Raw genomic sequence first — 72089 nt, 5'->3', positions numbered from 1 at the left:
ATTTAGCCACAGCTTCTATCTAACACTCTTACTTTTACTTATCTCACACTAATCCATATGCAGACAACAATTTAATTTCATAACGATTGGTGTATTGTAAGTAAAATTTGGTGTGCTAGTAGAATCTCTCCATTTTAAATGATCTTAAATTGTTCCACAATTTTTTTTTCTAGGATGCACTAGTTAATGTAATTATATATAAAACACCAAACAAGGTTATTCACAATGCTCATTAAAAAAAAGATTCAGAAATAAAAGAAAAAAAAAAATTAGGGAAGGATGAGAGCAAAGCATGTTGCATCCGCAATCCAATAATAGTCAGTCTAGATTTCTTCCTCTATCAATCTCATAACCAGTCCCTTTAGAGCTTTTCGTGTTTTTTCTCATTTAAGTAGAATCACAAGAAAAAATGAAAAATATAGTTATAAAAAATAAAAATGCCATTTTAATATTAGGAAGATTTAAAATCCCTCTATGTCTGAGTGTTTTCAAACTAATGACATGCACCCCTTGCCTATGGTCTTTTATCATAGTTGAATGAAACGATATAAATGCCCTCATCTTGAACATCCAATTAAAAACCCTTGATTTTTCTTCTAAAACCAAATCTGTAATCTTTGGGTAAGAATTTCCACCCTAATCTATAATCTTAGAATTCTACTACTTCAACTTACAAACCTTTAGAGTGAGATCAGATTTTTGGGAAAGTAGAAGACAATGGAATTTTTTTTATAGAAAAACCAATGGTTTACTACAACTAGAAGTTAAAGTGAGGTTGAAAACGATAGGTTGAATTGGTTAAAAAAAATTTCCATGGAGATTGAAGAGCTTGAAGATAGTATATATTTTAGAGAAAAATCCAATGTAAAAGGCTTAAGGTTGAAGATGAGGATTTATGTAATTTTGACCTATCAATGGACGATTGGGCTAAGGCTTGGTTGAGCCCTGAGGTGGTTGAACCTCATAGACAATCCCTATAGTCCTCATGGGCCTACGTTGTCTAAGCCCAACAGAGCCATAATATGATTGGGTTGGGCTTGGGTTGATTTTTGGATTTTAGGGTGAAAAAAGCTAAATTTGTGCAATTTTTGAAATCATTTGTCACCATTTTTTTTATGGGTAAGCTGGACTTGAACCCACGACCTCAAGGCTGCTTGGCAAAGTCTCAAACCAATCAAGCTATGGGTCTAAGCCCAAATCATTTGACACCATTTGAGAGGCGAATTTATAGTGGGGGCTGTTGGGGCACTTGCCCCCCTCAAGAATTTTTTTTTCAACCTTTAGGTGCCCTCGCAACTATTTTTTTCATTCTTAACTGTCCCCACAAAAAATTTTCTACTTGATTGTCCCTACATGAGCAAAATCCTGGCTCCGCCCCTGACCATTTGATAGTGCTTTTCATCCAAATTAGGTTCAATTGTTATTATAATTTAAAAAATTGTCTGAAATAAGAGAAAACTTATTATTTATTATATGTTTTAGTTACTTTTTGTTATAAAACCTCGTGTACATCTTACAGGCTTTACATATATAATATACATAAATAAAATATATTAGCTGACTCATTTGGGCCATTTTTAGGCTTTATTCTGGTCCGCTTTTGTGACTGATCCTAACTTTAAAGACACAAAATCGAAGCCCTAACCTCTGGTTTTTGGGCCGGATCGGGCCAGGCCAAGTCCACAGGCCCATCCCTAGGGGTAAGGAGCATTACATCAGTTTGAAAACACAAGTGGTATCTCAAATGTTCTTATATTCACCAGGAGGTGGTAAAGTATGTAGAAAGAGTCATGCTGGCGTGACATAATCATAGCTGCTTTCCCCAAGATACGAGTAAAAAGCATCTACGGTTATGGGTGTGCCACCACACTGAAATCAGAATTCGAACAAAATTTGTGCACGTTTTTTAAAATATCCCTTCAAATTATTAGTATTCTACAAGTAAAAGTCGGTGTGGCAATAAAATTCCTCTAAAACAAAGTTGAAACGTATGAATATGCTAGATTTCCTCGAGATACATAATAGAGAATGTATTGTTTTGTGTACATTTTAAGTTATTTAAGTGTATTTGAATGTCTTTTTTTTAGTCAGTTTAGTATTATTCATTCGAGTCATGCTGGGATGACACAAAGGTGACAAAATGATGTGGTGTCGTGCATATTACCATAGATGCTTTTCCGCGAAATACGAGTACAAAGCATCTACGATTATATGCGTGCCACCACATTATTTTTGTCACTTTTATGTCTCCATTTGCATCATTCCAACATTTTCCTATTCATTATATAATTTTCATAAGGAAAATGCTAAACTAACTTCCTCCTTAAATTAGTTTAGAAAGATTCTTTTCATAAAGAGACATGTTAAACTGACACAAAAAAACACAAACAGTTGGCATAAGATGTGATTCCGTGTACATCCCACATTAAATTTATTTTTCTTTTAGTCAATTTAGTACTATTCTACCATAAGTTGGGAAACTAGAAAAAAATATTTAATCTAACTAGTCTTAATAAGGGTACTTGGACCCAACTTGTGACCAAAAAAACATGATTCAATACTTTAGGGTTGTAAAGGAAAAAGTTCTATGAACTTTGAAAAAAAAAGTTATTTTTTACCATTGAATTTTTATCTTAAATTTTTTAGATAAGTGGAAGTTTGGTAATTGATCGGTTGTAAAGCTTGCAATAAAGATGCAAAGATAAAGATTTGAACTAAGACTTTGGGCAAGTCGAATTCGTTCCACAGGGACAATGAGGATTCAAGGATTCATTCGGATAAAAATGCCAAAACAGAATTTAGAAAACAGATTTTTCTTAAAACAAATTGATTTGTAAAAATAAAACAAAGAAGAAAGTAGCAACTAATTGGTAAATGAAATTAAACTAACAATAGAGATTGAAGGTATAAGGAAAAGAGTTTAGAGAGTTCAATGTAGCCTTTGCAAACCATCCACAATGCAGATTAATTCTGAATCTAACTCAATCCATGTAGCAAGTCATTGCTCATGGATCGGAAAGTGGAGCCGTTTAATCAACGAAAGTAACTAGAAGTTATTCATGTAAATCCTAATCTGATTGAGATTGCTTAATCTATATTCTGATTCTTCACAAGCATAGCCATTCTTGAACTTATCTAAGTAATGGCTATCAAAGTTGAATCAGAAATATAAGCTAAGGGATCTAATCAAAGAAGAATTTACAGAATATTTAACAAGATAAGCAAGAATAATGAATTTGAAACTACATTAAATGGATGGACTTGCTCTGGCATTATTGAACTCTCTAAGGAGATTCTAGCCACTCATTGCAAGATTCATAATTGCAACAATTAATAAAAAGCAAAGAATATGGGTGAAGAAGATGAAGACGATGATCGATCCGAAATTCTCCTTTTATAGCTCTTCCAACAATTACATAAACAATGAGTGGTTCCTCTTGATGTTCTCACTACACTCAAGATCTCACTCAAAGGAAAATTGCAGAGAATTACAAAGAGGAGAAATCAAAACTTAGAGAAGAAGAGAGCAAGGAGAGGGGCTAAGAGGGACCCAAGAGGGGACCCCTTCTTTGAAATCAACCCTCAAATTTATAATGTTCTTATTCGGGTAATCGGGGTGATTTAGCGGATAATTCGATTCAAATGACCCAATCAGTTACAACCACCGAAGCTTCTAGAAGTTTCTGTAAAAATCTCGAGGATAAATTCCTCGAAATGACCGCGGCGCGATCTTGGCTAGCCGCGGCGCGGTGACGTGGCGCCCAAATCGATCGATATTTTTCTAGAAATTTCCTTTCGGCCCGCGTATTGTAACCATAATAGTTATTTCTTTTGTTGGTTTCCGAATGTGCCCTTTTCACCTGAAATTAGTAACAAACTATTGTTAGTCACATTAATTTGGGATTTAATAAAATTTATTATTATTTTAAGGGAACTAGTATTTATACGATGGTAATCTCGGTGAAATTACGGTCCCAAAATGATATTATTGGGACCTTATCAGTAATCATCATTTTTCAAAGTCTTGGATCAAATCTAAAAAAAATTTATTTTCTAATTTTTTATTTTTTTTTATCTAAGTTTTGTTTTATGAAAATTAGAGGGTTGTGGCGTTGTATTGCTAATGTCGTAATTCATTTGAGAAAAATGACCCTTATTAAGGCTGAAAATCTTGCTTGGATGGGAAGGAAAATGTTTTTTTTGACATAAATATGCACATTCATACTTTGATGTGCAATTATCATGAGAACTGGTGTCGTAGACTTTGGAATTTAGTGGTCGGCTTCATGATGTAATGGTACGTAACATCATTGTTCTCTCTGACTCTTGGATTTTCATTTTAGAGAGATCCAAGTAAAGTTCATCACAAAGTTGCCATTGCTTTGCACCAAAATTACCAAACTTACCATAACATTTGTCTAAAATGCTGGAAGTAAAGCTGGCTTAGTCAGGGCACTTAATTATAGATTATTTAACTATAGATTCTCTATGGCTATCTCGATCATGAGGGGTGAGTTTATTAGGCGCTACGACATCCAACTACGAAGTCGGTGCATACATCTGAAACTCTTTCAGTAGAAAATCAAAATGATTCATTTTCAAATTCGAAATACAGCTTCTAATAGATGGAGTCCCTGAGTTAGTTGAGTTAATTAAGCAATAAAAATGAGGTTCCACACACCTTGATATTTATGAGATATATCGTTCGAGTCTTCGTCTTCTTGTCCGTCTCTAACTCTTCATTTGCGATTGGAGTTCCTTATTAAAAAAAATTTGTACCTTTTATTAGGCAATGGTTTACGATCTTTGTTTAGCAAAAATTGAATGCAAGTTAGTAACTAAATTTCAATTATTTATTGGATTTACTATAATATATCTTTTAATAAATTAGGAATAATCCTGATGATTTTTGTTATATGTTGATTTTTTTAAATTAATAATAAATTGATGCTCTTTGTACGCTTTCTGACATGCAATGCATAGAACCATAGATCTTTTTCCTTGTGTAACTTGAAAAATAAAAAGATCTATGATTCTATACACTACCACATCAAAGAGCATACAAAGAGTGTCAGGTTTAGAGTGCCAATTTATCACGACCCTTTTTTTTATATATTAATAAGTTTGGGTTTGAAGAGAACCCCACCCTTTGCATCAAACCTTAAAGACGCTTGTAGTTAGTGGGATTACATTCTCACCCTTCGTTACATGTTTTTCTATGTGTTTTTTTTTTTTTTTTCAAAAACCTGAATGATATAAATTATGGTTTCAAAACTCGTCCGAGACCAAGATGTATCACCCAAGTCGTCTCGGTATCAGGTATGGACGAGACGAATAGACAAATCAATTTTTCGGATGAGATTTAAAATCTCACGTTCATTTTTTTTTTTTTTTTTTGAACAAGACTTGTCAAACGTATCAAAAAACTCGTCCAAGATGAATCAGTATCTGGCATGGATGAGACGAGACGCGAAACTGAATTTTAAAACCATGGATATAGATCAGATTTAAAAAATTCAAATGAACTTTTTTCGTTAGGGAAGAATTTGAAAATGAAGGTCACTGACCTCCCAATTTAAAAATGTGCCAACCAAGAGAGAGAGAGAGAAAAAAAAAACTATTATATATATAAAATATTGGGTATCAATTAGTATAACTTGAGAAAATTGAGGCTGTTATCGCCTATGAGAGATTTTGCATCTCCACCATTGTATGGGCCTTATCTTACATCCCTAACTAAAAAAAATTTACCTTATTAGATGACTTAGGGTCTGTTCTTTACAGAAGCCAGCTTCAGCTCCAGAAGCCAGCTTCTGGAAGAAGCAGAAGCTCAGATCCTGAAAAGTCATATTCGGCAGAAGCTTGTTCGTTACAGAAGCACAGAAGCCAAAAAAGCCTTTTCGTTTTATAGCTTTTTATTGCTGGATTCTGGTAAAATGACTAGAATACCCTTAATATTGATAATGCACAAAAAATAACCAGAATACAATAAATATATAATTATACTAATGTATATAATCAATTTATATTAAAAAATGATTAAAATAATTATTTTCAATTTAAATAAATGTATAAATTTTATGATTTTATCAAAATTTCGGCAGCACCTCCTCTTAAAAATGGACATATGAAATTTTCCTGATAAAGAAAATACCTGCATAATACACAATTTATATCCACATAACAACCCATATATAATCTGACATTCATATAACATTCTATATACAATCCGACATCCACATAATATCCCATACACATTAACATTCAAACAAATACATATTATATGAAAATCAAAAGTGTTGCAATGTCATATAAAAAGAGAATTATAATTTTCATTAATAACAAATCTAAAATAAATCAAAGTTCTTAAGTTCTATCATAAGCAGCATATAATGCATTAGTTATTCCACTCCTTGTCCTCTCCATGGTAACACGAGATCGACGATCTACAGGCTCATTAATATTATCATGTTCAGATGCACCCCCTTCATCTTTCACAATTTGTTCTTCCTCGAAATGTAAAAATTCTTCATCTGCAATTGCATGCTTCCTTATGAAGTTATGAAGTGCCATACAAGTCAATGTAATATCTCGTTGTGTTTCAAATTTGTAACGTGACATTTGCTTCAAAATTGTCCATTTGACTTTTAAAACTCCAAAACATCACTCAATGACATTCCTCAGTGAATAATGCATATAGTTAAATAATTATTTATCTGTTCTTGGCCTTGACTCTCTTTTAAAATCTTGTAAATGATATGTTGTACCCCGGTAAGGTGCGAGGTAGCCTTCCATCAACGGATATCCAGAGTCGACTAAATAATATTTACCTTGAAAAAAAAAAGACAACCTATTAATAATGACATTTTCAATATTGTATTTTATCTTTATTTTAAAAAAAACTAACCTGGAGGAGGATGTGGAAATTGTAATGATGGCTTCGTAATAGTATCGAAGAACACGCGAGAATCATTAGCTGATCCTTCCCATCCAGCTACGACATGTGTAAATGTCATATCAAAAGCACAAGTGGCCATAACATTTTGTGTTATGCCTTTATGTCCTCGAAATCTATTTTGATGCATGAACGGGATATGTGCACTGATGTGAGTCCCATCGATCGTCCCAACATAGTCCTTATATTTACATAATTTAACTATAAATAATTATATTTAACGTTATTATAAATAATGATAAATGAAAGAAATCATTGAGAAAATACCTTAAAATATGGCCAATATCCTTCATTGGTTCGTATATGCATAGGGACTTCGTTGAGATTAGGAGGAACGATCAAAAATTTTGAAATTTCAATCAAGGCTCTAAGAACTACATGAAAATATTTGTTAATAGTATCCAATGAATGCTTAAAAGTAGCCCTCAGTACCCTATGCCTTTCATTGTGACCCACGGTATAGACAAACATTGCAACTTGTTCTTAGATCGAGATCATCTTTTCGTCTTTTATCAGACCCGTCCCTTCTAATATGTCACACAAATTTAGGAAAACGTGCCGTTCCATCCTAAATAAATCATTGCATGTATTACCAAGTCCATTAATGATGTCACGCACATAATCTGCTCCAGTATAACAAGAATTCCTATGTAGTTCTCTATAAATAAAGGTGTCAACATATTGATGTATCGCAACAATGGCACATGTTACCAAAATATCTAAAGACAAATCATCATCTACGGCATTCACGTCATTAACTTCATCACTATTGGACATATCATCGTCGGTTGACATACCATCATGGGTGGAAATATCATCATTGGAATCCATAAGTATGTATAAGTACATAAGCACAAATTATTCATTTAAAATTATAATATTCAAATAATATAGATAATATTACACAATAGCATTCACCAACTAATGAACATATTACACAATCCAAGGAAAACATTAACAAAATAGACAAGCATTGTCATACCACCATAGGGATGGCATATAGTCATAACCATCAATGAAAGATGGCAATACAAAAAACATATTAAAATCACACAAAAACACATTAAAATCACACACTATCTAGAATGATGAACTCGAGCATCCTCCATTTCGCCATCCAACCACCCAACACGGAGTTCATTTATTTTCAGCGTGCACCAAATTTGTCTGTACTCCTTCTTCATACTGAATAATTTTAGTGCAAACCGATAACGATCACTATTAGGAATGATTTCTGTTGTTGCATCCAACAAATCAATACACTCCTTAATGCTACCGGGTTGTGTAGGTGGTGGGGATGTTGCACTACTCGCAGTCATCCTCGATGAAACTGCTTCAACCAAACGCTCAATTTGTCGTCCCAACATAACTGCATTTGTCATTTTCTGTCGTTTGAAATGTTGAAAATCTATGTTACTTTTAGATTTCATACGCGATGGTGCAATAAATGGAGGGATACCATCACTATCAACATCAGGACTAATATCGACAGGTGGTTGGGACTCTGGTGGTTGCGTTTCTTAGACAAACGCATCATCATCATTATCATCATCATCATCCTGAAGCTCGTGCTCAGCTGCTCTAGATGACTCAGTAGATGGATGCACACCAGGATTACAAAAGTTTGCAACATACTCTCCAGTAGCATAAGTCCCTCCAAATAGTATATCTAACTCTTCAACATGTTCTAGTCCGTCATAACGCCATTGTGCATCAGTTTTATTTTTCTACAAAATAAATAAACTTATTTTATAAATTTGAATTGGTAAACGTGATATTCCTATTTGGTAATCTAATTGAAAATTACCTCCAACTAAGAGTTCCACCATTCATCGCTCGCCAATACCTTATTATTAAGAGCATCGTAACCCACTCCAGTACATGCTTTTAATTTAATCCATCTAGCCCAAATACCTTTTGTTTTATCTCAATGATTCTTATGTTGCTTCTTAGTGTAACTAAGCCCCGTTGTTATTTGAAATTGCTTCATTAGAGATGAATACCCTGATACATTCAATGAAGTACCAGGTCTTTTCCCCTTCTTAACTAATTCCACAGAGATATCAACTCAAATCTTATGAAGATAGGGTGTCCATCTTGCGGAATCAATTTTTGACTCTGTTTCTTTTGGTTCTGTTACTTTTTTTCTCGGCATCTGACAATTTGATTATTCATTAAAAAAAAAAGTAATGGATAAGAATAAAGAATGAAAAACGTAATAAAATATGAGTAATAACAATAAGAATCATAAGCAAACAAATAATTATCGTAAACAAATATCACAGTAAGTAAATGTTAAAAATATCAAATAACATGCTAAGCACATCATTCCCCAAAGTATCCAATATAAACATTTTCAACAGAATCTAATATAAAATTCACTAACACCCAAATCTTTAAAGCACCATTAACAATCTTCAAAAGAATCTAATATAAAATTCTACTAAATTCTACAATTTTTAAAATACTTTAAACACCATCAACAATAATTCACTTAAGTTTGGTAATTTTACAAACACCTAACATACAATTCATCGAACCATTCACCCAATCCTAAATCAAAATCAACTTATAATTTAACAATCAAAAAAAACGCCTTGAGATGGTAAAGTTATAAATTGCTTTTGCCACAATAGATTTATGAATTGTGAGTATCCCACATGGCATACCCAATCGACTCTCTTGACATGACAAATTCGGGAGTCGCAGATTTATATGCCTCGGAATACACAACTGCACCTCCCCATAAAAAAGTCTATCTTGAGGGAACCGTGTATCCAGAGGCATACAGATCTGCAGCTCCTAAACTTGTCATGTCAATAAAGTTGATTGAGTGTGCCACGTGGGGTAGTCAGATTATCACTACTATTAGGATTTCTGTTTGGAGAAATTGAGCACTGTTGGAATGCGAAGCGAGTTTTTGATTTTTTGGTTCAGAACTTCTCCTTGTTAGAGCTTAGGGGGAAAAGATAACCAACCAAAAGAAACGAGGGAGTGTGCAAAGCATATACTATTGGGAGTTGGGTTACAATGTAACTCCGGATCTACGATTTTACGTCACGTGGCCAAATCACAAATAGTGCACTTTATAAAGTAAATCTATTGGAAAAGGATTTATCCGTTATGATTCCATTCTTTAATTGGATCCGAAAATAATTGAAAAAATCAGAGTGAACCGTAAAAAGAGTGCCCATATGGCATATAAAAAAAAGGCTTGGAGTTTTTACAAAATTTTCTCAGAATTTATCTGTATCAACCAAATAATTATCAATCCAAACCATGACAAAATCAGTACTGAAAGGCCCTATAACATCACCCATGTTTCAATTTTAATTTTGTGTTTTGTGTGGGCATAATCAGAAAATGTCCACAAAAATATATAGAATATATGTTGACATCTAATGCAGACAAACATGTGGGAAAAATAATAATATAAGCTATTTTCATGTTAAGTGAGGTAGCAAGCACATTTATCCAAAATTTAAAGCAAAATCAGAACTCATCCGAAATAAACAAATAAAACTAATTATCAAAAAAACAAATAAACAAATTTAAAAAAAAAAAAAAAAGCAAATTAAGCATTGAATTAGGAGGAATTGGTAACAATCCGAAATAAAAAAAACTCATCAATTCGATTTACAGCAAAATCAGAACTCATCCAAAATAAACAAATTAAACAATTTCGTTTAAAAAAAATAAAAATAAATAAACAACTTAAAAATTGATACCTTACTTGGTCGTTAATGGCGGAAAGCAAATGACTCGATTTGCCGTTACAGAAGAGGTCGCTAATCGAAGTCTGTAATGAGACGATATTGCTGTCTACTGTTAGGGCTTTTCGTTTGTGAGAAAAAGACGAGAGAGAGAGAGAGAGAGAGCGAGAGGAGATCTCTGCGACAACGAAAAACGTGATCGTCGATCGTTTGATCGAACTTGCTGGAGAAGACGAGAAACGTAAATGTTTCTCGATTCTTGTAACGTGAGAGAGATAGATGAGATAACGAAGAGGGATTCACAGTCGATCGGGTGAAGGAGACGAAGATGAGAGAAGAGAGAAGGGTGACAATCGATCGAAGAAGACGAAGCTGAGAGAGAATGGTTCGATTCTCTGTCGAATTTAGGTTATAACTAGTTTGTAAATTTAATTAAAGGTGCAGGGTATTTCGGTAATTTCACTTCAACCGTTTTTCGGTGACGAGCTTCGCGCAAGAGCCGAATGAAGAAGCCGGCATAGAGAGACTCTTAAAAAGAGTCATTTTTACGCTTTTTTTTTAATTTACTGAAGCTAAAAAAGCTTAAACGAACGTGCATCTAATGGCTTTTTAGGCTTAAAAGCTCAAAAAGCCGGCTTCGAAAGCCCAAACGAACAAGGCCTTAACATCTTCTCAGTGACTATTTTTCTTTTTGGACCACTAATCGTATATCTTCTGATCAGCAAAAACATTGTGATCGATCCAATTAACCCATTGAGCCAAAATTGGTGAATACCCACTCATCTGCACCATCCCATATAAGAAGAAACTTTGGCATGATTCTCTTACGACAATCCACAAAAAAGAACATACTGCGGTTAGGATCCAATGATACAGAGTTGTGATATATCATGTATGGTAACCAACAGGGAATAGATCCTTTGTAGTGCTTTTTTTTTTCTTCGAGCGCGTTCAGATGATTTGAAGAACACATACATCCATTAGACAATCTAATCGTTCCAAATTGGGAGTTCAGTGACCATCCATTTTAAAAGTCTTCCATCAAGCCAAACAATAGTTTCTTTTTTTAGGAAAGATTATTTAAAGGACTGTGGCAGAGGGATTTATTTCTAGATAGTCCCTAAGTTTTTGGTGATAGCTTGATAGTCTATTTAATAAAATTTTTATTTTTTAATGATCCTTCATTATTGGCAAGCTCACCACTTTTTATTTAGTGTCGAGTTCACCACTTTTTTATTTATTGTCAAACTTGACAATAAAAAGTGATGAACTGGACACTAGTAAAATCCACTTATTTTCGATTTTCAAGATTTTCCCACTAAAAAACATGAAAAAATAGACTAAAAACTTTAGATAATGACTTGGTTAGATGATTTCAAATCAAAAGACTCATTCTTGATCGATTTTCATTCAAAATTAAAATAAAAAATAAAAAATATTTGAAAAAACCCTTGAAAAGGACTTCTTCTTCTTTCTTATATCCTTTTCAATGGAATAGAGTCTCCAAAACTTGATTGAGATGCCAAAAAATCAATTTTTTTGGATGAAAACAATGAATTCGAATGGTTAGGAGATTCAATCGTGAGAAATGTGGGAAATGAGGCTTAGGAACTGATTAGAAATAATAAAAAAAATTACTAAATGGACCAAAATTCTAAAATTTAGGAATTAATTAGAAAGAACTCCCTCCACCAGGGTCCACTACGTAGCTTTCCCTTGTTTCTAACATGAGTTTGTCTCATACGTGGAAAGATTACTACAGAGAGCTATAGAAAAGACATACAACGGAGGATTCACTCCAAACATCGGATTAATATGTTTTTAATAATGATTAATATATTTTAATATGAAATTTCTGAAAATGATATTCCCAACAACCGATCTATGGATCATAAAAGCTACCTTGAGTTTCTATAAATTTTTACTTGTATGACCTTATCACTGTTTTTGGTAAATCTAAGGCAAATAAAATTATTTTCAAGGTGAGGGAAGGTTGGAATGTTAGATCAGGAAATCATCTAGTCTAACATTTATAACTTTGATATTGTTGGTTTCAAATAATGTTTTTTTATGTGGGTCCATCTCTCCACAACTCTGAAGTCTGAAGTCAAATGACAAACATTGGAAGTTTCAATTAAAAACAAATATTGAAACTCTTGATGACTACTTCTTCCTCCACTAATGAGATTCCAATTTGTTGGTGTTATTATATTTTGACTTCAAACCCTTTTGACATTTTCTCAAACACATGATAATTCAAAACCGATCCCACCAAAAACCACAACAGTGGAGAAAAAACATAAAGAAAGAGATACCCAAAGACCAAAACAAAACAAAGCTTTCTCATATCATCAAATTCAAGTTTTCAACCTCTTCTCTACCCAAAACCCATCTCTCTTTCAAAGTTCAAACCCAAACAGAGCTACAGAAAAATACCCATCAATGGAAATCTCACTAACACCTCAAGAGAGAGACAACCCATCTCTTCTAACATCTCCAAAAGGCAATATCAGCAATAGTAGCAGTATCAGCAGCAATGGAGTTCATCCTCAACCACCTTTGACACCAAAACCCATCTCTAGATCTGAAACTAACTCATACCCAACAACCTTCATTGAAGCAGATTCCAACTCTTTCAAACAAGTAGTCCAGATGCTCACTGGATCATCAGAGACAACCAACAAAAAAGCCTCAAAATTTGATCCATCTTCAAAGAGCGTTATCCCTCCAATCAAGACTGGACCCAAAAAACAGGGGTTTAAGCTCTATGAGCGGAGAAGCAGTCTCAAGAACATCAAGATCAGTCTTTTAATGCCTGAATTGGTTCAGAATTCTGGGTTTTCGCCAAGAAAGCCAGAGATTTTGATACCCAGTATTCCTTCTCTTGTTCTCAGCCCTGTTACGCCTTGTACTAATGATTCGATTCTCTACAATTCATCTGAAGAGGAGAGAGCGATTGCAAAGAAGGGTTATTTTTTGCATCCATCGCAGATTTCGACTCCAAGAGAAACAGAGCCTCGTCTTTTGCCTCTGTTTCCAGTGACATCGCCAAGAGTTTCTTCAAGTTGTTCTTCTTAATTAAATTATAAGTTGTTTTGTAAAAGCCTAAATTTGTACTTTAGGAGAAATGGGTAATGGATTATTTGTAGACAAAGATGAGATCTTTGCTTCAATTGTACAATTTGATATCTCTTTTTGAATGTTAATGGAGATCCGTCAAGATGAGATGCAAGATCTCAATGTGGAATGGTTATGGTCCATTACTCCATTTGTAGTTATTTTTCAAATGATATAAAATTGGAATTCCTCAGCAGCTAAAAAGAGAGAGCTTCTATTGCCACACCAACTTTTACCACGAGCACCTGAAGATGTGTGTCAACTCTTTGTTAATAGAAATATAGAATATCATATGAATTGGGGTGCTCCTAGTAGAAGTTGTGTGGCAAAATAATCCCTCTAAAAAAAATAGAGAAATTTTCGTATACGTGCGCAACTTATGATAAAATTCCAATTCTGGTATACTGTTCACTTTAATTCCCAAAACATGTTTTCCAATGAGTTCATCTCTTTCATAATCAGCAAACTCGCTGATAAATTATGAGCGAGATCACAAGTAAATTTAAAGTGAATTTTATACTTAGGAATCTCACTGATAAATTACCAATGAGATTACATGTAATGTTAAAGTCAGAAACCCTTGATATTTTTATCAATGAGAGATCGTTGATTATAAAAGTGATGAATTTGTTGGAAAACATGTTTTAAGAATTAAAATAGGAATTGGAATTTTGCCATATTCAATGAACAAAATGATAATTTACCCTAAAACATAAATTAGAGAACATCAATTGCCCAAACTTTTTCTAGTTACACATAGGGGAGTCAATGGGTATCACTTTATTTGGAATCGAATAGGAACCGAAAATCCCAGTTCCATATCCTTATTTTCAAAACCCAATTATAGCCGGGTGAGTCTAAAAGGAACCAAACCAAATAGGAATCAGAGCCGATACTCGATGAGTATAAATGATTTAAGGTTTTCATACCTTTTAAAGTTAATTGATATCACATAATTTTTTCATGCTTTCATATAAATTATGTATTGTAAATTTAAAATATCTATATTTCCTATAACGTTTTTAATAGTAAAAAAGATGGATTTTAGTTTTCGAGGAAAAAAAATCGGCTTATATATTGTTAGAACATTTATAATTTTGCTATTAATGTTTTTATAGATGATGTATTGTGTTATTGAAAGAATATTTTTCTAATTATAACTTGTAAATGATATATATATATATATATATATATTATATATATATATATATATATATATATATATATATGGGTCAGGTTCAAGGGCCATCTGAGAAACCGTCTAAGAAAACTTCGTCGGTAAATAAAATTTTAAAATATGGGTTAGAAATTTTGGATTGAGCTGATTTTTTGTGAGGATGATCTCTATGATGGGAAGATCATCCAAAAAAAAAAATCAGCTCAATCTGAAACTTCTAACCCCGTTAAAAGTGATTTAGAATGTGGACCGTCGATTTTTTACCACTTTTTATCACTAATTTGTAAATCACTTTTGATGGATTTACAAGTTTCTGATTGAGCTGATTTTTTGTGAGGATGATCTTCTCATCATAGTGACCATCCTTGCAAAAAATCAGCTCAATCCAAAACCTCTAACCCTTATTTTGAAAAACGAAAGTTTTCTTAGACGGTTTCTCAGATGGCCCTTGAACCGCCCCCTTATATATATATAATATATATATATATATATATGGGTCAGGTTCAAGGGCCATCTGAGAAACCGTCTAAGAAAACTTTCGTCGGTAAATAAAATTTTAAAATATGGGTTAGAAATTTTGGATTGAGCTGATTTTTTGTGAGGATGATCTCTATGATGGGAAGATCATCCAAAAAAAAAAATCAGCTCAATCTGAAACTTCTAACCCCGTTAAAAGTGATTTAGAATGTGGACCGTCGATTTTTTACCACTTTTTATCACTAATTTGTAAATCACTTTTGATGGATTTACAAGTTTCTGATTGAGCTGATTTTTTGTGAGGATGATCTTCTCATCATAGTGACCATCCTTGCAAAAAATCAGCTCAATCCAAAACCTCTAACCCTTATTTTGAAAAACGAAAGTTTTCTTAGACGGTTTCTCAGATGGCCCTTGAACCGCCCCCTTATATATATATAATATATATATATATATATATGGGTCAGGTTCAAGGGCCATCTGAGAAACCGTCTAAGAAAACTTTCGTCGGTAAATAAAATTTTAAAATATGGGTTAGAAATTTTGGATTGAGCTGATTTTTTGTGAGGATGATCTCTATGATGGGAAGATCATCCAAAAAAAAAAATCAGCTCAATCTGAAACTTCTAACCCCGTTAAAAGTGATTTAGAATGTGGACCGTCGATTTTTTACCACTTTTTATCACTAATTTGTAAATCACTTTTGATGGATTTACAAGTTTCTGATTGAGCTGATTTTTTGTGAGGATGATCTTCTCATCATAGTGACCATCCTTGCAAAAAATCAGCTCAATCCAAAACCTCTAACCCTTATTTTGAAAAACGAAAGTTTTCTTAGACGGTTTCTCAGATGGCCCTTGAACCGCCCCCTATATATATATATATATATATTTATAATAAAAAAGAGTTGCATATAAACAAAATAGAATACTATTATTACTTGAGCTATTTTTTTTGGTCTTGTCCATTTATTAAAAACCAACACTAATGGGTACTCACAATTTTTTGGTGGTTCCGATTCTGGTTCTACTAATTTTAAAATCAGAATCGAAACAAAAAAAAGTGATGGTTCCGATTCTAAAACCTTAGGAACCAAGTTGGAACTGGCCTATTGACACCCCTAATTACGAATGATGTATATTACCACACCAATCTTTCACAATTTGGTGAGAGAAATTGTGACTTCATATATATCCCTATTTCTCAATCAGAAAATACTAGGTTCAACCCACAGTTGAGGTTTCCCATCAATTAGATGGTTGAGATTCTAAAAATTCCCAAGAAAATAAAATCTCTAGAAGATTAACATTGATCTCTAGGAAATCTGTGTTTATCCACTTATCTCAATCGTTGGTTTGATGAACAACCTCAACCTAGAAAAGTCATTTTTGGTCTTTTCTGAAGTATTAAAGTTAAAAGATTGATGTGCTATAAGAAGAAGTTGGTGTGGCAATAGAAGTTATTGTAAATAACTCTAAAATAATCTCACTGTTTGGTGAGAGAGAAGCTGTGACTTCTTATGGCTATTTCTCCATCTATTCTTGATTATTTGGTTGTCCATCACAGTTGGAGAGAGAGAACACCATCAAGTAATTGATGGAAAGGCATTTAGCATAAAATTTTCATAGGATTATGGCAGAAGTAAAAAAGGGCCACTTATTTTTTTTACACTCAAAATAAGACTATTTGCTAAGCAACTCATATTTTTGGACAGAAATGCCTTTATCTATAATTTTTTTAATAAATTCTTAAAAAATAATATTTTAAATTGTAACTTTCTCCCTTTTAATATATTTTATCATTAAAATAATTAGATAGATTGATTGATAGATAGATAAATATATAAAAGAAATAGAAAATTGATGAAACATGAGATTAGCGAATTGTCCTAAGATGACTTTCTTTAGCGAAGCATAGGGAGTTGATGGAATCAAGAAACTTGGTACTTTGTCTGATTTTAAAGTGGGCAAACCAAGGAGATCTGATTGTTCTACTATTGGGAAAGATGTTAATCGATGGAAATGATAGTAGTAAATTGATTAGACCGCACATAATTGAACCTGCAACACAGTACATGGGATCCCCAAATCGGTTGTCACATCTGACACCTAAGGTACGAATGGGTTATTGACGATGTAAGAAACGGGTCGAGACGCTTTGACTTATTTCTTGACGAGATGAGTGAGTGAGTCACTACAGACAGTCTCGAGTTGATGCATCCATCTGTCTAAGTCAAGTCATTTAGGTTCATCATAGTCCCAACCATCTGCGAAGAACTCAAATTTGAGGTGGAGGTGTTGATTTTGTTTGTGGCATTTTGCATCATTTGGCCGATCGATTCCGATCTCCCAAGACTTTATATATAGATTCGAATTTTTCCAAATTTCCGATCCTCATGCAAACTTTGGCTTTTTTTTTTTATAGAGAAAAGGATTTTATGGTAGGGTGAAGATTAAGTAGAGAGAGGATGAGAGAGAGCACAGACACACAAAAACAAGTGTTTTTTTTTTTTTTTGGATTTACTCCTCACACCCCATATTTTTATTATTGGAAATTTTAAATTAGTGTGGCAATAGTAAAAATTGGTGTGGCAATTGTAATCATCTAAAAAAACTAGTGGCTTATTACCATTTTCGTGAACCTATGGAATTTTTATGTTAAATGTCCTCGATGGAATGGACTTACTATTCGATGGGTCCAACAGTACTTTAGTGCCAGATGGAATGGACTTACTATTCGATGGGTCCAACAGTACTTTGGTGCCAAAATTCACTCAAATGAGATGACGAAGGATTACATGCACAAACACCCCCAAATGCCAGTATTCAAGTACAAACCCATTTGAGAGATAGACCAGACCATCTGAGGGGTGGCAGACACGAATGGGTTTCCACCATGTAATAGCAGGGCATGGGAGGCTCAAAACTCAGAAGAATACAACCATTAAATGCCTCTCCACCCAACAAGTTGATTATTAATAGAATAATGATTTAAAAGATGTGCATTTGTATATCCCTAGGAAACAGATCTATGATTCTGTACTTCTGTGTCCGTTTCATGTCAGCCGAGTATTGAGCAAGTGAAGACTTACTTTCTAGTTAGAATATCAGCACTCTTATGATAGGTCAAAATTGGATGGATGTCATGCATTTCTCCAATGTAGTTGGTCTTTAATATAATAGGTGAAGTGGTTAAAATCCACTTCAATTCTTAGAAGAAAGGCATGCAAGCCATGACCCACCCCATCTCTGGTCTTAACTCCTTTTCGAGAAAGACAAGAAACCAAGTGATCACATCTTGTCATATTCTATTGAACACTCGATGAAAGAAGAATACAAGTTGTTTTTCTCTTCTTTCCCTTGTGTGATAGCTAATTAATAGCAAAAATCATTATTTTGACTCCAAAAGAGATCACGTTTAATAAATGTAAAACGTAAAAGTTTGAAAAATTGGGAAAGATAGGAAGAAAGAGAATAGAATAATGAAAGGAAGATATTAAAAGAAGAAAAGGTGGGTAAGGTCTCTTCTGATTTTGCAACATTTGGTGGTTGTTAATGGAAACTTTAATCCATTGTGGTTGGAAGTTACCTCTCCCTTACAAAAGAGTAAATAAACATCCATAACATATTTTTTTAAAGAGTCATAATAATATGACTTGCCAGGTGGCATACTCCATTGATTCTTGACATGACTAGTTCGAGAATCATAGATCTATACGTCTTGTGATACACTTTTTATGGAAAAGTGCAGTTGTGCATCCCAAAGCATACAGATCTATGGTTTCCAAATTTGTCACATCAAGGAGTTGATTGAGTATGTTACCTGGTGAGTCATATTATCATGACTTTTTTTTAATGGGTAAACTAAACTTGAACCTATGACCTCAAAGTTGTTTTGTAATATGCGTGTCAAACCAACTAAGCTAAAAGCCTAAGTCTCTTTTGAATATGACATTAGTATTTAAAGTTGCAAAAGATTGCACAAAGGCTCGAAGGGACCTCCTAAATTAAAGCAAGGCCTACACGGTCATGGATACATCAATAAGAGGTAGACAAAGCCCATTAAGAAAAATAGTCAAACCCATGAAATAAATAGTTTTGATTGTGGGCGCTACAAAAAGAGAAATGTGGAGACTCCACAAATATACCTAAAGTCACAAAAATTAGAATGAAATCCAATTAGAAGTTCATCCAAAAAAGGGCATGATTGAAAATTTGTCCCCACTCTAAGGATATAAATACCAAAACGTATTTACGTGATCCAAATTTTGATCATTTGGTAGAAGAACAAGTGGATGAATCTATTAAATCCAAAATTTTCTTTAAATATTTAGACTGTCTCCAAAAAAGAATCAAAACAAGCCATTCTCCAAAGAAAAAGCAAAGCCTCTACCACAATACTTGGACTCCAAACCGTTAAAGGAAATTAAGTTAAAAAGTCATTCTTTAGAGAAATAGCATCATTCACATCTTCCAAAGAAGTAAGATTTTTTGCATAGGCCAACTTGTGATTTGTGACTTCCAATGGTTTGTTGAAATAAGAAGTAAGATTTTTTGCATAGGCCAACTTGTGATTTGTGACTTCCAATGGTTTGTTGAAATATTTTTTTGCTCTTTTGATTGATCTCATCCACACTCACATCTCAAGGTCTTTCATGTCTTCCACTTTATTTATTTTTTATTATTATTATTTATCTATGAGCCTTTTTAGAGAGATCAGTAACTCAATGATGGGACGAATTGAACCTAAGTATACAGTATCATCAACGGAAGATTGACAGTGGGAGCACTTGTCTCCACAAGAATTTTTTAACATTATGAGGATTTATATGCTACTATGACTGCTGACAACGACATAAATATATATATATATATATATATACACATATGCTACTATAGCACCTAAAAGAATTTTTAAATTTTAATGATATTAGTTGTTTACAAGTAGACAAAATCTTAATTCCACTTCATCATCCATAGACTTTACCAACTAAACTAACTAGCACACACCTTGAGATCTTCCTCTTGCCCCGTCTTCTCATAGGTAGTCTGAACTCTTCCCAATATTCCATTAGAAATACCTAAAAAAAATACTCTAATGCTCAAGTAAGCAACATGAGGAGATGTAATTACTCACTAGAAGAAAAAGATAAGTATCAACTGATGAGAATCCAAAATCCTTTGCCTCACCCACGAATGGGTAGTATGGGTATAAATATTATATTTCTTTTTCTGTTTTTTCCATTTCTAATTACGAGTTCTAACTAGGCCCAGTTGACCCGACATTTATCGCCAAAGGCGACACGTGCATATGCATAAGCGTTAATTAGACAAGCCTTGAATGAATTTCTAAGTCAAGGTTTGACCCGTGGGCTTTGTGCCAAGCCCATCTTTTAATTAAAATTAAAAATAACAAAAACTAAATGAAAATTCGGAAAAGTCTAATAAAATCTAAAGAGATGAACCACATAGATCGGAGACCATGCAAAACAAAATAATGGATCATCCAACTTTTGAACAAAATATATTGGTGCATTCAGACAAGAGTATAAGTTCTTTTCTTCATAATGTAGTGCAGTAATATTGCAGACAGATTTCCCTGTCTGGTCAAAAATTCTAGCTTAGTAATCTCTCAAAACCTCATTTGAAATTTGTTGGTGCTGTTAATCAAGCCAGGCTAATTCAGGTTTCTAGCAGAGTTGGCCTTGGACTCATTTAGGATATTTGGGATTAAACAAGTATGAACCTTGGAACCATAATCAACCCTACAAATATCGGATGATACCAATTGGGTACCCAAAACGATAGATAATTATTTATGATTCAGAAAGAAAAAAACACAATAATTCTGAAGTATACGATTCAAAAAGCGTCTATGGTTCCTGCACACTTTCACGTCAAGATGTGCGATACGAGGTACAATCTTCATATGTAATTCTTCACTTGATAGTTAATACCAACAATGGATTCTTCGAGCAAATCAAACTTTTAAGAAAATTGGATGTGACGTCTTTGTTGGTAGATGAAATTGAGAATGAGAAATATGAATACATAATACGTAAATAGAAAAGTGAAAAAAAATAACGACCCGGTATTCTCTTTAAATTCTAATTCTAAGTAAAGTAAATTTATTTTTAGACACCCTTGATTAATACTTAATTATGTAAGTAATAAGTAAAACAAATCCAATAGTTGGGTATCCAAAGGAGACTCGATTCCTATCAGGTCGGTTAGATGGTTAATTGGAACAAAAACGAGGAATAATCAAATCCACAATAATGGCCCTGAATCGATTAGTCGGTTTCAGTGCACTCGGTACCCATTAACACTACCAGGTCCAACGATGTTGTACAAGTGACTAGTGGATGACTACAGATTTCTTAATAATCCATTTATTCACATATGGGTAAAAATTATTTAATTTGGAAAGGATTATTATGGTGTACCACTAAAAGTACTCTTAATCTTCTTGTACACTTTGTTTGGGTTAATGGGATGAGAGAAGTGGAGAGAAAAGAAACCCATCAAGAGAATAGAAGAGAAACCATGTTTGGATTGACAAGCGAGAAACTGGGATAAATGGAGAGAAACTGATTCATTTTCTCTTCTCTTCTTGTCTCTCCATTTCTCTCAATCCAAGCACAGTGTTCAAAGTTGAAAATAACAGGAGATTTATGGGCATTTCGGTCATTTTAGCAATGGATTTACAATAATCAGACACATGTTATGGTTATAACTTATAAGAGTTTCCATTCATTTTTATCCTGTTGGAGCCCTCACACAAGAAGGGCCAGTCTTCTAATGGGCTTTTATGCCCAAACCTTTTGGACACAGACTTGGAAAATATAAATAGGACTGCTTAGCTCTTCGGATTTAGAGCCCCACAAATACAACATTGATCATATTAGAAACTACTAGCTACATCACATTTGCAGTGAATCCAAGTTTTCTATCAACTTAAAGAACAAATTAAAACCAGATCCCACATTTAATCATCATCATCAACAACATGAATCTTATATTACCAAATCACACAATGAATCTAAAGAAATTAACCATCCTATGGTTTGAAATACATAAACACTTTGCATCAATAATAATGAATCTAAAAAGACGCCAAAATCAAACTAACAACAAAAGTGACTCCTGAAACCAAAGCAATAGAAGAAGTTAAACCCATAGAAGGTGAAGGAGCTGGTGCTGGTGCTGGTGCATTAATATCTGAAGTACTACCACTTGGAGTGTTGGCAGAGGGGGCATTTGATACCGGTGTGTCAGCCGTTGGAGACGGTGACAGGGGTGTCTTGGCTGGTGAAGGAGATGTGGAGGGACTTTTGGCAATTGGAGCTGTTGATGGAGATAATGTAGGTGATCTTGCAATTGGTGGTGAAGCAATGGGTGTTTGGGCCTTTGGAGATGGAGATTCTGGGCTTTGGGCCTTTGGTGATGGAGATATAGGTGTTTGGGCCTTTGGTGATGGAGATGTCGGTGTTGGGGCTTTTGGAGATGGAGAGATTGGGTTTTGGGATTTTGGAGATGGAGAAATCGGTGTTTGGGCCTTTGGTGATGGAGAGATAGGGCTTTGGGCCTTTGGTGATGGAGATGTCGGTGTTGGGGCCTTTGGTGATGGAGATATAGGTGTTTGGGCCTGTGGTGATGGAGATGTCGGTGTTAGGGCCTTTGGTGGTGGAGATCTAGGTGCTTGGGCCTTTGGTGATGGGGATGCTGGGCTTTGGGATATTGGTGATGGAGATATAGGTGTTGGGGCCTGTGGGGAAGGAGATGTTGGGCTATGGGCCTTAGGAGATGGTGATGTAGTAGGTGTTTGGGCTACTGGAGAAGGTGAGGGAGATGAAGTGTGTGGTGGAGGTGCACCATGGATAGTCTGCCTCACAGCCAAAACAACCACAATCAACTTCTGACCCTTTTCACAACTACCTTGTTTACCACTGATGAAGAAAAAAGGACCTGATCGGTCAAACTTGAACATTGAGTCTCCTTCCACTAGACTCTTAAGTGGATTAGCTTTGTTGCACTTTTGGTAATCCTCATCATTCACCACCAACACAGAATCTGATCCCTTCTTATACTTAAAAACTACAAAACCCACAAAAATATAATATTAAATAATAAATAAATAAATAAATCAAATAAACCAATGAAAGAGAAATAGAAAGATAGAGACTTACTGAGAGAATCATTAACTTGAAATCTCATCCTCTCAGCCCAATGGTTGAAATTCTCAGATGGATTCAAAACCCATCCATCTTTCCCTCCAACATTAAAGATATAAGCTTGAGAAGAAGAGAGAAAACACATTAAAATCAGAAACAAAAAACTCAGAAATCTTTGAGAATCCATATCTGCAAAGAGAGAATAAGCTACTGAACCTCAAACAAATTATTATATATTTTATTATATAAAAAGAAAAAGAAACAATCTAAGAGAGTGATCGGTTTGAGTGATTATATATATTATAGGAAAGACAGCTTCAAGAATCTTTAAAGTAAAAAAAAATTAGGCATAAAAGGAAAGATATTTACGAGATTACCGTTGCAAAGGTGGAAATTGAGACATCTCGCCTTCAAATTAGGTACGTGTGATAACTTTAGCTGCCGTTTTTCTAAGATTTTATTTATTTATTTATTACATTATTTTTGGTAAGTTTACGTTTACTCAATGGCAGTTTTCGTAATTTTCCAACGGTCATATTTTTCTTCTCTAACCTTAACGTTTGATGATGATGCGCATTGATCTACGGTTGAGATGAGAGAAAATCAGTGTTTTTCTTTAGTACATTTTGCTTGGGATCTGAATTGAAATCACTATGTTTGATATCCTCTCATCTCAGCCATTAGTTTTTTTTTTTATGAAAAAAGACTAGAACGTTGGTTAATTTGTAATATTTCCTTTATAATTGGCCGTAACCTGAAAAACTTCCACGTGGGCACACTCTTAGATCCCCTCACACAAAGATTTCTTAAGGATTAAGGATCTGAATTTCCTAGAGATTGAGTTCTCTGTTAGAATCCCTAGAAGTAGCTTCCCATCTCGTACATGTCTGCGCGCTTCTTCATGGACCCTAATTTGGTTATTTTTATTTTCTACTTTTGTACATAATGGGCTCAATATTATGGACAGGCCCATATATAATGGGTAAACCTCTCTATTCCAACTCTCAAAAGCCTAGGGGTCCTAGGAAGGACTGTCAATGGATCGGGTTTGGAGCGGATTGGTATTGATCTGGGTCGGATTCAAATATGGTTCGTAACCGACCAAATCCAGTTTGATATACAAAATTTAAATAAAGTTGATCTATTAAACAAAATATATACTATAATTCATAAATGTTCTCACATTTTTATCAGCTTAAGAAGCATTGATGATAGTCGATGTCGATGATGCACCACACACCACACAATCCAAAAGGACTCCATTCAATCGTAGAAAATTAGTAACAGAACAACGACTGACTAGAGACGAGGTCTCATTCATATTTTCTAAATCTTTGACTTGGTTAGGTGTGGGACAATTATGGCTCAAATAAGAATAAGAGTAACATTTATTGATTCTTAGTTCTATCTATTTAGATTATTGAATTTGAAGAGTTTGGAATAGAAACCAAAATTATTGTATTCTAATAGAAACTCTAATTAGGTTGTTGTTTGGAGTAGTACATTTCTTTCTATCAATTGATTAATGGAGAAGTGCCCTTAAGATCCTACCTCACATTGCACATCCTAATAAGAAAGTGCATAAGAATCATAGACGTTTTTTATCGAGATAAGAGTGAAAAAGCATCAAGGGTTCCTATACACTTTCATGTCAAGATGTGCAATATGAGGTACAATATTGAGGTCACTCTTGCATGACTCTTTTTCATTTTTCATACACCTCCTTTCTTGGAGTTATTCTTAATGTTGTGTTTGGGGTGAGAGAAATGGAGAAAAGAGAAAATAAATGAGTTTCTCTTCATTTCTATTGTTTGAATTGTTAAGTGGGGAAGAGAAGAGAAAAGAATTGAAGAGAAGATGAGAGAAAAAAATGTCAGTTTTCTTTCTCTCCAAAAATGGAGAGAAACACTTTTAAGATATTTTGTAATTCCAACTCTGCCCTTAGATCTGTTTCAAGATATTTTAAAATTTCAAAGTCGTCCCAAGTTCTCTCCTATCAATCCAAATATGGTGGAGAGAAATTGAGTTTATCTTCTCTTCTCTTCTCTTAACTAGTTTCTTTTCTCTCAACTTCTCTCAATCCAAACATACGTAAAGGTGATGATGGATTTGTGGCTTGGGCATGATTCGTTTTGTCGGAGGTAGATAACTCATAAAATGTTGCATGTGACAAGTCACTTAAGACGTATAAGACAAAGCAAGTCATGTTATTAGATAAGGGTGTCACCTTATAAACAAAGATTGAAGCAATGAAGACATATAAGGATAAGATTGAACAACAATGAAGGAAAAACCACATAATTATGAGAGCTTATCCATTTCAATATTAGAATGACTGGGAATCAAAAGTGATTAAGATTAAATACAATAAATTCTAATTTTGGGTAGTCAAAACAAATTGAAATTGAATTGATAAAAGGGTGAATTACCATTTCATGAGTTAAAATTGAGTTATTTACGATCTAGCTAACTATTCATTTTAATTACTAAATCGTGAATGATCATGTTTTCGTTAAATAAAAAAAAAAAATCCGAATGGTAACAAATTCGATGGTTTTAAACTGACAATTTCACAGGTTTAAAGTGACTATTTCCAATTAGTCACGTTTAACCTGTTAAATTGTCACTTTAAACCTGCGAGATATAAAAACCTCCAAATTTGTTATTATTTCACGTTTTGGTAATTAAAATGAACAGTGAGCCAGAATTGCAAATACATCAAAAGTTGATTACTTTTTGTAATTATCCCTTGATAAAATGCCAAATTTGATTGTCTTTTTTCTCCTTTCTTAACTTAATACAACCATGCACCCAATACTCATTATCGAACAAAAATAAGAATTGACTTATCCTGATTCGATCTAAGTCCACCTTTTTTCAACATCAAAATCAGATCCATTGCTCGTACTAGTTTCTAATCCTGGATTAATTAATTAAATAATATAAAGAGGATTTGTGTTAGCCTAGTAAAAATCGCACAAAATAAAACATGCGATAATTTTAATAATGTAACAAGGATACTAATTTTGTGTAACAAGCTATGGGCTTGAACTCATAGCTCAGCTGATTTGACACATTGAAAAACAATTTTGAGGTCGTGGGTTCAACTCTAGCTTACACATAAAAAATTATTTTGGTTGTGATATTATTATGAACCTTGCTACAGGGGCTCCACAATGTGAAAAAGTCTATTCTACAGTCCAAAGCCGTCGAAATTTATAAAATATGATGGACCAAGACATTGAAATTCCAATTTTATAAAAAAATAAAAAATTGATGGGTCGAAACCCTCAAATTAATCGAGGATGGGAGAAATTTGATGGTTCTAAGCCATCGAATTTGGAAACATAAAAATTTTCAATGACCCTGAGCCATCAAAATTTCATTTCTAAAATTTGTGGGCCTTGGCCTGTCAAATTTTCTTGTCAAAATTTTCAATTTTGACATAGTACTTATAGTAGAACTTGAGTGCATAGAATTTGTATATTTTTTATGTAAAAAATATTTAATATTTTTATATATCATATTCATTGTTTTAGGCATAGTCTTTCGATATGGCATTTTACCTAATTCATCAAAACTTTTATAATAAGGGAGAAAACCTAAATGTAGAAGTGAAAGATAATTTGGAGTGGGAAAGGAGAGAAGTTAGAGATTTTTTTTTTTTTTTTGTTGGGTGTGTGTTGGGGGTAGCTATAAACAAATGATATATACTGTAAGTTACTAATATATTTGTCGTGAATTGGTTCGATGAAGTTGGGGATATAGTCATCAATTTAGAAGACGAATGTCCTTGCCATCATTTATTACTCACTCGAAAACTATTCCTTTGTGTTGATGGAATTAACAGTCTAAATACCCACCTTTCTAAGAGGATATAATTGTCCTCCAAGATTTTAATAATGAGGAACTAATCTTCAAGGGTGCAATTTGGTTCGATTTGAGGTCAAATTGGAATCGAACCAACGTAGGTCGATTCCACTAAATAAGAACTAGAATCGAACCAAACCAACCCAAACTGAACTAAAGTTGGTTTGGTTCGATTCTATGGGTTGTCAATAATCTATATATTGTAAGAAACATTTTTTAATGAAAAAATAAATATAAAATTTCATACAATAAATCAGTAATTTTTCCATAAAAAATCATTAATTCATCCATAAAAGATCATTAATTTATATCCTAACTCCTAAAATAATTCATAATAATTATTATATACGTATATATTTATTTATTGCATAAGGGCTCGGTTCTCGGTTTGGTTCAATTCTATACAAAGTTGATCCAAGAATTGAATCAAATTGATTGGTTCTCCATTTTCATAATTCGGAACCGAATCACAACTTGTTCAAAATCGAACCAAACCACCTCAAAGCTATCAATTTGGTTCAGTTCTTGGTTTAAACTAGACCAAGTTGCACCTCTTATCTTTCCACTTGGCCACTTGAGTTGCTGTCATAATGAAAGTGCCCTCTAAATTTCAACAACCAATTTATCCTTTTAGGCTCCAATCATGATGGACTACTTTGTATTTTTGCATATCATGATCGATCAAATTAAACAATAGTCTGGGTTGAAAGATCATGGAGTCCCTCAATCTAATTTCCATGGCTTTTTGAATCACTTGTAATTAATATCAATAATTAATTTGGTTTAATGGTGGAATTATTTATTTCTTCTATGACTCATTGAGAAATGGATCATATTGGGAAATTCTCACAAGTGGGCATTAATTAGTGAGCCTCTAAGATGTATGATATTTTTGACCTAAAATTTGTTATGTACGATATTTTAGTGAACATAAATATAGCTAAGTTGGTAGATGTGTGTTGACTATTAATCCCTTAACCTAGGTTCAAATCCCGTTGAATCCACTTTCACGTTGACTACTAATTCCTTTTGCATCTATGATTTCAAAACTCGTCCAAAATTGAGACGTATCGTTCCAATTGTCTCGGTATTAAGCGTGAACGAGACTAATTGACAAGTCAATTTTTTAGACGAGATTTAAAATCTCACATTCATTTTTTAATTTTTTGAACGAGACGTCTCAAACGTATCAGAAAACTCATCTGAAACAACTTAGTATCTGGCATGGACGAGACGTGAAACCGAATTTTAAAATCATATTTGCATGTCTACCAAAAGATAAAAACACTAATAATAAATTTTGGGCATGTTTTTTTAATCATTTATATTCGTTAATTAAAAAAGTGTGCTCTAAAATTCTTGTTGAATTTGAGATACTTTTAAATTGGACGGTTTCACATCCCTACTCTTAAAGGCGCATCCACTCAACTCTTTGGTCACTTAGACATATACTAAGTTCCCCTCAACCGAACCTTAATTGTCCAATTGAAGATCCTTTAAGATACTCTCAATTGATGGAGAAAACTTTTATAGTTCCTAATTATTACTATTACCTTTCCCAATTCCGTAAGGATAGTGGGGAATCCCTCCAATTAGTAGTAGGAATGCAACTTGGATCATATTGAGGTTAAATTGAATCCCAACCAACATAAGTCGTTTCCACTAAATAAGAATCAAAACTGAACCATCTTCCATCGGAGTCAAACCAATCCAAATCGAACTAAAGTTGGTTCGATTCTATGGGTTGTCAATATTTTATAAATTGTAAGTAATATTTTTTAATGAAAAATAATAATAAATATTAAATTTCATACAAGAAATAACTAATCTATTCATAAAAAATCATTAATTTATTTATAAAAGATCATTAATCTATTCTTAACTCCAATAATAATTCATAATAATTATTATACATGTACAATGAATAACAGTTTGATTCTTGGTTTGATTCAATTCTATATAAGCTTAATTCAAAAATTAGATCAAATTAATGGATTCTCTATTTTTTAACCTGGAATCAAACCACAACTTACTTCAAATCAAATCAAACCATTCCAAAGCAATCGATTTCAAGCAGACCAAGTTGCACCCTAATTAGTGGTGCTGCCATGAAGTCAAACTATACTTATCCATCATGATTGTCTTTCCTAGAAAAAAAACATTTTATGTCCTTTTGTCAGACTTTTGAATTTTCGAAAAAGAAAGATGAAGCCATTCCAACTTATTTATTTATTTTCTTTTTTAAAGACCGGGTTTGGGTCTTGGGCTATTATACCCAACTCAAATCCATTCTAAGTTGCCTGGGACTGATTCAATCCTCACCTTTTGCTTCGTATCATAGTTTTAAAACTCGGCATTCGAGTTGAATCACAATCAAAGCTAGCCAATTCTTAGATTGGGCCTGCGATGCTCAATTCAAAACTAACAATTGGGTTGAAACGGGTCCAACCCATCATGAAATTCAGCCCAAGATGCTCAAATGAAATTTTTTATGCTTTATGAAATTCTCCCAAAAATTATAAGAAATTCAAGTGAAAAGGATTTAAGTGCTTAGCTGCTGTGGCCTAGACTTCCGTCACATTCACAACCAAACACAAGGAAAAATAATTAATAGGACAAAATTATTTTGAAAAAAAAAATTGTTAACCCTGAAAGACATTAATATTTGAAGCACGATTTTCTCGTCTAAAATGTTAAAATACAACAACAATTATTGTAAAGATTAGGGTTGTCAATGGATCGGATTAGACCTAAAATCCAATTCTTTCCAATTCCATAACTTTGGTTCTTGGTCGAGGATTTGGATTTCAAAAAGATTTTGATTTGATATCTTATTAAATCAGTTTTGGATCAACTATATCACGATTAGATAAGAATTTGATTCCGAAATAATGTAATAAAGTATATAAATTATATTATATAAAAAGTTCATTTAGATTTTGTATGTTAAATGGGGTTTGGCTTAATTCGATTCTCAGCCAATTGTTATTCTATTGAATTTGGATCCTATATTTGAGATTCAATTTAAATCCAATTTGACAAAAATGAGATCCAATGCCCTAGCTATGGCTATTGAGTTTCTTCATTGATATGTACTTGGGTATTTGGGCTTGGGCCCCACACACCAACTGTTCTATCAGGATAGTGATAGGTTGATGATCCTACTGACATCTGAAAAATATACGTTGCGAAGTACTGAATCAAAGCTCTTTGTTTAATGTAGAAAACCAGAAAGTCCTAACGAGGGTTGCTTGAATGACAAGAGATCCTATCCAAATCCACTCTTCATGTTAAATATTTCCAATAGTTTTACTGTCGTTTTAAGGATGATGTTTTCCTCAGTTATTTACCGTTAGATATTTCTCAAGATTCTAAAACAATACGCCAGATCATAAGGAGGTCGCTATACATAAGGATGACAAAACTATCTTCCAAATACCATTTCTTCCGTCAACAATAGTCGATAGTTTTCTTCTCATCCATCGCTTTTGTTTTTGTCCGTTTTACACCAAAGAAAGCTTAGGTGTCCAATCTGTATTTATTACTCTTTATCTGTCTCTCTCTCTCTATTTGATTTATCGTTGTTTGGACATTTGGTGCTGAAATCAAGTCACATGTCTCCCAAAAAATTGTTCATCCTGCTTGATTTGCCTTTTGTGTAAGTTCTTCTGATTTCTTCTTATTTTAAAGATTAAAGTTGAGTTTGTGTAATGAAAATTATTTTATTTAATCTGGGTCTTTAAGAAATTTGATCTAACTTGATTTTTTTTAAGATCAACTGACTCTAATATCATTGAAATAGGTTCTGTACTTATTTGTTGTTTGTATTTGGGGATTTTCAGAAATTTTGTATAATGGGTGTATGTTAGTTAGTTTTATATTTTAAACAAGTTCTTTATTTTGGGTTTTTCAAAAATTTGTATAAATGGGTATGTTGGTTTCTTTTATCTTTAAGAATGTTTTTAGTTTTGGGATTTTCAGAATTTTGTATATTGGGTATGTTAGATTGTTTTATGTTTTAACAAATTCTTTGTTTTGGAGATTTTCAGATGTTTTGTATGAATGGGGATATTGGCTTGTTTTATCTTTGCTTTCTATTTAAGTGAAGCTGATGAAGTAAGTTGGAATGGGTACCCTCTGTGGTACTTGTTTCTGATTTGATGCATTGGCATATAATTAATTTGTTCAAGAAGTTCATATTTCAATTTTCTTTTATTAGGTGTTTTTCAAACTGGGTTTCGATTACTCTGTGATCCCTCTCTCAACTAGAACTGTATTGTATTTGTTTTATATCATGCCCTCTACTTTTGTCCCCTCTATACAACTTGAGCGAACTTTCTCTAACCAAATATCCTTCTTAAAGCATATGATGCTCTAAGGGGAAAAAAATTGTAATTTTATTTCACAAACCCAACAATCTGTACACCAACTTGAACTGAACCATGATGATTTGGTATAATTGTAAGTAATTATCACTGTAATATGGAGTGAATGTTTTGTTTTCAAAATTTATCTTTGAAACTAAAGCCAGTGTTTAACTATTTTAGTTCAATTTCCAGTTATAATTTATTAATACCTGATCTTGGACAAGGCTCATTTCAACTTATCTGAAGTTTACTACTGTTTTTTTTTTTTTTTAATGTTTTTTTTTGTTGTGTGTGTGTTGTTGGATTTAGTTTAATGGACATGAAATAGTATGGTCTCTTCATTTTTTACTAGAGACTATGGTGCCTGAAATTTTTGACCAGAAGTCAAAGAGATGTCACAAGGTTGGGTCAACTAATTTTGGTTCTTTCTTCTTCTTCTTCTTTGAATAATGGATTTCTTTCCTTTAGGACTGAAGTTGAGTTGTCCTCTTCACTACATGTGGATTCCATGAAATTTTGTCGGGGAGAGCTATCTCTATTATAGAAGCATTTTCGCCATAATAACAATGTCTGACATACATGGAGGCATTGAACGAGTCTTATCCGCTCCAATCCTGCATATTGATGCAGTGGGTCCTCTCAATAGCCATAGCTGCAAACGAAACATTATTGTTGAGGTGATTTTTGACATTGTGTGCTCTTGACTATACCTTATTCGGCAAATTCTATTTCTATCAAATTTTTTTTAGACCTTACGGGACACCTAACACTAGAAATTGTGTGCTTCAGGCCGTTAATGCAGAAAAACAATTGTGGAGATTGATCCATTCTAAGGGTATATTGCACACTAATGCTCGTGAGTTATACCGTGATGCCCGTTCTAGCTATGAAAAAGCTATCTTGAATGACCATGAATTAGCAGACCTTAACAATGTCGAGTTTTCTCTGTGGAAGCTTCACTACAAACACATTGATGAATATCGTAATAGAATCCGGGAAAGTTCTGATAATAAAGAACATACAAGCTTGGGAATTGGGCAATACAACAACGATAATCTTCTGGAGGGATTTAAATCATTCCTGTCAGAAGCTACCGAATTCTACCTAGATTTGATTCCAAAAATCAGAAGAAATTATGGGCTCCCAGAGGAACTTATCTTTTTCAATGAAGGTGGCTTTACAAGCTCCTTGGACTCAACAAAAATTCGTAGATGTCAGTTTTCTTGTCACCGTTGTTTAGTTTGTCTTGGAGATCTTGCACGATATAGGGAACTTTATGGAAACTTGGATCCTCAGAACCGTAATTGGTCACTTGCGGCCGCCCACTACTTAAATGCATCAATGATTTGGCCAGATAGTGGAAACCCACAAAATCAGGTATTGTAAGTGTGTTCTTTCTTCCCTAATGGTGAGGGTTCCTTTGCTTTATGAAAGTCATTTGCATTGTTTTAATGATTTCTTTAAAGTGGTAGTTATATATGCAATCAAGCATGTCATCTGCAGTTGGCCGTATTGGCGACATATGTTGGTGATGAGTTCCTCGCTTTGTACCATTGTATAAGAAGTCTAGCGGTCAAAGAACCTTTCCCCGATGCTTGGGATAACCTTATTCTACTCTTCGAGAAAGTTAGTTAGAATTTTTATTTTTTGTTCTTTTTAATTTCAAATTACTCATTTTCCATATTGTTATCGATTGCTTAATCATCGTCTTTTATGATCTCGCAGAGTAGGTTATCTCATTTGCATTCTCTTTCCAATGAGGCCACTTTTGATTTCTTTAAACCATCTGAAAGAAGCCCTTTGCAAATTAAAGCACAAGCTAGTGATAATTTCACAAATTGCTATGCGAGGGAAGCCAGTGAAGATGCTTTTCCTGAGAACTCTGGTTTGTGGTCCCTCATTGTTCGGATGATAAGCTTCTTTTATATAAAATCAAGGTACTTGTCGCAGCAAAATGCACATTTTGATTCTTAATTTTAAATTTTATCATGTGTTTATATTTTAGGTTTTGATGACTTAAATTTTCCATTATCTAGTGCCTATAATGCTTTTTTGTAAACCTGTATGGTGGTTCATCTGGTCTTTTACTTTTATTATCAAATACTCTATATATGCACATGAACATAGATTTTCCTTGATTAAGCTTAATACCCATTTATAGAATAATTTATTCCTTTGTTTTTATAGGTGTGATTTATTCCTTCATTAGCCTTACATTTAAAATCCCAAACATAGAGCACAAAGATGGTTAGAAAGAAAATAAAGCGATTGGGCATTGTCAAATTCCTACTATCATCATCTCTTTGGCATAACCAAAATTTTCAAGATCCTAAAATCAAATATTGGTCACATCCTTGACAACCTCTCTTGAATTGCATACTTTTTCATTTGTTTATGATGATACCTCTCATTCTCAAGATCCCAGATAAAAAACTACGCTGAATAGACCTCACTGTCAACTGTTTATATGGAACCAATTTAAATTTCTGTTCATGCATCTCCAGCCCTTCCACAAGTATTAATCTTGGTGTAAAAAAGCTAAGTTTCTTGTACAATGTAAAAGATACCATTTATTAATATATGATTCAGTGATGAAACTATGGTTTGAGATACATGTGAATTTAGTTAATTGTATTTCGAGGAACTAATTCAATCTTTACCACTAACCATTTGTTTTAAAACACATGGTATTTAGAAATGGTGCACCATATGCTCCCACCTAACTTGCTTTAATTTGCAAGTCATACAAATGTAAATGGTGTTAAAGACAGACTCACATCTTTTGTATGCAGCACATATATTTATGTAGCTAATTCCATATTTAAGTGATTGGGAATTGGGTTTATCATTTTACACACTTATTATGCACGAAGAGTTCTGACTTCAAATTGATCTTTTGATGGAACACAGCTTGGAGGACTTCCCTTGCATATTTGGCTCTACGGTAAGGGAAATGGAAGCTATATTGTCTCTCGATGATGCTGGACTAAAGGTTGCTTTAGAATCCTATCAGCATATGGACTCATCTCGAACAGGTCCTTTTCGAGTGCTACAACTTGTCTCTATATTCATCTTCACCATTCATATTCTAAGTGAAAGCTCAAAACTACAAAAGCCAAAACACCTAAAGTACATGCAGAAACCTGCCTTGATACAGCAGGCATTGGCTTCTACATTCATTTGTATGGGCCGCCTTGTCAATAGGTGTGTGATGGCTAATTCTGTGGATTGTAGTCCTCTTTTGCCAGCTATATTAGTGTTTGTGGAGTGGTTGGTGGACGTACTAGACAGAGAAGAAATATATGCGAGTGATGAGAAATGTATGAAAGCGATGGATTACTTTTTTGGTGCTTTCGTGGACCTTCTGAACCGTTTTGATGATAGATGGGGTGGGACGGAATCTCCAAATTTTATTGCTCTTTGGGAAGATAATGAACTACGGGGGTTTTCACCCATTGTTAAATTTCACGGGCCATTAGATTGTCTTACTCATAGGGAATTGAGAAATGACTTAGAAGACACACACGAATGCCAAGTTCGCATTTGTCGTATCCATCTCGCTGCTATGAAGATGGTAAACCGATCTAATGGGTCTCGAAAGTGGATCTTTTACGAGCAAATAGGAGGAAAATTCTCTACAGAAAATTCAAAGATAATGTTAAGTGGGAGAGAGTTGGAAGCAGCAGCCCATGTTCTCCCATTTTACGAAACCACAGAAGAAAGTGAAATGCAGGTTAACGAAGCCAATCAAGATAAAATTGTTGAACACATATCCTCTACTCCCGTGGAAGAGGAAGAAGTTATTCTCTTCAAACCAATCACAAGATATAATTCTGCACCACTTCACATTCCTTTTGAAACAACTTGTCAGGAGGCACGTTATGGTGAATGCTTGCGTCGTGGATCTTCGTTACCACAAAATCAGATAAACGTTATTGATTCCAGCTGCAATAAGACATTCTGGCAGGAGCCCATTCCTGAAGATTCAGTTATGGACTCATTTATGGAGCAGTTGACAGATTCACCAAGATTTGGAACAGGAGATGCTAGAACAGAGGGATTGCCATCTCTAGCAGGGCCTCCCTCCCTTAATGCATGGGTCCTTAACAGAGAAAATATAGACATTGGATTAGAGAAGGGTTCAAATAAAATTAGCAAATATGGCTTGGGGAAAGCCGGGGACATTGCTTCGGGATACTTAAGTGGTCTTTCCATCGATGAAACTTCAATAGGCCAGCAAGATGTGAATATAACATCTGCTCCTCCCGCCTCTCATGTTATGTATGATTTCCTTTCCGAGGGGGTTTCTATCACTGGTCCTTGGCATTCTTCTGCGGCTACCCACCTTTCGGAGCCTCCTTACTTGCCACCTGTGCCTTCTGCTCCATTATTACCAGATGACGCTACCTGGTGTACCACCGATTCAACTAATTATGCTGAATGCAAGGAAGATGTGAAAGAACACATCCCCAATGCATACCAAGTGAACAGTTACTCAAATGTGAGTGGAACTCAGGGTGCGCCAATTCTCGGTCCCAGCATTCCTAGGTTGATCCGTGGACACACACCAATACCTGACACAACCCATTCTGCTCAATGGCTTCATCAGTATCAGGAAAATCCCAATCTTGATCCAGCCCATGGCCATATCATGCCTATTCATTATTACTCGCCAACTAATCTTGGATGGTTCCTTGACCATGATGTGTCCCGGTTAGTTCCTCCTGATCGTTGGACAAAACCCATAGCTTCTAAGCCAACGAAATACTTGGAGTCACAGGACCCATCATTGCATCCGGGTTTTTGTATGGTATATGGTGCCAATGAACAGATGAGAGAGAAACCTTTTCGTGGGTACCAAAGACCAAGTCCGTATGGGTATGGTGACCCAACAGAACTAATATCTGAGCAGCAGTTGCTTTTGCAATATCTCAAAGAGAAGGAATGGAGTTTGCAACGGGAGCCCCAATTGAGGGGTCCCAACTAAGTGGGAATGTGAGCGGACAAACGGGCACTTGTGAGGTGTAACCATGATCTTCAAGAGCATCCCAAAGGACTTGTAGATGGCATGTTTGAGTAATGCATACATGTATGTGAGTATTTCATACATATGTGTGAGCTCACAAATGCATTTGTTACATGTGTATATGAGAAGTTATTTGGATGACATTGTAGAGTTCTTCCCTAATTTACCCAAATTTGAATGATTTTGTTAGAAGTTCATTCCATTCTATTCTATTGTTTTACACTAGTTTATTGAAGTGCACCATAGAACAGTTACAAAAAACATGGTTAATTTCGTTATTTGGAAAGGAAAACGGAGTATGGGTTTAAAACGGGAAAGGAAAACGTCGGAAAAAGTGGTAAAAAAACAAGAAAAGATGATGTATAATAAAAAATATATATATTAATAATAAAATGTATAATACAGTAGGCATTCATTCTAAGTTTATAATATATTTTTGAGGGAAAAAATTATTATTAAATATCTATGTATGATGACATGCTCCCACACATAATTATATATTTTATGATAGTCTAACCATCAATGTATCTTTTGAGCATTGTAACACTATTGAAAAAAAAAAAATTTGTAACATCAAGCATTGCCTTCAAATCCTATATTAAACAATGAATCAAAGCACAAAACGACAATAAGGCACAAAAATTAATCATAGACTTGCAAAAAATGGATTAATTTTTTTTTATATAAAAAATAAGGTGTTTAAAATATAAAAATTGTGTTTAAAACATTAAAACATGATTTTTTTTTTTTTTAAGTCAAGTTTTTATTTTATATTTTTTATAATCATTAGAGATATGAAATGCATTTTAAATAAGCCTTTTTTTATATATATATATAAAATGGAGTTTTTGTTACTATGATCTCTTTTCCTTTACAAACTTATCAAAAGTGTTCCAATCGTATGAAAACTTTGGGAAAATCTTTTTTATCTCAATAAATCCTTTCTTCCCATCTCATGGAAAGAAAAAATATCAGAATTCCAGTTCAATGGGAGAGATTTGTCCTCAAATTCTCGCCCCAAAGAAAAATCATCAATTAAGAGATTAAAAAAATGATCTATTTCTTGCAAATGGCCTAAACAAAAGTGGGTAAATCACATTTTCCAAGAAAATTTATTTTCCCACCAATTAAACAAACCAAAATATGCTTTACAAATAGAAGAGATTGAAGTCTAGGACTTCATATCTAATTCGTATAGTCATTGGCATGGGTGGATTTATAATAGGGGCACTTGTGCCTACAATAATTTTCAAAGTCTATAAATTAATGAGTTATTGCGATAGATATTAACGGCGAATAAAAAAATCCGTCATTATTGTCCTCACAAATTTTTTTACTTTAAATTGCTCTCACAATTATTTTTTTCTACTCTTAATTGCCCCCACATGGGCAAAATTCTGGCTCCATCCCTGCCAATGGAGATGCATATTGGTAAGTGAAACCCTTTCCTTACTCAAATAGTAAGATTTTGAGCGTAGGACCATGTTTGGATTGAGAGAAGAGGAGAGAAGAGAAACTCAATTTCTCTTCACCACGTTTGGATTGACATGATAGAACTTCTTCAAACAACTTTGAATTTTTAAGATATCTTAAAAGAGATCAGGGGGCAGAGTTGGAATTATAAAATATTTTAAAAGGATTTCTCTCCCCTACTCTTCACATTTGGAGAGAAAGAAAACTCACATTTTTTTTTTCTCTCTTCTTTTTAATTCTTTTATCTTCTCTTCCCACTTAACAATCCAAACAAGAGATATAAAGAGAAACTTATTTATTTTCTCTTCTTTTCTTTTATCTTCTCTTCATTTCTCTCAATCCAAACACAACGTAAGGGTCGTCTTACTCAAATGGATTACCACATTAAAAATCCAACACCACAATCCTCTAAGTTTTATAAAAAAACTCAAATAAAATAATAATATTAATAATAATAAATAATTTCTTTTGAACTAGATCCAAGATTTTGAAAATGGACAATTACTTTCACATAACTCCCAAACTTATAAATGAAATTCAACCGTGAAAATTAATTAATTTTTTTTTTTCATTTCAAAATTCATAAAAATTCGTCCTATACAACCCCAAAACATTGGATCATGTTTTTAGATGCCAAGAGATGAGTTCAAGAACCCTAATGAAATCCTTAAAAATTTAGAACAACTCCAACACAAATAAGCATATTTGCTAGGCATTTTATTGTGGATGGTGTTTTGGCCTATTCAAAGGATCTTCAATCCAATTGTACTGGCCAAAATGACTCTTCACAAATTTAACTACAGTAAGATGTTTCACAACTACCATTATTTTTACCGTCGACAGATAGAGAGAGAGAGAGACACCCACTCTCTTCTTTTGCCTCTCCCACTTGTTCTTTTTTCAAAATATTTCAAACTAGAGAACTAGGATTCAAGCACGTTGGAGTACTTTCGGAGGGCTCTACTCTATAATATAGTAGTTTGGAGAAGATACAGAACCCCAATCGCGTCGGAGTTGCTCTTAGCAAGGTCTTAAGGCTAGGGGGACTTAATCGGTAACTATGTGCCACGTGGTAAAAAGATTAGTCGGTTTTGTTCAAGTAATCCATCTCCTGAAGTACAGGATCCACACAGGACCGAAGACCTATCCAGTTTCCGCGAACCCATTGGTGAGCAATTTGATCCTCTAGTCTAGGATCGTGTGAATTCAAAGTTGGAAGTTTGACTGGCTGCTTGGCGTCTAGACTCCACGAAAATGGTAAAGGTCATTTTGGTAATTTACCCTTTGCCCTAATTGTCTCCTCTGCTCCTTATGTAAAGCTCGCCACTCTCATTTCTCTTCTTCACAGTCAAGGGAGAGCTACTTACCTGGCGACCTTCACTGGTTAGCTTTTATCTCTTACGTATCTTTGATCTCTTTCGCTCTTTGTTCTCTTGAGTTCAGTTTCGATCTCTGATTTGGTTGATTTTCTTTACGTTTTTTTACTTGATTTGTTCAAATTGTACTGTTTTGATCTCTGTTCTGCGTTTATTCTAGTTTGATTAACAGATCGGAGCTCTAAAAGTGCTTGTTTTAGTGTTTTTCTCATGTTTTTTCATACTAGGTGATGATAGATCGCTTGTTTTTTTTTATCGGAATTCTTGTTTTTGTTTCATTATTTTGTTTATTTCTTGACTGCTAATCGAGATATTTAATTTATTATGAGATGTTTGTAGATCTTTGCTTTTGGAAAGCTTGATTGCTGAATCTAGTTGAGATTATTTTTTTTGGAGGTTTCCTTGTTCTTAGTGTAGATTTGTTTAATATGTTTAGATCTTAGCTTAGTGAGAGGAGTATTCATTTATTTTAAGATCTGATCTCTGTTATATCTTATATTTATGTAGATCGATTGCAGTTCTATAGTAGTTTATGTTGTTTTTCAATTTTTTTTCTCTTGTTTTTGATGGTTTGATCCTTTCGTTTGCTCGAATTGCCTCACTGTGAGATTTTTTTGGCCTTAGGTGGACTAGAACTGAAAACATTTAATTCAAGTTATTACAATCAAGGATTAATATCTCATTTGAAGCAATGTTTCAATCAAGACCAAAAAAAAAAAAAAAAACTGTCATTCAAATATAATTTTCGATTCAAAGCCTACAAATTCTTTCAAGTCTTTTGATTTGAATAAAATGGGACACATTTGCATGTCAAAACAATGACTACTACATTGGAAAAAATTTCGATGTTTCTTTAACATTAAATACTAAAAAGAAGAAATGTTGCGAGTGTCCCTACTATTTACCTAAGATCACCTAACACATGACAAGAAATGCATGTCCACCATGTACTTTGAAAACTTGAGAGTTGAGATTTTGTCTATGGGAGACAGGAACCTGTTTAAATTTGGGATGAGGTGATGATGAATGATTCTGAATATTCTTTTACTTTGAGAAATTTTCTTTTGTTTGTCTTACTAAGTTTAAAATGCCTCTATAGTGCATATTGGCATTGCCACATGAACTATGTTGCTAGTTTCAAAGGGAAAATTCTAGTTTCCAATGCTGTTAGACACTGATTTTCAATGAATGACTGAGATAGGAATATATTTCCCAGAGCTTCCTTAGGACACTAGAAAATTCCTTTTCGAAATACTCGTTAAATAGACCTTTTTTTTTATATAATTATTTTCCATTTGAATAAGATTCTGAAAATGGGAAAATTGTTCAACTGCAAGTCTTTTAGTGCCCCTGCTTGTGTTGAATTTGAAGTATATGAATGATTAAGGATTGTATTATCTATCCTCTCAAAGCAAGCTCCGTGCTCCCTTTAATTTCAATTAGTTGTTTCCATGCAGGTCACCAAATTGAGCTACAAAAATGGCAGATGGTTCACAATATCCGTCCACATTCCAAAAGATACATGGACAATCTTACCTCATCTCTAGACTCTCCCCCAATTTACATGCAAGAAATGCTGGTATTTACAATCTATCTGGCACATTTGTGAATAAGGGTCTGCAAAGTCCTTTATTACAGCCATCTCAGAACAATGGCCTGTCGCTTGTGTCACCTATGTCACCTGTTTTCGTGCAAGCACCATCAGAGAAAGGTGCTGCTGGTTTCGCTATTGACTTCCTTATGGGAGGAGTATCTGCTGCTGTCTCCAAAACAGCAGCTGCTCCAATTGAGCGAGTGAAGCTCTTGATTCAGAATCAAGATGAAATGCTCAAGTCTGGTCGTCTATCCGAGCCTTACAAGGGTATTGGTGACTGCTTTGGTAGAACAATCAAGGATGAAGGCTTCCTTGCACTATGGAGGGGAAACACTGCCAATGTTATCAGATACTTCCCTACTCAGGTAAGCTTCATTTTATTGTTTGTGTTGCTTTCTCTCTTATTCGAACCATCTTAATTAATAGCTTATCCTACTCGGGTAAGCTTCATTTTGTTGTTTGTGTTGCTTTCTCTTATTCGAACCATCTTAATTAATTACTTGAATATGCACACACCAGGCCCTGAACTTTGCTTTCAAGGATTACTTCAAGAGACTTTTCAACTTTAAGAAGGATAAAGATGGTTACTGGAAATGGTTTGCTGGGAACTTGGCATCAGGAGGTGCAGCTGGTGCTTCATCTCTCCTATTTGTCTATTCTTTAGATTATGCCCGAACACGTCTGGCTAATGATGCTAAGGCTGCAAAGAAAGGTGGTGAAAGGCAGTTCAATGGTCTGGTTGATGTCTACAGGAAGACAATAAAATCCGATGGCATTGCTGGGCTTTACCGTGGATTTAACATCTCATGTGTTGGGATTATTGTGTACCGTGGGCTCTACTTTGGAATGTATGATTCTCTAAAACCGGTTTTGTTGGTTGGTGATATGCAGGTCAGTTGAAACAAAAAAGTATTAGTATTTTGGTTTTTGTAATTATTGGCTGTGTATGTTTAATTTTGGTCAATGTGTGCTATTGTGTTTGGTGATTGCAGGATAGCTTCCTAGCAAGTTTTCTATTGGGATGGGGAATCACAATTGGGGCTGGGCTTGCCTCATACCCTATTGATACAGTGCGTCGAAGGATGATGATGACATCTGGAGAGGCGGTCAAGTACAAGAGTTCATTGGATGCATTCTCTCAGATTCTCAAGAATGAAGGGGCCAAGTCCCTCTTTAAGGGTGCTGGTGCAAACATCTTGCGTGCAGTTGCAGGTGCTGGTGTGCTTGCTGGTTACGACAAGCTGCAGTTGATCGTGTTTGGGAAGAAGTATGGATCCGGTGGTGGTGGCTAAGTTCAATCACGTGGCAGCAAAGATGATAATGACGATGATAATTTGGTACATTTCTTTTGAAGTTTTGAGTAATTTGAATAGTGGTTTTTCTTTTTTAAAATTTTCAACTCTGAAGCTTTTGATATGTTATCAATTCTTGAGAGGTTTTGAAGGTGATATAGTAGTGTCACCGTACCAAACTTTTAGGTACTCGAGTTTGAAATGGTGTAGCTGCATCTGAGTTGTGGACAGTTTAGTTATAAGTTTGCTATTTTGGGAGAAAAGAATAAAAGAAGTATGTTCCAAACTAAGCTACCAAATAGTATTTGTTTTGGTAAGGAACAATTTTATGTAGATATATAGTTATTTTCTCTGATCAATATTTTACATAGATGTAGTCATAGTTCTCTATGATCTGGTGGTAGAACTTGTTTCGAGGTCTAGTTTCTTCGTGCATTTCAGATATGTATTTTATGTGTGGCGGTCCGGCCATTAGCACAGACAGACAGTTACTGCCATTGTTTCAAAACATGGCTGGACCAATTTCAAACCAGGGTCCAGCAATCAGAGGGACTCCGATTCCCTTTTTGAACCAGCCAAGTAATGACTCAAAAGATTACTTCTTTTGTGTGGCATATTTTTATTATAGCAACTATTAACTTAGTTTTAATAGGTTTTTTTTTCCTGAAATTTAAGTTATAAGTACAAATTTGGCTCCGCCCCTGTGGGCTCAATCCCAAATTCTGATTCTTGAAATCTCAAAACATTTATAAAAAAATAAAAATCCATTACATGCTCCATTTATATAAATAATGATGTAAATCCCTCTCTAAACATCCTTGTTGGACACATTTAGGGGGCTGCTGAGTCTGGTAGGTCCACAAATGAAAATAAGCTCGATTGGTAATTTGTAGACATTCGATCCAAGAACCCATATCTGTTGGTTAGAAATCACTCCTCACAAGGGTTTTGTGGTCCATCGAATCATGAAATTAGGATTCCAACGAACCTCCACATCTATAAGGTGGCTCTTTGACTTGTGAGTCCTGTTGATGTCCAACTCATATCTGTTGGTTAGAAATCACTCCTCACGAGAGGGTTTTAAATTAGGAACCCATCGAACCTCTCCATCTAAGGTGGCTCTTTGACTAGTGGGTCCTGTTGATGTCCAACTTGGACAAATTATTTCTTTTTGAGTGATTTATCCGGCAGACCTTACTGTTGTATTTTTATTTAAAAAAAACTCATTGGAGTTCTGACAATTCTAAGGAACCGTACTTTATGAAGTTTGTTACCAACCAAACCTTAGTTTATCAAGTTTTGTTACCCATTGAACCTAATTCATAAATTCAAGATTGGTTTTACTTAACATATCTTGGAGTAAGGGTGTCAATGGATAGTTGAAAAATCAAATATTATCCGAAAATTTCAGATATTGAATTCGAATTTGGATAGTTTTATACATTTGAATCCTTATTGGGTATGGATTTGGATATTAACATTTCGAATCCAATAATATCAATTCTAAATAATATATAATATATAATGTATATTATTTTATTTGATTTATTTTTTATATAAATAATATAATATATATTATTTTATTTTATTTTATTTATTATATACACAGTATAATATATAATAGGTTTTTTTTTTTTTTGTTAATAATGAAAAGTCAATTGGATAAGGAAAATTTGTATTTTTTTAAATATATAAATGATTCGAATTCTAATTGGATATTATCCGATATCCGATAGGATAATCGGATTCGAATAGGATTTTAGAACATTTGTCAGATTTGAATTCAGATATCAGATAAAAATTTCGGATTCGAATATTATTGTATCCGAACCGATAAGCATTCGTTGACAGCCCTACCTTGGAGTGCATCCTAACCGCAACAATTTGTGACATCTAAAAACATGATAGGATGTGACATGGTTTTAAAGTACAAAATTCTAAGAACTTTAAAAAAAATGTTGAATTTTAGTTAAAAATTTGGTATTTTTGTAATCATCCATTTTCAACAACTTCGATCAACCTCCAAAAGGATTTTTTTCTTTTGAATATGAATTTTTCTATGAATTCTAGAAGACTTAGGCGTTGGATTTGCCAATTTGATAATTTATGTGACATCTTTAATTTATTGTTGAGGTCACTATTTTTTATTACTGTCGAACTTGATGTTTTTTTTAATTAGCATCGAGTTCTCTACTTTCCCGTTCTCAAACCTCCCTTTTGCACTTTGGAGCTGTCCCTCTCCAATCCTTGCACCTAAAATATGGGAATCCATTCCCAAATTGTTGGAGAACTGCTATTCATAAAAAATGTTACTCCATCGGCCATGTATGTCCTCAAAAACAAAATTACAATGAAATACAGATGAGTAACAAGATAACAATAGTTAGTGATGAAAATCTTAAAATATTGTTGTAATTAGATAACTAATCTGAAACTTACAAAGTAAAATTTTCAATCTTTAAAACATATATTGATTATTCAATATAATAATAATCCAATAAAAAAATAAAATATTGATTAAATTGTCTAAGAATTATTTTGTTGTTGTTTTTTTTTTTTTTTTTATAATTATAAATTTTATAAATGAGGAATAAAAAAGAGGGAGGCTGAGATAGCCCCCAAACAACACTACAAGCGCACCAAAAAGAAAAAATTACACGAATGGAAGCTAATCACAAATGACTTCCCAATTAAATAAGAAGTCTTGGAAGCGCACTTTCTCAAAAGCTTTATTCATCTTAGACCACAAGAACAGAAGTCCAGTAATCTCTAAAATCACTGCGTGGGGAGAGCTCTCCTTGCTATGGAATACCATGTTGTTGCGCTCTTTCCAAAGACCCCAAGCAATGGCCGAGGGAAGGATAGTCCAAAGATGCCTCTTTCTAGAAAAAAATATATTGAAACTCCACCCCTCTAGAAGGTCAAAGAAAGATAAAGGGAGAACCCAATCCACCTGGAATCGGGACAAAAAGAACATCCAAATAGTACGGGTAAAAGGACAATGTATAAGAATATGATTAACAGACTCCCCATCCCTCGAACAAAGAGAACAAAAATTTGGAGTGACCCACCCCCGTTTGATCAAATTATCTAATGTGAGGATCTTACCCAGGGAGGCAAGCCATACAAAGAAAGACACCTTAGAAGGAATGAGAGCGGACCAAAATACTGATGGAGAAAAATAAACTTCGCATGATGGAATCAAACAATTATAGAAAGACTTGACAGAAAACTTCTTATCCTTAGCCTTGATCCATTCTCTCCTGTCCAGCTCATTCTCTCTGCATCGAATCAAATTTAGGAGACCTAGGAGAGATGTAACCTCCGTCAATTCCCAAATTATTGAAGTTTCTCCTAAAACCCAAGTCCCAAGAATCTGTGTTTCCGTCCTGAGTCAGACATTGCCTCACAGTTTTATGCTTATTCAAAGAGCAAGTGTACAAGGATGGAAATTGAGTAGACAGAGATGAAGTTCCACACCACCAGTCCTCCCAGAATCTAACCTTATCCCCTGACCCAACTTTGAATCTAATCTCCCTATCAAACTCATGAACCCCTTTCATAATACCTTTCCACACACTACACCCATAAGTACCTTTAACCTCATCACTATACCAACCAAATCTCTTCTCTCCATATTTAGCTCGAACCACTGTCCTCCACAAGTTATCTTTTTCTTCTCCAAATCTCCAAAGCCACTTGCCAAGGAGAGCTTTATTCGTTACTCTAAGCCCTCTAATCCCCAATCCTCCATTCTTCTTAGGAGAGCAAGCCACCTTCCATTTCACCAAATGATACTTTTTATTGCCATTATTATCATTCCACAGAAAATTCTTCATGAGTCTCTCAATCTTCACTTCCACCGCCTTAGGCAACGTGAACAGAGATAAGAAATAAATCGGAATACTCGATAAAGTACTTTTGATCAACGTAACCTTACCCCCTTTGGAGAGATATCTAGCCTTCCAAGAACTCAATTTTTTTTCCATTTTCTCGATGACTCCCTCCCAAATGTTTTTACTCCGATACTGAGCTCCTAATGGCAAGCCTAAGTAGGACGACGGAAGCGAGTCACTACTACACCCCAGGGTAGCTGCTAAAACTTGAAGGTTCATCACTTCTCCTACCCCCAACACCTTACTTTTCTGAAAATTGACATGTAAGCCTGAAATTGCTTCAAAGCAACATAATACAACTCTGAGCGCTCTCACTTGTTCTCTAGAAGGATCTAAGAACACTATGGTATCATCGGCGAATTGCAAATGAGAAATTAATGGACCCTCCCTGGACACTCTGAAGCCAGATAACCTCCCTATCTCTACCCCTCTCCTGAACAGTTTCCCCAAGGCCTCAACCACAATAAGGAATAAGAAAGGGGATAAAGGATCCCCCTGTCTCAAACCTCTGGAGCTTCTAAAATACCCTGCCGGACACCCATTGACTAGAATTGAAAAAGAAACCGAAGATACACACTTCATAATCCACCCAACCCACTTAGAACCGAATCCCATCCTCTTCATCATATACTCCAAAAAATCCCAGCTCACATGATCATAGGCCTTCTGCATGTCAATCTTTCCTAAAAGCCCCGCCTTCTTATCCTTAATCCTAGAATCTAGACACTCATTCGCCAATAACACACCATCCAAAATTTGTCTTCCCCTAAGGAATGCCCCCTGCTCAAAACCAATTAACTTCTTCATAACCTCTTTCAATCTGTTTGCTAACACCTTGGAAATAATCTTGTACACTGATCCTACTAAACTTATAGGCCTAAAATCACACAAATCAATCGCCCCCACTCTTTTGGGGATCAACGCCACGAAAGTGCTATTAAGGCCATAATCCAAGCATTCCTTGTCCTGTAACTCCCAAACCACCTTCATGAAGTCTTTGGCTATAATCTCCCAGCAATGCTTGAAGAATTCCATAGTAAAACCATCTGGCCCTGGTGCTTTATTCCCTCCCATAGAGACCACTACTAATCTAACTTCTTCCTCCCCGATCCTCCTTTCCAACCACACTCTTTCTTCTTGCGTTAACATATTGAAATCGAGATTGTCGGGGCGTGGTCTCCTCTCCTCTCTTTCCCTATAAAGCTCTTTGTAGTATCTCACTACCCCTTCTCTAATGTCCTCCTCCCCTTCAACCAAATTTCCATTAATCATCAACTTAGTAATCTGATTATTTTTTCTATTATAATTGGCCACCTTATGGAAAAATCTTGTATTATTATCACCCTCTTTAAGCCATTTGATCCTAGATTTTTGCCGCCAACTTATCTCCTCCATTAAAGTCACTCTTTGGAATTCTAACTTAAGCTCATTTTTTCTCACTCTTTCAGCCACTTCAAGCTCCCCTCCTTCCTCCTTGGATTCTAGGACATCTATCTCCTTGATAAGCTCCACCCTTCTCTCTTCTACCCTCCCCACTACCTCTTTATTCCACCCTTTCAGTTTTTCTTTCAGATGTTTGAGCTTATTTTTGAAGGCAGCTCCTGGATATCCCACCATTGGACATTCACTCCACCAAGCTTTGACTAGATCCGCAAAATGAGGGTGAATCAACCACATGTTCTCAAAACGAAAAGGAGTAGGATTAGTCCGACAATGCCCCGCCTCAATAACAATAGGAGCATGATCTGAAACTATACTGGGAGCTGCCGTCTGCACCACATTACTAAACCTCTCCTCCCAATCCCCACTCACCAAAAGTCTATCTAATCTAGATCTTCTAGGTTCAACTTGATTATTAGACCAAGTAAACCTTCTACCAAGCAAGGGAAGATCCATTAAGGCAAAACTATTCACAAAAGCATTGAAGTCCCTCATTCCCTTAGTGATTCGCTGCCCCCCATTCTTCTCATTAGTAAATCTTATGACATTGAAATCCCCCCCCCAAAGCCCAAGGCTTATCCCAATAACCCGCAATATCTTCCAATTCTTCCCAAAATTGTGGCCTCTCTCTGTTAAGCGTGGGGCCATAGACCCCTGAGAAAACCCATTGAAACTCCTCGTTCACACACCTACAAAGAATCGAAATGGAAAATGCCCCAACTAAGTTGTCAATCACTTCAATGAAATCCTTATTCCACATCATTATAATACCACCTGCACTTCCGGTAGCTGGCAGAGCTACCCACCCAATATTCCCCCTCCAAAGATCCCTAATCACCTTGTCCTCACAAACCGACAACTTTGACTCTTGAAGAGTAACTAAGATTGGCCTTTTCAACTTGATGAACGCTTTCACAGCTGCCCTCTTAGCTCTATCCCCCAACCCTCTCACATTCCAAGACACAATCTTAATCGACATCTAAACCTAACAAAACCCAGACTTCAACCACACCCCCTCAACCTTTATACCACCTCTTTCGCCCATTTTGACCTATAAAACCTCTTCACTGATTCCATAGGCGCCACCACAACTACCTCATTCGAATGACCATCTCTAAAGGTTTGAATTTCCTGGCTATCTGACCTTATTAACCTCAACTCATCATCACTTACTCCACTCTCCTTGCCTAACTCCTGCAATTCTGCCTCAAGAAGATCTCTATCCTTTGAATCTCCTACGGCTACCCTTAATATAAGCGAACAATCCTTGTCATCTGTCTCAGGTATTATTCCAAATTCCTCTGCCATACTCAAAGCTTGACTCACCATCCACTCTACTGTTTCCAACTCCGTTTGCGCTAACAACTCCTCCATCTGAACCGAGTTAGGATCCTCAAAATCTCTAGCATCCCAATGTCCATCCACATACCCTTCTGTTTGACTCAGACCAGTCACCTCAACCTGAGCCTGGGTTTCAGGAACCTCTGACGTGGAACGTTGAAGAACATCTATACAGGTCTCCCTCAAATTGTTCTCATCTTCGGAGAACTCACTGTTCTGGATAGAATTAATCAAGGCTACTGGATGCTGCCTGTTTACAAAACACGACGGGAACCCAGGAATACAAGAGAGAAGACAAAAGGAAGAGGAAATGGACATCCAACCAGATTCCAAACAAAAAACCCGTAGAGAATTATTCAAAGAAGGTATAAAAACCAAAGCACTAGAGACCGAAGAAGAGTTTAAGATACCTTTTCTAGAGAGGTCTCCTCGACTATCCTGCCACGAACTCAAAATACTCGAGCTCCCTAAATCAAGCAACAACTCCTGGTGATCCCAAAGATCGCTGCGTAGCCTGGCCCAAATCTTCGCTACTGGAATCAGTGAGCCTTCGGAATAAATTTCCTTCTTGATCAGCTCTACATCTTTTCTAACTTCTTTACCCTTCTGAACTGGACCACCTTCTGCATCTGAAATGGAACACAAAAACCCTTCCTTCGTACTCATGCTCTGAGTCTGAGCTTTTTCTCCCACTGTTCTGCCTGATGATGAAGTTCTGGGCAACTTCATGGTCGTAGCTCTAAAATCCTCCGTCACGATCTTCTCTCTATCATCCCTCACCTCTAAAGCTTCTTCGTACGCTAAGCCCTGCTCTCTCTCTCTGATATCTACCCTTACCTCTCCCTGAGACTCGCCAACAGTGAAATTACCTCTAATTGGAGGAGATAGTAGCATAGTGACACTAGTGACATTAGTCAAGTTATATGTACGAAAAAAAATGCAACAAAACCATAGATATGGGACAATTGAAAATATAACAAAGCTATGGATCATAGTAGGGTCATGATTATATTTTTTTTAATACACAATTTATTAAATAAACAATATTTACTTTTATAAAATAATTCAAAATTTTAAAGGAGGTGATTTTTATAAGTGTAGTAAAAGGTGAGGAAGTAAATAAATTAAAAAAAAAAAAAGATAATAATAGAATTGATATTTGAGTATATTATATATAATGCTCTGGAAGCATTTTTCGCACCCACACTCGATCTACACTCTGGTTACTAAGATCCGAACCCTTTGAAAAATGTAATCAAAGTTTACAACTGACTTAAAAATTTTATGTAGTGGACATTTTTACCCTTCTACTTATTGAGAAATGATGAATAAATCATTTTATCCTTTTATCGATGTTTTAAACACAAACCAATAATCAGATCGAAATTTTCTTCAAACAATCAGCGTTCAATTTGTATATATTAAATAATTTTAAATATAAGAAAATCAAAATATCTTTTAAAATATATATTAAAAAAGAGAGATAAAAAATTTACAAATACAAAACCTTAATTAACTCATAGAAAAAAACCCACACACGAGACTGGAGGAGAACCTTAGAAACCTACAAAAATTTGCAAAAAGAAAGTTTCAGTCGTAGGTCCCACATCTCATCCATAGATTAGATGAGTAGCCTTAAAACACCATTAATCTCACATACAAAAGCCCTTTTCCTATATCTCAATCGAAGGTTTGATGGAAAGTCTACATCTCATCCGTAGATTTGATGTGCACTTCTAGAGTGCTATGTGACGGCGTGCTAATCAAATTAATGAAAATAATTGTAATAATTTAGTAAGAACTAAGAATAGTTATATTTTATAGAATTGAATATTAGATGGTCAAGAAATTTTTTTATAATAAAATAATGATAGAGCAAAGGTGGTGATGTTGAGATGGATGAGTGAAAAGATTAGAAAAGATAAAATTAGAAATAAATTTATTAAAAAAAATATGGGAATAATTCCAAATTTTTAATAGACAATAAATTAAGAAAATTAATTGAGATGGTCTGGCATGTTCAACAAAATTTGATGACTACAACCACAATTAAAAGAAAGGGAAAATTGCTTAAAGGACCCTGACGGAGGGACCCTTATTAGTCCATTAAATACGTTTTTTCTTTCTTAATGGTCCCTAGACCTCATCTCCCACATTTCTCACAATTAAATGTCATAATCGTTCGAAGACATCATTTTCATCCAAAAAAATTGGATTTTACACATCTCAATCGAGTTTCGGAGACTTCATTCCATTGAAAAGGATTTAAGAAGGAAGGAAAAATCATTTCCAAGGATTTTTTTTTTTTTTTTGAACTTTTTTATGAAAATTGATCAAGAATGGTTCTTTTCGTTGAAATCATCTAAACAAGTCGTTATCTCAAGTTTTTAGTCGATATTTCCATGTATTTTAGTTGAAAAAACTTGAAAATAAAAAATGGGTGATTTTACTAGTATCAAGTTCACCAGTTTTTATTTATTAAAAGTGGTGAATTTGTCAATAATGAAGGACCATTAAAAAAGAAAAAATTTACTAAATACCCCTATCAAACTATTGTGCAAAACTCAGGAACTAATAAGAAAGAAATCGCTCCACCAGAGTCCTTTAAGTAATTTTTCCTAAAAGAATTGATTAAGTTGAAAATTCTAAATAAATGAAACAAATGCACGAAAGAACATGAATGGCGATAGTAAAATCAAACACAAACCCACTTTCAATGATTAAAGCCATAACTTTGGACAAAGTGGAAGGAGCGTGATTAATTTAGTTAACCAAAAACTTGGTTAATAACTTACCAAATTAAATTTTAATGAATTTAATTGCAATAGATAAAAAAGAACCAATTAAAATTGTTTGCTTCCCCTCTCCCCAAAAGAAGGCAATTGTACCGACCTTGCATCCAAACACCTCCCAAGATGTTGTTAATTGGGTGCAAGTAATAGAATTTAGTGGGTGAGAGAATTGACAAGGGGTTCAAACCCATCTACATTGGGTGTCCTTTCTATGTTATAAAATTAAAAAAACAAAAAACAAAAAAAGGTATTTTCATCCCTTGAAACCCAAGAAAACACTACCCTGACTCCTTCCTTTCCCCACTTCAAACTAACTTGGAAAACAACATGGAGGGGAAGGAGGGAGGGACGTCCTTATCCTGCGCATCACCCTCCTCAGTCCTTTCTATGCCTACCTCCCCAAAATTCACCAATTTTAATTTTCTCTTCTTAATAAATATTTGGATCATTAATCATCATTATTTATATACCCAATATTGCATAATTATATATACGGATCGTCATTATTAATTATTATTTATATAATAAAATTTTAATATTAGTGTAGATATCGATGTGTATAAGTGAGGTAAAGAAGTATGGTCAATATGAAGACAATAAAAAAGACGTAGATTTAGAAGTCAAGAGATAATTACAATCGTTTTACATTTTTCATCTAAAATGACTTTTATCAATCTTCGGATAAAGAAGAGTAATTAATCTTTTTATTACTTAACATACTAACATGAGTTCTAGAACAAACCAAAGTCGAATAGGAGGGACTAAAACTTGCTATTGGCACGCTACGACTTTTTAGTTTACGCTTGCTAATCCTCCATTTGTTATTTATAAATAGATGCCACTATCCCAACCCGGATCCGTCACAAACAAACTGGGTACCCTCTACTACGTTTGTGTCAAAAACTCATCCACACATGTACAATTATAAAGCAGTGAAAAATATGGTAAAATTTATTAGTGTACACAACAAAATAAATAACTCAGTCACAATTGTTTTTCATGTTTTTATTTTATTTTTGTTATTTTTTTATTTTTAAGGTTAATAAGCGAAATAGTCTCTTTAAAAACCTCCGAATTCATTATCGTTCACGTTTTGGTAATTAATATGAACAGTGTACTGGAATCGTAAATTTGTAAAAAATTGGAAGTGTAAATATCTCAAATATCAACACTCACACACTTTACCCACACAGTAAACTGGTAAATTTTGTAGTTTGTCCATGGAATATGAATTTCTTACCCAAGAACGGGTTTTAAGTTTGTGTATAATTTATATATATGCACACATATCTGAATTTTTATTAACTTTTTAATATTTCATTGGTGAAATCGAAGGATTTGATGATAGTTTTACTGTTATTTTAGGTCCTCTATAATGGACTAAGTGGGCATTACATTGAAACTCAATATATTTCTTAATATCTTTATAACATCCTTTAGAAATCCATGTTTGAGATAAGTTTAAGATTCCAAGTTTTAACTTTTACCAATTTTTTTTTTAATGGATAATTAATAGTATGAGTCGTGATGAATGCACGTGGTTGGATACATAACTGACATGGCAAGGACACAAAACCATAGATCATTTTCATCAGGATACCCAAGAAAAAGATGTGCGGTTCTGTGCCCTTGCCGTGTCAACCGCATACCCAACCACATACCGAGACCATGTGCATTCATCATTATTCTAATAGTATTTCTACCATCATAAGAATCCTTCAATGAGAAATTTCGTGTACTCCACATAACTGCACAATCATCATTATTAAATGAATCATGGTCATTCTACACTGTCCAAGGCCAAGTTTTCTATCATTGAAAGAGTATATAAAGGATGCCTTAATTGAATTGAGCTAAATCGACAGTAATCTAAACCATCGGATAAATCAAACAAACCTAATTTCAAAGCAGACACAAAGCAGGGAATTCAAAATGATCAGCCTACGTGATAGATGGTTACTATCATACAATTGAACCAGTTTTATAGAAGTTTTGCTAGTGGAACCCACCAAATGCAATGCTTGTCCATGATAGTCACTGATATCGTCCTGGTAGAGACAACCTTTTTTATATCTAAATGTCCTTATCTATGATAATCAGTTTTTCCTAATGTACACAGACCAAATGATTAGACAAAAAGACTAAAAAAATTTCAAAAACTTGATGGAGGAAGATCTCCACATTACAAATACACTCAACCCTCATACCTCCCCCTAAAACCATTCCACAAAGCAATGGCCTCATATTCTTCCTTCACTGCCTTAATCCTCCTATTACTACACTTCACTACCTCATTCCACACACTACTAGCTAAATCCAAACACAAAAACTTCACCACCCTTCATCACCCGCACCACCACCACAACCATCACAATCCCAATCCAAGACTCCATCAAGCTTATATTGCCCTCCAAGCATGGAAACTAGTCATCTACTCTGACCCCAGCAACCACACCTCCAACTGGGTTGGCCCTTCTGTTTGCAACTACTCGGGCATATATTGTTCTCCTTCTCTTGATGATCCCCACGTCCAAGTTGTTGCTGGGATCGACCTCAACCATGCCGATATCGCTGGAGTCATCCCCGATGAAATTGGCCTACTCTCCGACCTTGCTCTCCTTCACCTCAACAGTAACCGCTTCTGTGGAATTCTCCCACTAACCTTAGCCAACCTCACTCTACTTTTTGAGCTAGACCTTAGCAATAACAGGTTTGTAGGCCGCTTTCCCTCGGTGGTGCTCTCTCTTCCTTCCCTCAAGTACCTTGATCTCCGTTACAATGAGTTTGAGGGACCGTTGCCTCCCGAACTCTTTGCAAAAGACCTCGACGCGATATTTGTCAATAACAATCGTTTGACTTCAGTGATCCCGTCAAACATATCAGGTAGTTCTGCATCTGTGGTGGTTTTCGCTAATAACAACTTCGGCGGATGCCTTCCACCCAGCATTTCCAAGTTGGCAAATAGCTTGGAGGAGCTGCTCTTGATCAACACCAACTTGTCCGGGTGTTTGGTGCCCGAGGTGGGCTTTCTGTATAAACTGAGAGTGTTGGATGTAAGCTTCAACAAGTTGGTGGGACCGATACCTTATAGTATTGCCGGATTGGTTCATTTGGAGCAACTCAATGTGGCACATAACATGATGACTGGGACCGTACCTGAAGGGATCTGTGCTTTACCAAATTTGGCGAATTTCACATATTCTTACGATTTTTTCTGCGAGGAAGAAGGCCTTTGCCAGAATCTGACATCCAAAGGTATAGTGTATGATGATCGTCGGAACTGTTTGCCTGAAAAACGGTTCCAGAGAAGTAAAAAAGAGTGTGATGCAGCATACAAGGACCCAATCGACTGCTTTGATTATCATTGTGGTGACACCCATGTTGGTGGAGGTGGTGGTGCGACTCCTCCGTCATCTCTGCCTTCCATTCATTCTTAGATGTATAGATGCTTTTGTGTGTTTGTAATATAACTTGAAATATGCATGTTCAGTACTTCTTATGTCACCTAATAAAGCACCAAAGAGGAAGAAAGTTGAAAATTCTGAAGGCCTTGTGGAGTTTGTATAAATTGCTCATGTCTCTTTTTTTCTTCTTTTTTATGTTCATCTCTCATCTTTTTATCGACAGCTAAAACCAAACATCGAACACCTAACATAATCTATGAAGCATTATTACCAAATGACAGCAACGAACAACCACCACCTAACACCAAACATAAGTTAGGGACCATCATATTACCAAATGACAGCAAAGAACAAACACCTAACATAATATCCAATAAGGACAGCAATGCTAAATCTAGATTCAGTTTAATCGAACACACCGATTTCTTAGACAACTTGGTGTGCTCAATGTCAAAAATTGAAAACTAATCATCCAAACTTATTTGTAGCAATTGTGTAAACACATGCTCAGTTCTGCTTTGCTGTTTGAGCTCTCTCTCTCTCTCTCTCTCTCTCTCTCTCTCTCTCTCTATATATATATATATATATATAGAATAATTTTCTGATATTTTGTGTTTGAATTTTAGGTTAATTAAGTTGGTGTTTTCGAAATGATGAATTTTCATTTACTGATTTATAGAAGGATACAAATGAAAACAAGAACCAAATTACAACTCCATACCATGAAAAGATACACGCAAAACAGTTTTGTTCTAAAAAAGCTAACTTGAAGAATTGGGGTTCTTGCATGTCTCATCACTTCCATAGTTCTTCCATGGGGATACCACGCTCACGAGCAACGTCACGGAATTGTCTCATTTTCTGGACTGCTACAACTGTCGCTCTGGCATTGTTGAGAGCGTTGTTACTGCCAAGTTGTTTTCCCAAAGCATTCTCAACGCCTGCCATTTCTAGAACGATCCTCACGGAACCCCCAGCAATTACACCACTACCGGGTGAAGCAGGTCTCAGCATCACCTTTGCTGCCCCATAATCTCCATCAGCTCTGAAATCCATTTACATGAAATATTTAAAGGCAGATGAAAAATATTTAATATCATATAACCTAAAATAGAATCTAGTGAAAAATTGAAAGAGAGCTACAAATTTCTTTATTATCAAAGTTTTCAAAAGCACATGAAACTGCACTAATCAAGTCAAACGAAAAACAAATGAAAAAAAACAGGAGCTTTTGTACTTGAACTCTTTTTTTCTCTGATCGGTAAGGCCGCACTTGAACTCTTATGTATTGATAAAAACTAAAATCTTCATATAACTGCAGAACAAGAGCACATATACTTTCGTAGAATTAGGGCATCAGACGAGAGAATATTTCTAGCAAAGAAGAAGACAGGTAAGGGTTTAGAATAAGGTGGTATTCTTATAGAAGTTAGAAAATGCACGGGAACGAATTATTGAATTGTCCCGGCTAGCTAAGTTATTCAACAATATCTTGAAAATTAAAAGGATGTTACATGAATAGAGAAAAGTATTATAGTGTCTATATACAAAAACAAAGGAGATGTACAAAGCAACTCTAACTATAGGGCATCAAACTTTTGAATAGCCCCATAGAATTATGAGAAAGAGGGACAGAGCAAAGATAAAGATAAAAAAATAAAGATAGCAAATAACCAATTTGGTTTTATGCTAGAGAGGCCAACCATCAAGACAATATTTTAGAAAAACAGTGAAGAAGTTCAAAGAAAATATGAAGAATCTCTACATGGATTTTCTTGACACAATGAGAACGTGTGACAGAGTAAGTATCGAACTAATTTAGTGGGTGTTTGGAAGGAAATAAGTCTAAAGTGAATACTAGACAGGTAGTCATCGCAAAAATAAAACACAACAACTACTTTGGAGTCCAAGGGCTTTAGAGTAAGTAGGACTACGACTAGTATATGGACTACAAATTTAGTAATGATGACACACTTAGAGAGATCCGGCTAATAAATAACCCAAAGAAGCCAATTTATTCACTTGGTTCTATTATTCATAAGTTTGAGAGATTGAAATGATGCGTCCACAGAATTTGATATGAGTGGTTAAAGTGAAGGTGTGCTTATGGAGTGCTATGTGAACACACACTATTCAAACTAAATGAAAACTTCTATAATACAACACTAGGACCAACTTTATGGAGTTGTATGTTGGAAAATCAAAAAAACATGTTAAAAGATTTGGCATATTAGAAATGAGGATGGTAAGATGGATGGTGAAAATACAAAGAAAAATAAAAACATAAAAAAACGCAATTGTGAAAATATAAGAGTAAACCAATAGATGATAAACTAATGGAAAGTCAATTGAGATGAAATGAAGACCAATAATAGCCTTGAGCGGAAAGAACATGCATGTTCAAGGTTCTAAAAGAGTAAGAGTAAAGGACCAAATAGGACATGGAATTGTTATAGTAAAAATGGATACAAATATACTTGAATTATTTTTAAAAAAAAAAGGTTATAGACAAAAGTCAATTAAGGAACATTATCTGCTCAGCTGACCCCAATTTTTTAGGATAAGGCTTTGATACGTTGAGGCATCAAAATCAAACTATAAGAAAACACTACAAGCTTCCAGCGATTATCACTAGAGCAAAAAGGGAACGAGTCTAGCAACCCAATCTTTTTGGTCAATAGTCCAAAAACATCCATTAAAAAAAGGCTTAAAGTGAAGAAATGGCAAAGAAAAAGTAACAAGTTGGCTGAAGTATTTATGTCAATAAAGTTCGATGTCATATTGGTGTTAAAAAACCAACAACACTATCACATCACTGATGGCTTGGGAAGATCTATCCATCAAAAGAAAAACAAATTTCTTGCCCATCCACAAACTATGATCTAAAGGATGTATCAACAACTTCCTTTGTGCCAGTGCTGTAGTAGAAATGTGCAAATAGGATACCAATTGTTGACTTATTAAACCAGTTGTGCCTTCTTCATTTGGGTAAAGTATCACAATTGATATTTGTGTTCTTAGAGAATCTCTTGTGTTTGGATTGAGAGAAGAGAAACTCATTAACAGAAGAGAAGAGAAGAGAAAATCAATTTCTCTTCACCATGTTTGGATTGACAGGAGAGAACTTGGAACAACTTTGGAATTTTAAAATATCTTAAAAGAGATTTAGGGGCAGAGTTGGCATTATAAAATATTTTAAAATGGTTTCTCTCCATTTCTCTCCACTTTTGGAGAGAAAGAAAATTCACCTTTTTTTCTCTCCTCTTCTCTCCCCACTTAAAAATCCAAACAAGAGAAATGGAGAGAAACTAATTTATTTTCTCTTCTCTCCATTTCTCTCAATCCAAACACAGCGTTAGTCTTCTTATCCACTGCGATTTTCCCCATGCAATTTGGTTTTATTTCATCTCTTAGTTCAACTTCTATTGTTGCCTCCCTTCCTCTGTGTCTTCCCTCTTTTATAGGTTAACAATCTTCGCCTTCAGCCTTGAATATGAAGAAGAGGAGCCTGTGAGGTTTGACCTGTTGTGTCATGTGTTGGGTATTTGGAAGGAAATGAATTGTCAAGCTTTTGAAGGTTCGGAGCACTCACTTCAAGCAGTCTTCATTTCTATTATGAGTTCATATTTTTTTGGTCTAATGCCTACAAAGAGTTTAGAGGTGTCTTCTTTGGGGACTTCCATTTTTAGATGGGAGTCGATGTGTCATTGAGTTTGTCGATTTTTTTTTTGCCTTTTCTTTTCTTTAAATGTTTTTGCTTGTCTATCAAAACCAGTTACTACCCCAGTTAGTGGATTAAGGCAGGTTTTCAAACCAAGTCATGCTATTAACACTCACAAACCTTAACAACTTAACAAGCTACACCTTCCCCGTAATGCCATAACGACATTTTCAATTCACTTAAATTAATTCAGAAAACAAAAACTTCACAAATTCTCACATTATTGAACTTGCCCAATCATCACAATTCGAGTAAACTCAAATTAGACTAGATTCATAATGCAATCAAACATAGTTAACTAGGCGTCGTGTTGGTTTTAAAAAAGGGTCAAATTGTAATTCAATTTCTATTGTTCCCCACTAAATTTTCAAATTCAACCATTAATCCCTACACCATTCCAAAATTCACAATTCAAACAAAACAACAAGAACTAATTACCTATGAGGAAACGTCGAGTACTTAGTCATGGGCACAGTAATAATATTCCTCCTAGCATTTGTTGCGGACTTCTGAACCGCTGCAATAACCTCCTTAGCCTTCCCAACGCCAACACCAACCTGTCCCTGCTTATCGCCCACGACGACAACAGCCCTGAAATGCAATTGTTTCCCACCCTTAACCACCTTAGTAACTCTCCTCACTTGCACTACCCTTTCTTCAAACCCATCCCTAACCTTCTCTTTCTTCGTTTTCGTACCAAACCCAGTCTTCTTCTTCATTTTACCATCCATTACATTTATATCGTTACCGAGGACACTCACCCCACTATACGCAGGACCGTAAAGTTCCTCGTAAGCGGCTGCGATTTCGTCTTCGGTCTCGGGTGGACCCTCGTCGAAGGATGGAGGAGGGATGTAATCTTCTGGAGGGGTGGGAGGATCGAAGGTGATGTCGTCTTCTGGGTTTAGTTCTTCGAAGAATGTGGTTTCGATGTCATTGGATTTGACTTTGGAGGAGAAGGAGAAGGAGAGGGAAGAAGAAGGTGTGGTTCTGAGGGTTTTGGTGTTTGAGAAGGAGAAAGTTGGGGGTAATTTGAAGAAGGTGGGAGGGTGAGATTTATGGATGGAGAGAGAGGAAAATAAGGAGGAGAGAGTAGTTGCGGAGACAGCCATTGAAGGGAAACAGGGAGAGAAAGCAAATGGCCTCAGTCCAATACCAATATTCCCTTCTTTCAGTGAAGTCTGTAGTTTGGACTTTGGAAGCTTATCTCAAAAGATTGAAAGTTGGGTTTATTTATTTATTATTATTGTAGAGAAGCACTCCAACTTTTACTTATTACACACCCTCAATTTCTTATTATCACACCCTCATTAAAGATTAAAACACATCATTCAAACATTATAAAATTATTGTTCAAGTTATTACCTTAATGACATCACAAACAATTACAACACATTTAAACAAATTTAGTCAGTTGTTTACAATTATAAAATCTTAATAGCAACTCCAACAAGACTCATATAATCATTAATCATTTTATTATAGAGAGTCATTTTGAATATTTAAGAGGTATGCACTCCAACAATATAATAAAAAATGACTCACCATTAATCTACTATCAACTGTTATCTTTATTAATCACTCAAGAATCTCACTCTCTTCATTTGTCAATCGAAAAAATTTATTTATAAAATATTTTAAAAATAGAGAATCAAATGTAAAGTGCAATGGAGTCCCTTCAAGGTCCTCTGACTCTCCAAAATGGTAGTTGGAAGAGGATGTAGAGCCCAAGTGCGTTGGAGTTGGTATTAATTTAAACCCCCCCCCCCCCCCCCCCCTCAAAAAAAAAAAAAAAAAAGAGAAAGACTTGCTATGGGCACCTCAATTTCTACTATTTCACAATCATTGATTTATTTTTACTTTTTTTTTAATTGGGGGATAATAAGTAAAAGTTGAGATTCCAATAGCAACTCTCTGTTTTTATCCTATTTTAGAAGGGTATATTATCTCTATATTAAAATAACTATATTTTTGCCTTTTTATAAGAGAATTTGAATAGGCTAAATCATACTTATGTATACATATTATTAGATACTAAATACTTATTTTTTAACCCAAAAATAATTATTATTAACTTTGATACTTTGAAAGTAGTGCAGTTAATTTGATGGACTATTCACATTGCACCTAGTGGCCTCTGAAATAGTTATCTCGATCTCAAATGAATTTTCAAATAATATTTTAAAGAGTTGTGAAATTTGACTCACTTTTTTATATGCTCTCTTCACAAAATCATAGATCCTTTGCTTCAGGGACATACAAGGACAGATCTTTAGGGTCTTATATAGTTCTATGAAGAGAGTTTACAAAGAACGTACAAAAAAGTGAGTTAGATTATCAAAACTCCTTTTAATTTCTTCCTAGTTTTTGATAAATTAGACGCATCTCTCCTGATTTTAGTGTATGTTTGAGAAACATTTTCAAATTGATCAAATATCTATTTAATGTGAATATTTATGAGAGGTTAGTATTATCATTGTCATCAAAAACATATCTCAAGGACATGGGATCCATTAAATGAATCTTTTTCCTCCCTCCGCTACCTAGACTCCCGAGTCATGTCTTTTGATATTGAAAATGCGATCATATCCACTTTCATTAGATTAATGTAAAGTAACCCAAATACCCTTAACATCAACTCCATTTTTTCATCTTTAAAACTTGTAGAAGAAAAAAAGAAAAAAAAATCCCCGATCATCATCAAAGTCTTATCCTAAAGACTTTTGAATATAAACGAAGGGTCGAAGATATATAATGGGTTTTTGAAGAAGAAATGAAGGGTGTAGCCTAATAGAACCATGATCCCAACCATTTAAACATAAAACCCTATAGTAAATATTTATCCTTGGGATAAGTATCTCTGAGATATGTGTTTTTGAGATACATATTAATCTCCAAACATGGTTGGGATTATATTCTTTTCTAATGAGTCACTGAATCCGACCTTAATATATATATTTTGTTAATCAAACCGACCCTAATATTATTTATAATAATATACCTATATTGTTATTTTTAAATATGAAAATTTACGGAATCCATTAATGTAGGCCCAATGATTGTTTGCCAGCCCAGGCTCGGCTAGGATTTTGAGATCTGATTAATTTAGTTCCAGCCTGTATTTCTGCCTGGCCCATTGAAAGTCCTATCTGTCTGGTCTTAAAAAACATTGATTGAGAGAGATGGAGAAAGATTTCAATAAAAATAAAATTGTTTTACTTATTATGCGCACTTGAGAGATTTCAAAGTTTTTTTTTACATTCCAAAAACATTGAATAAAAAATATCAATAATATCTCAAAAAGAAAAAAAAAAATCAAAATCTGAGATAATGAAACTCATTTGAGCACCACAACATTATTGCCACCCTTAATTAGCATTCCCATCCCCATTGAAATCCTTCGCGATATCGTCGTACAGAGAAAGGTCACAGTCATCGAAGTCTTGAAACCTTTCAAGCTTGCCGAAGTCACATCTATCGATGTTGAAGAAGAATGAATCTTCAAGTTGTAGAGAATCTCCCTCCTTTAGTACATCCTTAATACATGATACTTCATGATCTACTGAACCCATTTTTAATTGGGTTGTTGAAGAAGCGCCATGAAAGGCCTTCATCGCTTGTTGATTAATTAACGTTCCTTCATCGGTTACAGTTTCGTTGAACTTCTTCCCTGAAGATGAAGGCGAGGATGTGTTCACCTGCCTCTCACTTTCTTCCTCCTCAAGTGGTACACTTGATGCTTGCTTGGCCTTTCTTACAGGAGATGTACTGTTTTCGTTTAACAAGGAATTTCAATGCATGAATAATGAGAATGGTATTATAAGGACCTAGGGCCCCATGTTTCAACAATTTAAGCCCAAACACTAGCCCAATCAAACATAGGCTACTTGTGCAAGTTTGGATAATTTATGTATGGGGCCTAGGAATATCAATGGATCGGGTCAGAGTCAATTTCAAACCAAACTGATCAGATAATTGGATTGTTTACAAAACCAATCTCATAACGGGACCATATGGTTTTGGATCCCAATATTAGGATCTAAATCTGATCAAACGACAATCAGACCAGATCCAGATCATATCAAATCTGATTTGATATATATACACACTTAAGAAAAAAAGATGCATAAAGAAACAAGAAGAAATCTAATGGATGGGATATATTTTAGAGATACGTGATGTATACTAATGATATGTGTTTTATTCAAGTTGAATTTTGTATTTTTTTATGAGTCTGTGTGTCCCAAACTTTATATATATTTCACATATTTAAATAAAATATATAATATAATTTATATATTTTCTCACGTGTTATTATCATGTCCTCTTGGATTTGGATATGGTTGATCCGAAACCGAGTCAATATGTTTTGGAATCAGATTCTTATCGGATCAGGGTCCTTATCAGAATCCATCATGGGTGCCCATTAGTCTGATCCAGTTCATGTATAACCGTAGATCGAATGGTTTAATAATCCAACCCCCCTAAAAATGCCACTTGGCACTCTTCCAGGCCCAGTGACCTCATGAATTTGTGTGCTTTTTAAAACCATGGGCCAGGCTCACAAGGAAAACAATTTATTTAAGCCCACCAAATGTACATAAAATTTGATGGTAAGCCGTTACAGCCAGGTAAGCTGCACTGCTCGTCCATCACACGTGCTTTAAACTGATTTGTAATAAATTACAATTCCATGTCCAGATATTCATCTCCTACGTGTACCACCAACTTCTGCTATTTTGTCCTTTTGTTACCACCTTTTGTCATTTTCTCTACCTTTCCAACGTTCGTCATTTATCAACAAGGTTAAGGGCAGTATTGTCATTAAGCTACAATCACCATTTTTTTTCTTTCTCTCAATTAAGTTTAGTTTTAATTCTTAAAAAGGGAGATTAAAAATGTAAATCCAAAGAATGTGGAGAGGAAGAAAACTCACAAGCTTTCTTCATCATCTTTGTGCAACATTATTAAATCTCCTCTTTTAAGCTCATTCTGCCTAATAAAATCTCTTAACACAAAGAGAGAAAGAGATGTTCATATTTATTTTTTAGAACTATAAATAGATCCTAAATAAGGGATTTGAATTGTAATTAAGACTTCGAATTGAATTAAACAAATGGGTTTTAGCACAAATAAGATATTTATTTAAATCTGAAAGTAAAATTTCAGTTATAGAAAAATTAAAGTAGTGGGTTGTACCTGTATTCTCTAGTACATACATTCTGCTTTTATTGTTTGGCCAAAACCTGAGATTAATTTAACAAACACATATTTAATTTTAATGGGTAAAACTCTACTTAGTACTAATTACAAAATCCATAAAGAATACCTACCTGTACCTCATGCACCACAGCCTTGGAAGTTCAACCTCCCTTACTATAATTTGGATTCCCTCCTTTACTTTGAGGCATGGAAGTTTTGCCTAAGAATCTTTCTGTCATTTTCATAAATTAATTAAAAATTGTCACAAACAACTATCTAAGTAGAGGACATGGCAAGCCTTATAATAAAGTTTTTATTTTTATTTTTTTACCCCAAATTTAATTTGTTTGATATGTACAGTAGATTAGGGCCTCTTCTCAATTAAAAGATTTATAATTTGGTTTCTTTCTAAAAGGATAAAAAAAAAAAATCTTAGAAGAAGAAAGATGGTATGATGGTATGTAGTAGAACTCACCTTTGGGAGGACAATCTTACCAAGGGAGCTGACATCGCTGTGTTTTAATTCCTTCTGCAGTATGAATTTGAGTTGCTGTTACAAACCCAATTGTTAGTATTGAAAAAGACACACAGAAGGAGAGAGAGAGAGAAAAAAAGACATTATTGAACAAATTCTCAACTTCGGAAACTAAGAAATAAGTAAAGATTAACAGAAACCCAATTCAGAGTTTTAAGATTCAAGCCAAACCCACTTTGTTATCAGGAGTTATAAACGTGTAGAAGTCTTTATTATTGTTGGGAATTGCAGTAGAAGATGAACTAGGTCTCTTCCTCCTTGGTCGACCAGATGAGGAGGTAATACTACTAAACAAGTTACCAAGCATAGAAGTATGGTTTGAGCTTATCTGTCTAGCCATCCTTCTCTTGCTTCTTGCAGCCTTTGATATGGATGAATCCCATTGCTCTGGCAGATGAAGCTCAGGTACAACTGTTGGAGAACTCTGCATTTGATTTTGATCAATTTGTTTATTGGGGAAAACCCCATCAAAGAAACCACCCATTAAAGAAGTGGGCAATATATGATGATCAGCTCTGTTTTGATCAATCATCAAAGGAAAGGGTGGAAACATAGATGGATAAACAAAACCTGGAGAGATCACACGTGGGTAAAACTCATCAGATCGATTTGATTGGTGATGTAGTAGTTGATAATGATGAGGAGGAATTGATGTAAAGTTTTGGGAATCTGGAGTGAAGATTTGATGATCTGAAGGAGAAGAAAAAGGAGGAGGACCCATTTGGAAATTCTTCTTTTCTTGATAGAGCGTAGTAGTAGTAATAGTACTTGAAGTAGAGATTCTATAAGGTTGGGAGATGTTCTTAGACTCCATGAGTAGTAGTAGATGAAGAACACAAGAGAGAAATGCTACTGTTACAATCAAAAGGGAGTGATTGTATGTATTGAAGTAGAGAGAGAGAGAGAGAGATGACGGTAGGTTATGATGAAGGATAAGAGTATCTTCCTGTGAATTGAGGGCAGGTGGTGAGAAGATAAGAGAAACGCGTCAAGAAGTTCAGAGGGGTTGGTGAGGACTGAAACGGAAGAGGAGGTTCTGAGAGAGAGAGAGGAGTTGAAGAGGCGTTGTTTTGATTTTAATTTGAAGTTTGAAGAGAGAGGATAGATGACAGATGGTGGGAAGTTGGTGGTCTGGGGATACACATCAGACCATTAGGGACAGAGATGCTTGAAACTTGGCGCCTCTCTGGTTTAAATGTGGCAGAGATGGAGACGAAGCTTGCACGGATCACCATGCATGTCCATTCATACATCATTATCACCATATATCCATACATCCTTGCATCCCCATCTCTCTCTCTCTCACGAGTAACGATGTGCATGTAAGAGTAACTCAGATGCAAACCACGACGCTCATCCTCATGTGTATGGTTTTTTTTTTCCTTACCTTCACTTTTTAATTAATTAATACAACATCAACAAAAATTAGAGTTTCCTCCCTTGACCTATGACTTCTATCCCTTGTAATAAAATATGGTTAATAAGTAAAAGAATCTTTTTTTTTTTTTTAATCTCTAGGAAACAAGTGTTTTTCCTTCCATCTCAGTCATATGTTTGATGTTGTTCGTCAGATGTTGTCATACATAATTTTGACTCATGTTGACCATGTTCTATTGAAAAAATGTTGTTTTTTCTTCATCCTTAACAAATTACCTAAATCAATGGATCGGTCTGGAACGAATCGGTGTTGATTTGATACCAATACATTAAGGATCGGATTGGATCTGATCCGATGAGTATCATATTGGACCCTTATCAGATCGGTTTTTTTTTAAATTAGAACTCAATATAAAGAACCAGATCCAATTCATGAACAATCAGACTGAACTAAATCAGATTTTATATGCAAAATCTAGAAAACTTCATATATCCCAAGAAATACATATGATATAATTTTTGTAGTTTCTAACATATTATCAGATCAGATACTTATTGAATCGAGACTTGACTGATCTAGATCCAATACAATAAGATATTGGATCAAAACCTTATCGGATTGGGTCCTTATTAGAATCCAAAAACACTATCAAAACCCAAACTTATTGGATCATGATGACAAAGCCTTGCAAAAAATTCCTAACTTAATAAATTAATAACTAAGGGTTGGGTTGGGTTGACTACTAGAAAGTCCTAATCAAACCCAAATTTAATGCGTCTATGACCTTGCCCTGATTTTCTTGGATGGACTGGGCTAGGTTTGCGGGTGGTTAGGCCTAATTGACAGCTATAATCCCAAATGCACCATACTCTTTTTTTTTTTTAAAGAAAATCTAGGTATCCAAGCCTCTTAGAACAACCAACTAATCCTTAGGACACATACATAACTCTCATCTCATACAACCTAGGTAATTTCTAGGATAAATCCCTTAAGGTGGCTGTTAAGGGGGGATTCGAACTCAAGAGCTCCGCTTCCTGAGACATGGTCTTGACTATCTGACCTACCCTTAGGTGGTTTAAATGAAAAGAGTTCACCTATATCAAGTTGACTAGGTTCAAAGGTAAATTGCTAATAAATAAAGCTTTGATGCATGTGTGATCGAACTAATCTCCAAATATAATTGTAGATTGGGGACTCTAATGATAATTCAAAGATAATGGGGATCAACATTAACACAAAAATATGACTTTGCATGTATTATTAAATTCAATCACAGATAAAAATATGAAAACAGAACCTACAAAATAATCAAAAGATACTTAAACAACACAAAATTGATTAGATGTGTCGATTTGCTTGCATTCGCAAATATTAAATCTAAATATATTCAAAGGCAACCTGTAAAAGTGATTAATTCTCATAGACACAACAACATAAGAATCATATTGAAGAGGAAAGAAAAATTTATATCGGGACACTTATGCATGCAACTTAATTGAAGCAGAGTAAGTCACACATAAACCTTACTATATATATTCTAAGAAGATGAAGCTTTGAATTGTATGAATGAAATAGAGATCCAAGCCATGGTAGAGAAAAAAGTTTACCATTTGAAGGTTTCAAAGAATTCCACCAGCGAACTATCAAGCTCCCTTGAAGCAAGGGAGGAGCCCGTAAAAGGCTAGGTAAGGTGACCATATTGGGATCGGATTTGTGACCTCATGGGCTCGAGCCTATGACCGATAGGTTCGAGCTTTGAGAAGTAATTGTGATACGGTTTGTAAACCGATTGAGGTATATGGTCGATCATGGAGATGCAAAATAATGAGAACGAAGATGGTTTACTCTATTACAAGCTTCTCTAATAACCTAAGCTAATCTTTCATGGTAAGACGATGGAAACGATGCATTTATTTATAGCGGAGATAGTGAGAGTAATTGATACACGTGCCAATGTGCATGAAGAGTTGCTGACAACCGTCATGAAGAGTTGGCCACAACTGTCTTGAGTGTAACTGAAAATTTTAAAAATATTCGATGAATGTTCTAGAAATACTAGACGGGCATTACTGACTAGCGTCCATTGATGAGATGTATAAGAGGAGTCGAAAAAAATGATGTAGGGTAAAAAAATTGTACCAATTTTTTTTTACTTTACCTAAGTGTGTGTTTAATAACACTTTTGAATAGAGGTGGTCAACCTTTAAAATTCAGACTTTATAAGTTTTATTTCCATTTGTTTTGTTTCAGATTTTAGACTCCAGAATCAAAATTCAAAAATTTTGAATTAGCGATGGAAAGATATTGGATGAAACTTCTGAAATTTGATTTCTAGTTTCCAGGTTTCAAATGTTTCTAGACTTCAGAAGTGTTACCAAACAAAGTCCAAGTGAAGTGGCAAAATTCTAAAATTGCAAGATAGGCATTTCTAAATAGCATCGTTTGAAGAGGGATACGAGCGAGAGCAGAAACATAAAAAAGTTGAATTGATCTATTACGTTAGTATTTGATAAATAAATAAAATAAACTTTCTAGCATTACATGAAGAATTGTTGGCCATCTTGAATGTAATGAAAATTTCTCAAAAATGTAAGACGATTTTTGTGAAAGTGCTAAATAGCAATTATCGAATAAGCACCCTTTGATTAAATACATCATCAAGAAATGTGCACATTAGGAAAAAGATAACATGGATGGAAGGACCATGTAGAACCTAACCAAGGTCTTTATTATTGGTCAAGTGGGCCAAATGATACCTCCACCCTCTAGGATTCATGATCTAAATTATGTTTCGAAAAAAACTCTTTTGCTAAATCAAACATTGTGAAAATGGATAACCACTGAACTTTGAAATTTAAAATTCAAATCAAATGATGAAAAAGAGTTTTAAATTTTCTTCAAAGATATTAAAATTTTGTGTTCTTCATCCATGTGACACTCGATTGGAAAAATCTTAAAATTAGTGTCTAGAGAAAAGCAATGAGCCGCATGCCTACATGTGAATTGTACTAAAAGCCAAGTTGAGCTATTTAAACTTTTTTTGAAAGCCAAACCCAAACCTGTAAATCAAGACACACCTGTACATCAGGACACAGTATAAGCAGGCATTGAAGGGTCAGTTAAATGAATGGATCAGAAAGGTGCAACCATCATCCTCTTGCTTTACAAACCTATGTTAGTCCAAACCACGAACCGATACAAAGTGAACCAGTTCGTCATACTAGACTTATAAAATCAAGAGAACCATGAATCCACCAAATTTTGACAGATTTGATAAATCCACCAATTTGGCTCGGCAAACCAAATATTTTTTTCATTCTTCATATTTAAAATTTAAATTATTTTACTAATAGAGAATGCTAACATCTAATACTCACAGGAACATTAGCATTATTCAACACTTTGTTTTACTAATATACATTTTTGTTTTGTCTTCTAGTGAAAAAGATAAAGATGTAATAATCTTTTACATAATAAATACATTTATTATATCATTAATAAATACATTTATTATGTTAGCATTGATTGCCTAACTATTTATATATGGGTAGCGTTCAATGGCCAACAGTTTGGCAAACATTTTGGCAAACACATTTTTCAAAACATGGGTTAGAGGTCTTGGAATGGGCTGATTTTTGGTGAGAATGATCTCTACGGTGAGGAGATCATCATCATCAAAAATCAGCCCATTCCAAAACTTCTAACCCCATCAAAAATGGTTTACAAAAAATGGACGGTTCACGATTTTTCAACTTGTAAACTGGGGCTAGAAGTTTTGGAATGAGGTGATTTTTGGTGAGGATGATCTCCTCACCATAGAGATCATCCTCACAAAAAATCAGTCCATTCCAAGACTTCTAACCCATGTTTTGAAAAAGTGTTTGCCAAACTGTTGGCCATTGAACGGACCCTTTGTATATATATATATATATGGGAAATGTTCAGCACCCTAAGTTTTACCACACACTTTAACAAACGTTTTTTGTCCTACATGGGTTAGAAGTTTTGGAATGGGCTGATTTTTGGTGAGGATGATCTCTATGATTAGAAGATCATCCTCCCCAAAAATCAGCCCATTCCGAAATGTTTAGCCCCATATTTACAAATTGAAAAATCGTGGACCGTCCATTTTTTATAAATCAATTTTGATGGGGTTAGAAGTTTTGGAATGAGCTGATTTTTGATGAGGATGATCTCCTCAGCATAGAGATCATCCTCACCAAAAATCAGCCCATTCCGAAACTTCTAACCCATGTAGGACAAAACGTGTTTGTTAAAGTGTGTGGTAAAACTTAGGGTGCCGAACGGGACCCATATATATATATGGGTGCCGAACGGGACCCTATATATATATATATATATATATATGGGTCCCGTTCGGCACCCTAAGTTTTACCACACACTTTAACAAATGCGTTTTGTCCTACATGGGTTAGAAGTTTCGGAATGGGCTGATTTTTGGTGAGGATGATCTCTATGGTGAGGAGATCATCCTCATCAAAAATCAGCTCATTCCAAAACTTCTAACCCCATCAAAATTGATTTACAAAAAATGGACGGTCCACGATTTTTCAACGTGTAAACATGGGGCTAAACATTTCGGAATGGGCTGATTTTTGGGGAGGATGATCTTTTAATCATAGAGATCATCCTCACCAAAAATCAACTCATTCCAAAACTTCTAACCCATGTAGGACAAAAAACGTTTGTTAAAGTGTGTGGTAAAACTTAGGGTGCTGAACATTTCCCTATATATATATATGGGAAATATTCAACACCCTACGTTTTACCAAACGTGTTTTGTCCTACATGGGTTAGAAGTTTTGGAATGGGCTGATTTTTGGTGAGGATGATCTCTATGGTGAGGAGATCATTCTCACCAAAAATCAGTCCATTCCGATATTTCTAACCCCATGTTTACAAGTTGAAAAATCATGGACCGTCCATTTTTTGTAAACCATTTTTTATGGGGTTAGAAGTTTTGAAATGGGCTGATTTTTTACGAGGATGATCTCCTCACCATAGAAATCATCCTCACCAAAAATCAGCCTATTCCAAAACTTCTAACCCATGTAAGACAAAACTCGTTTGGTTAAGCGTAGGGTGGTGAACGGGAACCCTATATATATATATATATATATATATATATATATATATATAATTTAAAATACTTAAATACTTATAACATTTATTATGGAAATAAGCATTTATTTTGTTCAAGACAATATTCCCTTATTTTTTTTTCACTAAAAAACAACACAAAGAGTGGTATTATTAAAAAAAAAAGTGTTTGACAATGCTAACACCCCTCATGAATTATTGGATGTAAACATTCCCCTTTACTAATTTATTTTTATTTTACTTAGAACTTTGTAATATTATAATTATACCTATTATACTTGAATTATATATAAGCACAAACTAAAAAAGCTAGCAAACCAAACTAGGAAATCAAAGTGAACCCAACAACGAATTTTCTCTACCTACCCCTATGAATTGGGATAATTTTAGATTGGGGAACCATGAACTCCGAACTCTGTACCCATATTTGAGCCAATCGAACCGACGAACCAGGTACCATAGTTACAGATAATGTTTAAAATCTTGTCTTAAGGTATATGTTGTTTATCTCCACTGAAACATTCCGAGACATTCTAATACAAATTAAAATATTCCCGAAGCATTTATTATTTGACGGTCAATATTTCATTCTAGTCTCGGCCAAAACATTCCAAAATGGTATGAAACTTTAAACTATGGTTACCAACCT

General features: G+C 34.7%; 7 protein-coding genes and 1 pseudogene across 14 annotated transcripts in view; 4 read left to right on the top strand and 4 right to left on the bottom strand.

Moving 5' to 3' along the window:
- Positions 1–13110: 13110 nt before the first annotated feature.
- LOC147411264 (VQ motif-containing protein 4 pseudogene) lies at positions 13111–14010 on the top strand (annotated as a pseudogene).
- Positions 14011–22395: 8385 nt separating this feature from the next.
- LOC147411263 (uncharacterized) lies at positions 22396–23881 on the bottom strand. 2 transcript variants are annotated; one of them, XM_086446644.1, is made up of 3 exons: positions 23628–23881; positions 22907–23535; positions 22396–22876 (listed from the first exon to the last, which is right to left on the bottom strand). In XM_086446644.1, the coding sequence occupies exons 1-3, from the start codon at positions 23797–23799 to the stop codon at positions 22544–22546; spliced, it is 1134 nt and encodes a 377-aa protein (XP_086302770.1). In that variant the 5' UTR covers positions 23800–23881; the 3' UTR covers positions 22396–22543. The 2 variants fall into 2 exon arrangements, with proteins under 2 accessions (XP_086302770.1, XP_086302765.1); XM_086446639.1 differs by having other exon boundaries at positions 22396–23535; positions 23628–23880.
- Positions 23882–30969: 7088 nt separating this feature from the next.
- LOC147411262 (Telomerase activating protein Est1) lies at positions 30970–37072 on the top strand. Of its 5 annotated transcripts, XM_086446614.1 has the most exons (7): positions 30970–31140; positions 31532–31598; positions 32318–32541; positions 32639–33226; positions 33353–33475; positions 33575–33786; positions 34760–37072. In XM_086446614.1, exons 3-7 carry the CDS (start codon positions 32416–32418, stop codon positions 36834–36836), a joined length of 3126 nt encoding a protein of 1041 aa, XP_086302740.1. In that variant the 5' UTR covers positions 30970–31140; positions 31532–31598; positions 32318–32415; the 3' UTR covers positions 36837–37072. The 5 variants fall into 5 exon arrangements, with proteins under 5 accessions (XP_086302740.1, XP_086302749.1, XP_086302726.1 ...); XM_086446623.1 differs by lacking the exon at positions 31532–31598 and having other exon boundaries at positions 32326–32541; XM_086446600.1 differs by lacking the exon at positions 31532–31598.
- A 2504-nt stretch (positions 37073–39576) lies between these two features.
- AAC3 (ADP/ATP carrier 3) lies at positions 39577–42969 on the top strand. The gene is made up of 4 exons (XM_086446591.1): positions 39577–39731; positions 41182–41683; positions 41838–42209; positions 42311–42969. Exons 2-4 carry the CDS (start codon positions 41204–41206, stop codon positions 42608–42610), a joined length of 1152 nt encoding a protein of 383 aa, XP_086302717.1. The 5' UTR covers positions 39577–39731; positions 41182–41203; the 3' UTR covers positions 42611–42969.
- Positions 42970–54279: 11310 nt separating this feature from the next.
- LOC147411260 (Leucine-rich repeat (LRR) family protein) lies at positions 54280–55647 on the top strand. Its single transcript, XM_086446585.1, has one exon. It carries the CDS (start codon positions 54314–54316, stop codon positions 55514–55516), a length of 1203 nt encoding a protein of 400 aa, XP_086302711.1. The 5' UTR covers positions 54280–54313; the 3' UTR covers positions 55517–55647.
- A 478-nt stretch (positions 55648–56125) lies between these two features.
- On the bottom strand, positions 56126–60421 carry EMB3113 (Ribosomal protein S5 family protein). The gene is made up of 2 exons (XM_086446590.1): positions 59643–60421; positions 56126–56528 (listed from the first exon to the last, which is right to left on the bottom strand). Exons 1-2 carry the CDS (start codon positions 60314–60316, stop codon positions 56279–56281), a joined length of 924 nt encoding a protein of 307 aa, XP_086302716.1. The 5' UTR covers positions 60317–60421; the 3' UTR covers positions 56126–56278.
- A 1976-nt stretch (positions 60422–62397) lies between these two features.
- On the bottom strand, positions 62398–68223 carry LOC147411258 (uncharacterized). 2 transcript variants are annotated; one of them, XR_015179518.1, is made up of 5 exons: positions 67927–68223; positions 64882–64956; positions 64538–64638; positions 64404–64450; positions 62398–62972 (listed from the first exon to the last, which is right to left on the bottom strand). XR_015179518.1 is itself a non-coding variant. In XM_086446578.1 (5 exons), the coding sequence occupies exons 1-3, from the start codon at positions 65753–65755 to the stop codon at positions 64627–64629; spliced, it is 726 nt and encodes a 241-aa protein (XP_086302704.1). In that variant the 5' UTR covers positions 65756–67920; the 3' UTR covers positions 62398–62972; positions 64404–64450; positions 64538–64626. The 2 variants fall into 2 exon arrangements, 1 of the variants encoding a protein (XP_086302704.1); XM_086446578.1 differs by lacking the exon at positions 67927–68223 and adding an exon at positions 65117–67920.
- Positions 68224–71977: 3754 nt separating this feature from the next.
- The window catches only part of LOC147411257 (3-hydroxyacyl-CoA dehydrogenase family protein), a 5044-nt gene continuing 4932 nt past the window's right edge, over positions 71978–72089 (bottom strand). For both annotated transcript variants that reach the window (XM_086446569.1, XM_086446573.1), the window contains one exon: positions 71978–72089. This exon is cut by the window's right edge. The gene's annotated coding sequence lies outside the window, so the exon portion shown is untranslated.

Source organism: Akebia trifoliata, chromosome 1 (assembly GCF_017979445.1).
Source record: "Akebia trifoliata isolate Shusen 1 chromosome 1, ASM1797944v1, whole genome shotgun sequence".
Classification (NCBI taxonomy): Eukaryota; Viridiplantae; Streptophyta; class Magnoliopsida; order Ranunculales; family Lardizabalaceae; genus Akebia; species Akebia trifoliata.
Note: the sequence above shows the minus strand (reverse complement) of the source record. Positions and strands in the feature narration are given on the sequence as shown.

Coding starts and splice junctions, on each gene's coding strand:
- LOC147411263 (XM_086446639.1), bottom strand. CDS start 23,799: ATGGATTCTCAAAGATTTCTGAGTTTTTTGTTTCTGATTTTAATGTGT. Junction 23,536..23,627: donor TCAAGTTAATGATTCTCTCA/GTAAGTCTCTAT, acceptor TGGGTTTTGTAG/TTTTTAAGTATAAGAAGGGA.
- LOC147411262 (XM_086446623.1), top strand. CDS start 32,416: ATGTCTGACATACATGGAGGCATTGAACGAGTCTTATCCGCTCCAATC. Junction 32,542..32,638: donor TTGAGGTGATTTTTGACATT/GTGTGCTCTTGA, acceptor TGTGTGCTTCAG/GCCGTTAATGCAGAAAAACA. Junction 33,787..34,759: donor TTCTTTTATATAAAATCAAG/GTACTTGTCGCA, acceptor GATGGAACACAG/CTTGGAGGACTTCCCTTGCA.
- AAC3 (XM_086446591.1), top strand. CDS start 41,204: ATGGCAGATGGTTCACAATATCCGTCCACATTCCAAAAGATACATGGA. Junction 41,684..41,837: donor TCAGATACTTCCCTACTCAG/GTAAGCTTCATT, acceptor TGCACACACCAG/GCCCTGAACTTTGCTTTCAA. Junction 42,210..42,310: donor TGTTGGTTGGTGATATGCAG/GTCAGTTGAAAC, acceptor TGGTGATTGCAG/GATAGCTTCCTAGCAAGTTT.
- LOC147411260 (XM_086446585.1), top strand. CDS start 54,314: ATGGCCTCATATTCTTCCTTCACTGCCTTAATCCTCCTATTACTACAC.
- EMB3113 (XM_086446590.1), bottom strand. CDS start 60,316: ATGGCTGTCTCCGCAACTACTCTCTCCTCCTTATTTTCCTCTCTCTCC. Junction 56,529..59,642: donor TACTCGACGTTTCCTCATAG/GTAATTAGTTCT, acceptor AATGGATTTCAG/AGCTGATGGAGATTATGGGG.
- LOC147411258 (XM_086446578.1), bottom strand. CDS start 65,755: ATGGAGTCTAAGAACATCTCCCAACCTTATAGAATCTCTACTTCAAGT. Junction 64,957..65,116: donor TTATAACTCCTGATAACAAA/GTGGGTTTGGCT, acceptor GGTTTGTAACAG/CAACTCAAATTCATACTGCA.